This window comes from Pristis pectinata, chromosome 34 (assembly GCF_009764475.1).
Source record: "Pristis pectinata isolate sPriPec2 chromosome 34, sPriPec2.1.pri, whole genome shotgun sequence".
NCBI classification, from domain to species: Eukaryota; Metazoa; Chordata; class Chondrichthyes; order Rhinopristiformes; family Pristidae; genus Pristis; species Pristis pectinata.
Window position 1 is genome coordinate 5,870,177 of NC_067438.1, and position 64,437 is coordinate 5,934,613.

General features: G+C 49.0%; 1 protein-coding gene across 1 annotated transcript; it reads left to right on the forward strand.

Moving 5' to 3' along the window:
* The first annotated feature begins 9,329 nt into the window (after positions 1–9,329).
* On the forward strand, positions 9,330–25,738 carry LOC127586120 (TNF receptor-associated factor 3-like). The gene is made up of 7 exons (XM_052043974.1): positions 9,330–9,525; positions 12,150–12,204; positions 15,632–15,736; positions 17,665–17,838; positions 19,434–19,505; positions 20,480–20,566; positions 23,264–25,738. The coding sequence occupies exons 1-7, from the start codon at positions 9,377–9,379 to the stop codon at positions 24,146–24,148; spliced, it is 1,527 nt and encodes a 508-aa protein (XP_051899934.1). The 5' UTR covers positions 9,330–9,376; the 3' UTR covers positions 24,149–25,738.
* The last annotated feature ends 38,699 nt before the right edge of the window (positions 25,739–64,437 follow it).

Sequence of the window (64,437 nt, forward strand, 5' to 3'; positions counted from 1 at the left end):
CAGAGTCTCCCGATAACAGCAGGATTATTTTCCCAGTTAAAACAGCTAATTACACGATGGAAGTTAAGTTCATAAACTCAATCGCAGTGTCTGACAGCACTGTGGTCTCAAGGCAAGAATGGTATGGGAAGTTCCCGACATATTTTGTCTTGGTCAGGATTTAGGGCTTTACCGGAGGTTGACTGTTTTTTAATGTTTGGCGCTGATGATAGACATAAGCTGCTCAGTGTTGGTGAGTCAGCATTATGTAAAACGGGATGGGGGAAGGGTGGTCAATTCTTGGATTTACAGGGACACTCAGGAATTGTGCATTGAAATGCTCTTTGTGTAAAACTATAATCAAAGTTGGAGAAAATGAGTCTGTGTGTTCATTCAAAGCCCACAAGCCAAAGAGGTATTTCAATTAAGACTCAGAAGATGCACACACTCAGTAATAAACTCAGAGGAAACCCTTTCTCCAGTCGTAAATAACCCAAGTGCAGGCGAACTGTCAGGGCAATGGACTTCATGTCAATTACAGCATTGATATAGCATCCCTAATGCAATGAAATGTCACAAGGCCCTTAACAAGTGTATCATAGGTTTTAACATCACTGTGTCAGCTGAGGGCGGAAATTCCCACCTCATTCTTGCCTCAAGACCACAGCGATTTAGGAGAATGGGATTGAGTTTATACACTTAATTTTCATTGGGTAACTATCCTCCACTCACTACACTTGACTGAAAAAAATAACAGTGCCGTTATCAGCAGTCCATTTATTCAGCAGAGTCCACTTAAAAAGAGCAAACAGTCGCAGTGTCCACTTAAACATGGCCTTCATTAACAGAACACATGCATAAGACAGGAAAGCGGTGACGCAGGTAGACAGAGTGGTGAGGAAGGCGTATGGTATGCTTGCCTTCATCGGCCAAGGCACTGAGTATAAGAGTTGGGACATCACGTTACGGTTGTACAAATCATTGGTTAGGCTGCACTAGGAGTATTGTGAGCAGTTCTGGTCGCCACACTATAGAAAGGATGTGATTAAACTGGAGAAGATGCAGAAAAGATCCACAGGGATGTTGCCAGGACTGGAGGGCTCGAGTTATGAGACTGGACAGGCTGGGACTGTTTTCCCTGCAGCAAAGGAGGCTGAGGGGTGACTTTATAGAGGTTTATAAGATCTTTATTAGTCACATGTACATCGAAACACACAGTGAAATGCAGCTTTTGTGTAGAGTGTTCTGGGGGGCAGCCCGCAAGTGTCTCCACGCTTCCGGCGCCAACATAGCACGCCCACAGCTTCCTAACCCTTACGTCTTTGGAATGTGGGAGGAAACCGGAGCATCCGGAGGAAACCCACGCAGACAGGGGGAGAACGTACAAACTCCTTACAGACAGCAGCGGGAATTGAACCCGGGTCGCTGGTGCTGTAATAGCGTTACACTAACCACTACACTACCGTTATAAAATCCGGAGCCTAGATAGGGCAGACTTTTTCCCTGGGTAGAGGCCAAAACTAGAGGGCATAAGTTTAAGGTGAGAGGGAAAGATTTAAAGGGGACCTGAGGGGCAAGTTTTTTTACACAGAGGGTGGTGGGTGTGTGGAACAAGCCGCCAGAGGAGGTGGTAGAGGCAGGTACAATTACGACGATTAAAAGACATTCAGACAGGTCAGGATAGGAGATGTTTGGAGGGATAGGGGCCAAATGTGGGTAAATGGGATTAGTGCAGACAGGCACTTTCGTCAGTATGGACAAGTCGGGCAGAAGGGCCTGTTTCTGCGCTGTATAACTCTATAAATCTCTATGAAAATTATAGTAGAATCACCCATTAATGGAAAGAGAAATGAGTACAAGCTCAGTCAAAGAGGGAAGTTACAAAGCATATATAGAGTAGGGAGGCAGAGAGGAACACTGGGGGAATTCTGGAGCTAAGCACCTAACGGTCCCCGAACCCATGAGCACTACCTCGTTCTTCCTCTTTTGCACTATTTATTTATTTTTGTAACTTATAGTCATTTTTATGTCTTGCGCTGTACTGCTGCCGCAAAACAACAAATTTCACAGTGTACATCAGTGATAATAAACCTGATTCCGATTCTGATTTGGGAAATTTTGAAAGCACTGGCATCAGTGGTGGAGCGATTCGAACCAAGAAAGCACAAGGGGCCGGGAGTGTGGAAATCCAGGAGATCCTGTGGAGGTTACGGAGCTGGGGAGAGCCGAGGCCACGGAAGGGACGTGAAACAAAGTTAAAGATCTTAAAACAGGAGCGGGAGGTCAGCGACGGTGGGAGTTTCATTGTACCAGTATGCACACCCCCAGCTCCTCTGGGTGAGGTACCCCTGACACAGCTCGGTGTTCCACTCCCTGTGCAGGGCAATGAGGATTTCGGAAGCGTGCTGGAAAAATTCCCTTTTGAAATAGTGAGATGCAGTAGTTAAGTAACTGGGCCTGCATCCAGAGACCTGGAGGCATAGGTTCGAATCCCACCACAGCATCAGAAGAATTTAACTTCTCGAAATTAAATCAACTGGGAAGGACAAAGGCTGGTCCCAGGAATGGCAGGAGCAAAGCCATTAGGTTCTGTAAATGGTTCATGGATGTACTTCAGGGGGAAACCTGTACTTCATTGGGACTATATGTGACTCCAGACCTACCAATAAGGCTTACAATACCTCCATGGCTCAAGAGGCAATTAGGAATGTGGTAATTAAATGCTGGTTTCCCATTGATGACACCCTATAGGGAGGTATAGTCTGACAAGTACCCAGGTTGCTCAACATGCTAGGTTGCTTAGATGGTTTATCATAGAGAGTTGTAGAGCAGAGAAAAAGGCTCTTTGACCCATCACGTCCATGCCGACCCTTTTGCTCATCCACATTGATCCCACTTGTTTGCGTTAGACTGCAGTGAGTTGTGGCCACAGCCCAGTCTCTCACGGAAACCAGCCTCCCCTCCGTGGACTCTGCCTACACCTCGCTGCCTCGGTAGAGCAGCCAACATAATCAAAGACCCCTCCCACCCCTGACATTCTCTCTTCTCCCCCTTCCTATTGGGCAGAGGATACAAAAGCGGGAAAGTACATACCACCAGACTCAAAGCCAACTGCTATCCCGCTGTTATAAAACTACTGAATGAACCTCTTGTTTGATAGGATGGACTCTTGACCTCACAATCTACCTCGTCATGGCCTTGCACCTTATTGTCTGCCTGCACTGCACTTTCTCTGTAACTGTAATGCTTCATTCTGTATTCTGCTATTGTTTTCCCTTGTACTACCTCAATGTACAGATGTGATGAAATGATCTGTATGGATGGCATGCAAAACTAAGTTTTTCACTGTACCTTGGTACATGTGACAATAATAAACCAATAAAAATTTATTAATAAAATAACACACAAGATGCTCAAGGAATGCAGTGGGTCAGACAGCATCTACGGAGGGAAATGGACAGTAGACATTTCAGGTCGAGACCCTTCATCTGGACTGCTGCTAACCTGTGCCTGCTTATACGTCTCTTAAACATAGTATCTGAATTATGGATTATAATCAGGACTATGCAGCTTGACCTGAAACGTCAACAACACCTTTCCCACCACAGATGCTGCTCAACCCACTGAGTTCCTCCAGCAGTTTGTTGCTCTAGATTCCAGCATCTGCAATCTCCTGTATCTCATTCTCTGTTTATATTTCATCAGTCATGAGGGGTCCTTGAATCCAAAAATAGATCCTGTCTGACCTGCTGACTAGTCACCATGACCCTGTAACTTATGTATTCTGTTTATAAAACCCTTATGCTTATTATTAACAACTTCAGCTGCATCATTCACACTGATTTCACAATGGAAAGCAAATTCTTTGCAGCAAAGGCACTTTAAGTTTAGAGTAATCTACTGCTCAATTGGTATTGGTATTGGTTTATTATTGTCACTTGTACCGAGGTACAGTGAAAAACTTGTCTTGCATACCAATCGTACAGATCAATTCATTACACAATGCAGTTACATTGGGTTAGTACAGAGTGCATTGATGTAATACAGGTAAAAACAATAACAGTACAGAGTAAAGTGTCACAGCTACAGAGAAAGTGCAGTGCAATAAGGTGCAAGGTCACAACAAGGTAGATCATGAGGTCATAATCCATCTCATTGTATAAGGGAACCGTTCAATAGTCTAATCACAGTGGGGTAGAAGCTGACCTTAAGTCTGGTGGTACGTGACCTCAGGCTCCTGTATCTTCTACCTGATGGAAGAGGAGAGAAGAGAGAATGACCCAGGTGGGCGGGGTCTTTGATTATGTTGGCTGCTTCACCAAGGCAGCGAGAGGTAAAGACAGAGTCCAAGGAAGGGAGGCTGGTGTCCGTGATGCACTGGGCTGTGTCCACAACTCTCTGCAGTTTCTTGCGGTCCTGGGCAGAGCATTTGCCGTACCAAGCTGTGATGCATCCAGATAGGACGCTTTCTGGGGTGCATTGATAAAAGTTGGTGAGTGTCAAAGGGGAAGTAGAAACAAAGATAGTTTAAGATTTGGAATCTGGGCCATGCAAGCTCTTCACAGCACAGGCAGAAGCCATTCAGCCCATTTTGTTTCTGTCAGCTCTTTGAGAGTTTTATCCAACATATCAAAAGAGGGGGTTAAAGGTATAATGTAGACACAAGAGGCTGCAGGAATCTGGAGCAGCAAACAAACAGCTGGAGGAACTCAGCGGCTCAGGCAGCATCTGCGAGGGGGGAAAGGAACTGTCAATGTTTCGGGTCGAAGCCCTGCATCAGGTCTGAAACGTTGACAGTTCCTTCCCCCTCCCCACAGATGCTGCTTGGCCTGCTGAGTTCCTCCAGCAGATGGTTTGTTGCTAAAGGTGCAGTGGAACCAGATGTGGGTGAGTTCAAATAACACGGGGACTAGAACATAGAACATAGAACATAGAACAGTGCAGCACAATACAGGCCCTTCGGCCCACAATGTTGTGCCGATCTTTAAACCTCGCCTAGGACTATCCAACCCCTTCCTCCCACATATCCCTCTATTTTAAATTCCTCCATAGGCTTATCTAGCAATCTCTTGAATTTGACCAACGTACCTGCCTCCACCACCACCCCAGGCAGCGCATTCCATGCCCCAACCACTCTCTAGGTAAAGAAGGGATTGGGTGTCATTAGCTTAATTAGTTCAGGACATCATGGGCCAAAGGGTCTGTTCTTGTGCTTCCTATGTCTTACGTCCTAGAGGTCGGCTGAAGAGAGAATTCGGAGGAAACTTTTTTAGCCAAAGAGCAGTGAGAATATGGAACGCATTCCTTAAGGAAGTGGTTGAAGCAAACGGTGTCTTTAATGGAGGGCTGGACAGACATATGTGGGAGAAGGAAATAGAGGGTCACACTGCTAGATTTAGATGCACAGAAACAGGCCCTTCAGCCCATCAGACCCATGCTGACCATCAATACCCATCTCATCTCATTTACCTGCACTTGATCCATAAGCCTCCTATGCCTTGGTAATTTAGATATTTCTTCAGTGTTGTGAGAGTCTCTGCACCCACCACCCCCTCAGGCAGTGCGTTCCACATTCCAACCACCTTCTGGGTGAAAAAAATTCTTCCTCAGATCCCCTCCAAACCTCCGACTGCTTACCTTAAACCTATGCCCTCTGGTTTTGGATCTCTGCTGCAGGGCAAAGTTTCTTACCATCCACCCTATGTCCCCTATCATTATTTTCTGTACCTTAATCAGCCCACCCCCTCCATATTCCAAGGAGAACAAACCCAGCCTATCCAGTCTCTCCCCAAAACCCAAGCGTTCCATTCTAGCGAACAACCTCTGCACCCTCTCCCGTGTAATGATGTCATCCCAAGACATGGAAGAAGAAAGCTGGCAGGAGGCTCAAGTGGAACAAAATGGTATTGGAGCTTGGATGGGCTGAATAGCCTGCTTATTTGACACCGCTCTGTGGAATTCCCATTAAAAGCTCTCAACCTTATTGCCAAATCCCTCCATATCTTTCCCTTGTCCTTTCACTGTGACCGCCCTCCAGCTCTGTAAACCTCAGGGCTCCCTGCACAGCTTCAGTTCTCAGTCCACTAGTGTTCATTCAGCTCCTTGGCCCTTAAGCTCAGAACTATTGTATTCATTTAATGTTGTGCCTGTCCATTGTTGGGTGGGGGGGGGGGGGGGGGGGGGGGGGGGGGGGGTTCCAGGACTGAGATGATGGAGACATCGTCATGAGTTGGGATGGTGTGACTGACTTAGGGAGGGAAACTTTTGGATGGGTGTTGTACCCAAGAGCCATAGAAACATAGAACACTACAGCACAGAAAAACAGGCAATTCGGCCCTTCTAGTCTGTGCCAAAACTTTACTCTGCTGGTCTCATTGACCTGCACTCAGTCCATACCCCTCCAGACCTCTCCCGTCCATGTATCTATCCAATTTATTCTTAAAACTTAAGAGTGAGCCCGCATTTACCATGTCAGATGGCAGCTTGTTCCACACTCCCACCACTCTCTGAGTGAAGAAGTTCCCCCTAATGTTCCCCCTAAACCTTTCCCCTTTCACTCTAAAGCCATGTGCTCTCATACTTATCTCTCCTAATCTAGGTGGAAAGAGCCTACTTGCATTTAGTCTGTCTATACCCCTCATAATTTTGTAAACCTCTATCAAATCTCCCCTCATTCTTCTACGCTCCAAGGAATAAAGTCCTAACCTGTTCAATCTTTCCCTGTAACTCAACTCCTGAAGACCCGGCAACATTCTAGTAAATCCAGGCTGCCTTATGGGCAGGTATTCAATCAGGGAGGTGCTGCCAAAGAATTTTTATAAGGCATAAAAACAAACTGCTGGAGGAACTCAGCGGGTCAGGCAGCTGTGGAGGGAAATGCACAGTGGATGATTAGGGTTGAGACCCTTCATCTGGACTGAGAGATAGAGGGGAGACAATCAGTATAAAGAGGTGAGAGGGAGGGGTGAGGCAAGAGCTGGTCTGTGATAGGTCACAGTGGGCTGCAGACGGTGGAGTCTGATTGGAAAGGAAGGTAAACAGTGGGGGCGGGCCAGGGGACCCAGTGGGAGGAGTTTATGGATGATGGGCAGAAGGAGTGGATGGGGAAGGGGAAAGGAACTGAGAGATGGGGGGGGGGGGTGCTGGTTGCCTCGGAAAGAAGAGTGTGTGTGAGAGGGCGTGGGTAGATCAGGAGGAGACGGAAAGGGACAGAGGGGGAGCAGGTTATCTGAACCTGGAGAATTCAGTGTACCATGTACATGCCGTCAGGTTGTAGACTACTCAGGGGGAATCTGAAGCAACGCACACAAAGTGCTGGAGGAACATAGTGAAATGCATCTTTTGCGTAGAGTGTTCTGGGGGCAGCCCGCAAATGTCGCTGCGCTTCCGGCGCCGACATAGCACGCCCGCAACTTCCTAATCCCGTACGTCTTTGGAATGTGGGAGGAAACCGGAGCACCCGGAGGAAACTCATGCAGACGTGGGGAGAACGTACAAACTCTTTACAGGCAGCGGCCGGAATTGAACGCGGGTCACTGGAACTGTAAAGCATTACGCTAACCGCTACACTACCGTGGTTGAGACCCTCTGACCCGAAACGTCGACTGTTTATTTCCCTCCATAGATGCTGCCTGATCTGCTGAGTTCCCGGCAGCATGTTGTGTGTGTTGCTCCAGATTTCAGCATCTGAAGAATCTCTTGTGTCTCCAGGGGGAATATGAGGTGTTTTTTTCTTCTGGTTGTTTGTTTGACCTCACCTTTGTAGTGGAGGAGGCTGAGGCCAGACCATGTGCGTAACCCCAGTGCGCACATGAAACTGTTGCACCAGCCAGGCCTCTACAGCGGTTATCTGTACAATAACAGTAACAACTTTGGTTTATAGAGCATTTTTCTAAAATGCCCCAAGGGATTTCACAGGAGTGTATTAAATCAATACTTGGCAGCAAACTACTCAGGGAGATACTTGGGGGAATGACCAAATATTTGGTCAAAGAGTGAAAAAAATAAAAAAAAATCTGAAATAAAAATGGAAAATGTTGGAAATAAAAATTTAAAAAAACTGCAGATGCTGGAAATCTGTAATAAAAACTGAAACTGCTGGAAACACTCAGCAGATTTGGCAGCATCTGTGGAGAGGGAGGCAGTTAAGATAAGATCAGATATCTTTATTAGTCACATGTACAGCGAAACACACAGTGAAATGCATCTTTTGGCGTAGAGTGTTCTGAGGGCAGCCCGCAAGTGTCGCCACGCTTCCGGCGCCAACACAGCACGCCCACAACTTCCTAACCCGTACGTCTTTGGAATGTGGGAGGAAACCGGAGCATCTGGAAGAAACTCACGCAGACACGGGGAGAACATACAAACTCCTTACAGACAGCGGCTGGAATTGAACCCCGTTCGCTGGCGCTGCAAAGCGTTATGCTAACCGTTACACTACCATGTAACATCTCAGGTTGAAGACTCTTCGTCAGAAATGTTGGAGACTTTCAGCCTGTCACCTGGGTCTTCAACCTGAAGCACTCACTATTTATCTCTCCAGAGATTACGCCTGTCCTGGTGAGTGTTTCCAGCATTTCTGTTTTTCAGTTTGGTCAGAGGGTTTAGCTTCGAAGAATCTTGAAGGAGGCCAAGGAGATTTAGGGAGGGAATTTAGGGTCTGCATAGTTGGTCTGGCTCCCGCAGGTGGGATGTTTAACGTTGGGGATGGTCAGGACACCCAGATTTGGAAATTTGCAATCTCAGAGGATTGGGGGAGATGGAGAGAGGGAGTGAGATCATGAAGGAATTTGAAAACAAGGATGAGAGTTTCAAAATTTAGATGGTGCTCATCTGTGCAGTCACATACGCTGCACATGAATCTGATCAAAGGTCAGAGAGTTGAAATATCAACCTTGTTTCTCTCCCCACAGACTTTTCTGTTTCTATTTTCGGATTCACAACATGTTTCCTTTCGTGCAGCTCACACGACTGGTTTCTCGTGACGATGAGTGCAGCACATTTGATTTCCTTTCTTATCTCCTTCGCTCCCCACCACCACCCCAACCTTCCCCGAATCCCACATCCCTGAGTCATGCCAGAATTTACCATAACAGTGCTAAGCCATGATTGCCCCACCACGCTCTCCAAGTGGTAGGAAAATGGGGACGGTCCCTTAACCCAGTTTCAGCGAAGAGCAGGGATTGTGATGTCACAAAGGGATTGGAACGTTGCTCGGCTGGAAGGAACGTTGCAGAGCGGGTTGTACCTATGATGTCACAAAGGGCAGGGATTTGTTACATCACAGTGACGCACAGGGGATTCCGTCGCCTGGGTTCTTAAAGGCGCTCTCTCACGCCAGCGCCGTATAGCTGGCAGAAGTTTTATTTGTGTCTCTTTCCTCGCCAAGTGTGGGATTATGGTAGCCTTGGTGTCGGGCATCAGCCCCGTGGATCCGATCGCCAGCTCCTGCCTGCTGTGCTCCGCCTGCCGCTTCTTGCTTATCAAACCCAAGCAGACCGAGTGTGGCCACCGCTACTGTACCGCCTGCCTGGAGAACCTCTTCAGGTGAGTCAAGGGGACAAAGCGAGTGTCATCGCCCGGTCGGCGGGTGATGGACGGGGACTCGCACAGTTTGTCTTTTATTTTGGAAAAGGTGTTTATTTACATATTTTTAATAAACATATTTGCATAGTTCTCAAATTAAAACTTTATCATCCTTGTCCACAATGCACTCTGGCCCCCAATAGGCCTCTCAATGTATACTATGTAAATAGATCAAAAATATGTAAATATGAATTTACTATGTAAATAGAACATAAATAGATCAACGGAACAAAGACCATCATCCTCAACCTCGAGGGATAGCCACGACGACGACGACTATGTATAACAAGCCTTCACCGACGGGGCTTCAGTGAGACATGCATCTTGACAACAAAACCCAGGCAGCCAGGGTCCAAAGAGCTTGGGTGCAGTCATAAAAACAGAAAATGTTTGAAATGAGCTCAGCAGTATCTATGGAAAGAGAAACAGTTAACTTTTCAGGTCGGAGACCCTTCATCAGAGTTGGGAAGGGGAAGGTGAGGGAGGGCTATGGGTGGAACAAAGAAGATTTCTGTGACAGGGTGAAGTAATGTACCATTAATCGGCAGATAAGCTCCTTGGTCTTTGTAATGTGTTGCTAATGTTGTATTTCTTCAAGGAAGCTTTGAGCACATTCTTGAATCTTTTTCCCTGTGAACTTTGTATTCTCCTCCCACGGCAGAGCTTGGAATAGAGTGTCTACTTTGGGAGGTTGGTTTTGGGGATGAGAAAAGTGTAGTCTGCTCAATGTAGCTGACTGAAAGTAACTATGCCCTCAATACAAGTCTGGGTGATGTGTGGAGTCTGATCTACTGGGACATGCCCAGCAAGCCAGAATACACAAGAGAGATCTGGCAGGCAAAAATGCCCCATCCTGATTCAAACAGAAAGAAAAAAAAATGTATCTAAAGTTGGGGTTCAAATTCTCAATGGTCAATGCGTATCATTTAACCCAACTTCATCTTAAAATGCTGTTGGTGTCTGTGGTTGACCTGGCCGTGATTTCCTATTGTGAACATGAAAAGAAACTGCAGGTGCTAGAGATCTGAAATAAACAAACGCAGAAAATGCTGGGAACACCAAGAAAATAATGAGGAAAAAATGTTGACATTTCAGTTCAGTTTTTGACCTGAAATATTAACTCCCCTTCTCTCCCCACAGATGCTGCCTGACCTACTGAGTGTTTTTCTTCTGTTTTTTATTTTGTCCCCAGTTCTCACTGGTAGTGAACAGTCTTCTTGAATGGTCGGTGAAGGTGTTTCCACAGTGACGTTGGATGTAGACTGGGAAGTGGCAGTCATGTAGGCTGGCAGGCATGGTGGTGTAGCGGTTAGCATAACGCTATTACAGCGCCAGCGATCGGGTTCAATCCCCGCTGCTGTCTGTAAGGAGTTGGTACGTTCTCCCCCTGTCTGTGTGGGTTTCCTCCCACATTCCAAAGACGTACGGGTTAGGAAGTTGTGGGAATGCTATATTGGTGTTGGACACTTGCGGGCTGCCCCCAGAACACTCTACGCAAAAGATTTATTTCACTGTGCATTTTGATTTACATGAGACTAATAACGATATCTTATCTTGTATCTTAAGTGGTCAGTTCCTGAGTTGGGTGTGAGTGATTTAGGCTGGTGAGCTCTCGGAAGTGGTGGTGTACCCATGAGCCTGTAGTTAGGGAGTGGAGATATTCAGGAGGTGCTGCTGAAGACTCACTGAGAAGCAAGTTGTGTGCGTTTGCTGTTGTTTCCAACATTTCATAGCATTATAGGGAGCAACAGCACAGAAGCCGGCCCTTCGACTCACCAAGTCTACACTGACCATCTACACTAATCCTACCCTAACCCTTTTTATTAACCCCATAAACTGCCCCCAGAATCCACCACTCATCTCCACGCTGGGGCTGTTCACAGTGGCCAATGAACCTACCAACCCTTTCTGGGACTATCAGAATATAAGGACTGAGAGCAGACTTGGCGACTCGAGGCTGCTCAACGATTCAACAAAATCACAGCACTTAAACAGCTGGGTCGATCATCAAACACCTGCTTACACTCATCCTATGCAGATCCCTTTTGTCTTGCTATCAACACCTAACCACCTCCCCCCCCCCCACCCCTACCCCCCCAACCTCTCTGTCCCAGATTCTCCCACTCACCTGCACACTTGGGACAATTTACAGTGACTAATTAATGTACCAACCTGCATGTCATTGGGATGCAGGAGGAAACAGGAGCATGAATGATCCCTTTATTGCAAACACCATTTTCCAGTTCTTTCCCTATATCCCCGCGTTCGTTTAACATCTAGAAATCTATTGACCTCTGCTTTGAATGCAACCAACGAATGAGTCTCCAGCAGCCTTCTGACTGAGAGCAGAGAATTCTGATGGTCACCAACCTCTGAGTGAAGGGACAGCTTAACCCTGTTTGTGTACTGCCCTGCCTCTGGACACTTGGATGGACTGTGTGTTCCCTTGGATGGGACAGGGTTTGACTGTGACGCCCTCAGAGTTGAATAGCAAACTCCCAACAGTGGCTCAAAAGCTCACACATCGGGAACGCTGAGTACAAAGCAAGGAATGTGGATGTATTAATTTTATCTGCCTATTTCAGGACAGGAAATGAAGCGGATTGCTACATTTGCCAAAAGAAGGTTCTTCGTTCCAAGGTAGGACTTCTCGTGTGTTGTCAGTGTCTTATCACTGTTATTGTTGGTTGAGGTACTTCCGAAGGAGTGGAATGCTGGGACACAGAGTGTAGGTGGGCTGTGTTGTGCGGATCACTGAGAATGTCACTTGGAGGGCACTGTCTCCAGGAGTGAGCTATGGGCTGGAATTTAATTGAGGGGTTCAAGGTGGTTTATATGTAGGATAATGGACACCCTGTAGTGGGATACAGGCTGGAATTTGACTAAGGGGTTCACGTGGTGTATATGTAAAAATAATGGATTCCCAGGATTGAGATTCGGACTGGAATCTAGTTGATTTCAGGGGGTTTATAAACACGAGGCGAGATAATTTTAAGGTGATTGGAGGAAGGTATAAAGGGGATGTCAGGGGTAAGTTTTTTTACACAGAGAGTGGTGGGTGTGTGGAACGCACTGCCGGCAGAGGTTGTGGGGGCAGATACATTAGGGACATTTAAGAGACTCTTAGTTAGACATGAATGATAGAGAAATGGGATGCTCTGTGGGAGGGAAGGGTTAGATAGATCTTAGAGCAGGATAAAATGTCAGCACAACATTGTGGGCTGAAGGGCCTGTACTGTGCTGTAGTGTTCTATGTTCTATATATAGAATAATGGATACCTGGGAGTGAGTTACAGGCTGGAATTTAATCAAGACGTTCAGGTAGTTTATAGATAGAATAACAGATACTTGGACGTGGGTTACGGACTGGAATCTAACTGAGTTCAGGAGGTATATATACAGAACAATGGATGCCCGGGAGTGGGTTACAGCTGGAATATAATTGTCTTCAGGAGGTTTATATATAAATAATGGATATGGGGGAGTGGGTTACGCTGGGATTTAACTGAGGGGCTTGTGTAAAGAATGAGGCTACCTGAAACCTGTTGGAGAGGGGAGATTCCCACACAGCATGAAGGCAGTGAGTCATCGGTGCAGGATCCTGCTTCGCATGGTTTGGTGAAGCACCGAAGTCAGATCTACTGGCTGGTACGGTGGGTACATGCAGAGTGTAACAGGCAGGGAAGGTGAAAGGGAATCACCGTATTCCTGTGGCGGCTCAGGGCTCACGATGAACAAAGCTGATGTCATTACCCTAAGGAGTAGCCCCCACCAACCCATAATGACTGGGAATTTCCCCTCCCCCCCCACTGGGAATTTTAATTGAACCAAATAGGTGAATTACAAGGAAGAACTGAAACTTTCCAAGAGGTGACTGGAGCTCAAGTCACAGAAAGTTCTGCTGTGCTGACACAGGACATTCATGGGACTCAGAGGGATACAGAGGGAGGCCATTTGGCCCATTGTGTCTGTACTGGTCAAGTAAGTAGTCCTGGGATTGTAGCTCGGAAGGTCATAGCTCTTCAAGTACACGTCCAAGTATTGTTTGATTGCAATGAGAGTTTTTAGTTCACCCATCCTTTCAGATAGAGAGCTCCAGAGCCCTACCACTCTCTTGGTGGAAAAACATCTCCTCTCCTTCACTCTAATCCTACAAATTACTTTAATGAATACCTGGGATATCTGGTCACCCCCATTACAGGAAGAATGTGGAGGGCTGTGGAGAGGGTGCAAAAGAGGTTCACTACGATGCTGCCTGGATTAGAGGGCATGAGCTATAAGGAGAGGTTGGACAAACTTGGGTTGTTTTCTCTGGAGGGTCGGAGGCTGAGGGGAGATCTGATAGAAGTTTATAAAATTATGAGAGGCATAGACAGAGTGGACAGGCAGAAACTGTTTCCCAGAGTAGGAATGTCAAGTACCAGAGGGCAGGCACTTAATGTGAGGGGGGGAAAGTTTAAAGGAGATGTGCAGGGCAAGTTTTTTTTACACAGAGTGGTGGGTGCCTGGAACAGACTACTGGGGGAGTGGTGGAAGCAGATACGACAGTGGTGTTTAAGAAGTTGTTAGATAGACACATGAATATGCAGGTACTGGAGGGATATGGATCACGTACAGGCAGAGAAATTTAGTTTAATTTGGCATCGTGTTTGATGCAGACACTGTGGGCTGAAGGGCCTGTTCCTGTACTGTTGTATGTTCTACGTTCTATTCTCTGGGGCAATCTGGCACAATGGATCTTGCTGTGCAAGCATTGGCTTCCATGTGCCCTACGTTGCATCACCCATCTGTAAGTGCTTTGTCTGCTAGATAAAGCTTCGGGGGAAGTCCCATGTCTGTGGAGGGTCTATGTTCTAAATCTTTGACCCCTCAGCTAAGGGAGATTGGTCTTTCACTCGATTGTGGTTCTGCATAACTTGCTACATATGAATTAAGCCTCCCCTCAGCCTCCTCCGTTCCAAAGGAAACTCCATCCCTAGGCTATCCAATCCTTCCTTGGAGCTAGAGTTTTCCAGTCTTAACAAATCCCCTCTGTACCCAACCACATCTGACCTGTACTGTGCCCAAAGCTGTCGTTGGTACTCAAACCGTGTCCTAACAAGTGTGGTATCCAGAAAATGGTGGAGATGCTCACCAGGCCAGGCTGCAACCATGGAACGAGAAACACTTTTTTAGGTTGAAGACCGTTCATCGACCAGTTCTGATCAAGGGTCTTCGATCTGAACTATTTCTCTCTCCACAGACACTGCCTGACCTGCTAAGTTTTACCAACATTTTCTGTTTTTATGTCAAACTTCCAGCATCTGCAGGTTTTAAAAAAAAATTATACAGTCCTAATGCGGGCAAATGACCATAAGGTATAGGAGCAGAATTAGGCCATTCGGCCCATCGAGTCTGATCTGCCATTTGATCGTGTCTGATTTTTTTTGTCTCTCACAACCCCGTTCTCCTGCCTTCTCCCCGTAAACCCTCTCACCAGTCAAGCTATCAATCTCCGCCTTAAATACACCCAATGGCTTGGCCTCCACCACCCTCTGTGGCAACAAATTCCACAGATTCACCGCCCTCTGCTGAAGAAATTCCTCCTCATCTCGTTTCTAAAGGGACGCCCCTTTATTTTGAGGCTGTGCCCTCAGATCCTGGACTCTCCTACTGATGGAAATATCATATCCACTCTATCCAGGCCTTTCAATATCCGGAAGGTTTCAATGAGATCCTCCCCTCATCCTTCGGAACGCCATTAACCATCTTATATTAACGACCCTACATTTTGGTCTTCTGCACAAGCCTTTTGGCCTCTGTATTATGGAACGTATTGTCCCCTCCACGTCCACTCTATCCAGACCTTTCAGTAATGGGATTAATGTGGACAGGCAAAGAGGTCGGCATGAACATTATGGGCCGAATGTACTGTTTCTGGTGCTGTACGACACTGACCCTCTGCTGCTGTCAGAGCCTCCTTATTACGGACACAAATTAGGAGCAGGAGAAGGCCAGTTGGCAGTGAGAGGCTGCAGGGAAGGAGGTTCCTTCCGTTACCTAAACTTGTGTTTTATCCACCCCACAGGTGTACCTGGACAGGGCTGCGGAAAATGATGCCTATGCCACCAAGATCCACTGCATGGCTCACCTGGGGGGCTGCGACTGGGTTGGATCGCTGCGAGGTTACCTGGTGAGGCGCCGTGCTGGGTGGGGAAGGGGGGTTGGGGGGGGGATGGAAGAGTTGGAGGTGGGATGGGATCAGGGCTGGGAATCCCGAAGGGGGCAACAATACAGGTGGAGAGAGACGGTGATCCTGGCTCTTGCCACTAGGTGGCCAGTGGAGGTTGCCGGAGGAGTCTGCAGTCTGTGGAATTTGTTGCCACAGAGGGTGGTGGAGGCCAAGTCATTGGGTGTATTTAAGGCAGAGGTTGATAGGTTCCTGATTGGTGAGGGGGTTTACGGGGAGAAGGCAGGAGAATGGGGTTGAGAGTGGAAAAAAAAATCAGCCACGATTGAATGGCGGAGCAGACTCGATGGGCCGAATGGCCTAATTCGTCTCCTATATCTTGTGGTCATTTGCCCGCATTAGGACTGTGTATTTAAAAAAAAACCTGTAGATGCTGGAAGTCTGAAATAAAAACAGAAAATGTTTGTCCTTTAAGCCACCAAACCCCTGTGCTACGGCTGCAGTGACCCTTCAGATCAGCGCCTCGTTGGCTGCAGAGTGCTTTGGGACATCCTTAGGCAGTGAGGTGTAAAATGTATCCCCTTTCCATTCCTTTAGTTCTGGCATCTCTCCCGGGAGTGGCACTGGGGCTGTCTCATCGGGTACACAATCCACTGGCACTGGTATCGGTATTGGTTTATTATTGTCACTTGTACCGAGGTACAGTGAAAAACTTGTCTTACATACCGATCGTACAGGTCAATTCATTACACAGTGCAGTTACATTGAGTCAGTACAGAGTGCTATGTAGTCTGTCCTATATCACTGCTGCTGTGTAGTTCACATGAAGCTGAGCCTTTTGCTTGTGTCGGTATTGGTTTTGTGTTAATTCATTTTGTTTCTGGTCTCTCTCTCTCTCCCTCTTCATTCCTTTTTCTTTCTCATTTGGGTTCTTCCCCACTCCTCTTCCTTTCTCTTCCTCTCTTCTCTCTCTGTTTCTCTGTAACTCTCTTTCCCTTTCCCTTCCCCTCGTTTTCTTGCTCTCTCCTTCACGTTCTTTATTTACACTCTTTTTTCTATAACTCTTTCTACCACTCCGTCCTTTACATATTTCTCTCCTCCCCCCTCCTCCCCCCTCCCCCCTCTCCTCCCCCCTCTCCTCCCCCTCTCCTCCCCCCTCTCCTCCGCCCCTCCTCCCCCCATCTCCTTCCTCCTCTCCTCCCCCCCCTCCTCCACCCCTCTCCTCCCCCCCTCTCCTCCCCCCTCCTCCCCCCCTCCTCCCCCTCTCCTCCCCCCTCTCCTCCCCCCTCTCCTCCCCCCTCTCCTCCCCCCCTCTCTCCTCCCCCCTCTCTCCTCCCCCCTCTCTCCTCCCCCCTCTCTCCTCCCCCCTCTCTCCTCCCCCCCTCTCTCCTCCCCCCCCTCTCTCCTCCCCCCTCTCTCCTCCCCCCTCTCTCCTCCCCCCTCTCTCCTCCCCCCCTCTCTCCTCCCCCCCTCTCTCCTCCCCCCCTCTCTCCTCCCCCCCTCTCTCCTCCCCCCCTCTCTCCTCCCCCCCTCTCTCCTCCCCCCTCTCTCCTCCCCCCTCTCTCCTCCCCCTCTCTCCTCCCCCCTCTCTCCTCCCCCCTCTCTCCTCCCCTTCCCCTTTTTGTTTCTCCCTCCTTTCACCTCTCTTTTTCCGCTCTCTCTCTCTCCCTCCTCTGTTCTCTCTCTATTTCATTCCCTCTCCCCTTTCTCTTTCTCTCTCCTCTTTTACTTTCTCCATTTGTCTTTTCCTTGCTCTCTCCTCTCGTTTCATCCCCCTCTCCCCTTTCCCCTTTTCTCCTCTCTTTTTCCTTTCGCTCTCCTCTCTTTTTCTCTCCTCTTTCTTCTCCTCCTTCATCCCTCACTCCTCTCTCGTTCATCTCTCCCTCTCGCTTTCTCTTCCTCTGCTGCACGCTCCCTCACTACCTCCGCAGCGTACACACCGAGCCCAGTGCGGTTTCCATGTGCTCCCTTGTGCCAACGTGGCGTTCGGCTGCGAGGTTGTCGGCCCCAGGAAGGAGGTGTCAGTACACGAGATCCAGGAGTGTGGGTGGCGGTTGGAACGTTGCCCCCGGTGCGAGACGTTCTGCGTCCACAAGCTGCTGGAGGTGGGTGCGCGCTGGGGCGAGGGCTCCCTTCCATCTCCCGAACCCACGACTACTTTCGTTGCTGTAGCACCTTCAGCATCTGCCAAAACCTGCCGTACCGCCTTCACTGCAGCGCAAGGTCTCCTGCCGAGGTCAGGCGAAGAGGTTTTTGGAGTCAGGCCAATTCTGGGGAGGATCTCCGATGTGCAAACAGGGGGAGTTCCTGAACTTGGGAGCCAGGCAGTTGGAGGCATGTACGCCAATGGCGGAGAGATTAAATTCGGGGATGTGAAGGGGGGAATTGGAGAGGGGTGTCTCAGGAAGGTGGGTGGGGAAGAACGACCTGAGTGGGCAGGGGTGTGGGGACAGACAAGACGGGGGCAGCGAGGGGGAGAGGGAGAGAAGTCGGGGAGGGAGAGATGGGTGGGGTGGGCAGAGGGAGATGGGAAAGAGGGAATGGGAGTAGATAGAAAGGTAAGAGGTGGGGCTGAGATAGGTGGGAGGGAAAGAGGGTGAGGATAAAGGAGTGGGGGAGAGAGGGTGGGGGGAAGGCGAGAGTGGGAGAGAAGGAATGGGGAGAGAGAGAGAGGGGTGAAGAGATGGGGAGAGAGGGGAGGGGTTGGTGGGTGAGGGAGAGATGAGAAGAGAGACTGGGGGGAAGGGTGCTGGGTGAGGGGAATAGGGAAGGGGAGTGAGGGATGAGGGAGAAGGGTTGTGGTGGTGGGGGGGGGGTGGGGGGGAGGTGGGGATGAGGACAATGAATTGCCGCACAGGGACCTGGCTGTCACCCTGCACACAGCACTGAGCGGTGGGCTGGGACACAGCACAGTGGAGTTTAGGTGTCAGAGTTACGGAGACCACAGGTTAGGGGACTGGGTCTGAGAGAGTCGGAACAGACGGACAAGGAATGGTCAAGGATACTGCTGGAGGGAAGAGGGGAGGAGTCGCTGTAAGGGAGTGCATAGTCCTGGGGGTTACCACACGCTTCCCTGCTTTACATCTTTTTACATCCCTGTCTGTGAGAATGAAATCTATTGACCACAGCTTTTAATATTCTTGACTGAGTGAGTGTCTCCTGCCTTTTGTGGGAGATGGCTCCACTCTTAAGTGAAGGCTTCTATTCCCACCCTGACTCCTTGCCCCAGACTTGTTACACAGATTGTCCCTCTCTCCTTCCCCCCCTCCCTCTCTCTCCTTCCCCCCCTCCTTCACCCCCCCTCCACCCCCCCTCCTTCACCCCCCCTCCTTCACCCCCCCCTCCTCGCCCTCTCTCCTCTCCCTCTCTCCTCTCCCTCTCTCCTCTCCCTCTCTCCTCTCCCTCTCTCCTCTCCCTCTCTCCTCTCCCTCTCTCTTCACCTTCCCACCTCTCCCCCTCTCCCTCCTCTCCCCCACTCCTCTCCTTCTGTCCTCTCCCCCTCTCCCTCCTCTCCCCCTCTCCTCTCCTTCTGTCCTCTCCCCCTCTCCTCGCTCTCTCTCCCTCCCCTGTCCTCTCCTTCCCTCCCCCCTCTCCCCCTCTCCCAGATCAGCCTGGGGACATGCCAAACGTACTGTGTACTCCAACACTACAAGTACACCTGCTTCCATTGATACAATTGCCCTTTGTCTGGATTTTTCAGGATCACCTGGCAAAGTGTGGGAACCAGGAGAACTGCCCTCTCTGTGGTGCGACTGACTTAACAAAGGCAGAGGTAAGAATCCTGTAGCGAGGGATTGGTGTGCAACCCCCAGAGTCAATACTCAGGACTGAAACTTCCCGGGTGCTGTCTGTGTGGAGTTTGCACATTCTCCCTGTGACCGCGTGGGTTTCCCCTGGGTGCTCCAGTTTCCTCCCACATCCCAAAGACATGCGGGTCGGTAGGTTAATTGGCTTTTGTAGGTCAGCCCTAGTTTGGCATGAGGGTGTTTTTGGGGGGTGTTGATGAGCTTGTAAGAGTGAATAGGTTACAGGGAAATAAAAGGGGGAAAGGGTGTGATTGCATTGATCTGAGAGCCAGCATAGAGTCCTTGGCCCAAATGGCCTCCTTTCTGTCACAAGAAATATAAGAATGTGATTCCTTCAGGGTGGGGATTCTGCCATCCTTACCCTGTCTGGCCTATATGTGAGTCCAGACCCAGCAATGTGATTGGCTCTTAGCTGCCTCCCCGGGACAATTACGGATAGTCAATAAATACCAAAGTCAAAATTGAGTTTATTGCCCAAGTCCACGTATGCAGCAGCTTCACAGGCACATAGCATCAGAGGCACAACATTCACCAGAAAAACATAAATTAAAGATAAATTATACAAGAGAGAACATAATTAGAACAAAAACAAAGTCCATTGTAGTGCAAAGTGGTCACAGTGTTGCTGTACTGAGGCAGTGATTAGGGTTGTGCAGGTTGGTTCAAGAACCGAATGGTTGAAGGGAAGTAGCTGTTCTTGAACCTGAGACTTCAAGCTTCTGTACCTCCCGCCCGATGGTAGCTGTGAGAAAATGGCACGGCCCGGATGGTGGGGATCTTTGATGATGGGTGTTGCCTTCTTGAGGCAGCATCATTGAAAGTGCCGTAAATATCCTGCGAGATGTTCATGCATTGTAACCCTTGTGTATAAAGGTAACAGTTTGTACCATTCTTGCTGTTGCAAAGGCCTTGCAATTGACTCTGTTTCTCCCCCCTACAGTTGGAACAACATTGTGACCCCCTCCTTGGCAACTGTCCCAAGGCTAAGGTGGCCTGTCCCTTTAAGGAGGTCGGCTGTCTGGAACAGGTCAGTATCCTTGTGTTTATGACAACTGGCGTCCTGTCCGCTCCCTGTCTGAAGCCCAGATACAAAGTTTGAGGCAGACACAGAATCAAATGGCACAGCAGGAGGTCATAATCTGGTGGGGAGGGGAGGTGTTGGTCAGGATTATGGGCTGGGACCCTTGACTCCTTCTTCCTGGTTGTTGCTATGGGCTGAATGACCTCTCTGGCTGGGGGATGTAAATCAGTTGTAAGTAAAACTGGTGGGAAGCCCTCGCTAATCAGAAAACAAACTGCAGACGCTGGAAATCTGAGATAAAAACAGAAGCCGATGGAAATGCTCAGCGGGTCGGGCAGCATCTGTGGAGAGTGAATGTTTCAGGTCTGAGACCCTGTGTAAGAACTGAGAAAGAGAGAAACAAGACTCACAGTGGTGCAGCGGGAAGAGACGCTTGCTCGCGACGCCAGAGACCCGGGTTCGATCCCGATCTCTGGCGCTGTGTGTGTGTGTGTGTGTGTGTGTGTGTGTGTGTGTGTGTGTGGAGTTTGCACGTTCTCCCCATGTCTGCGTGGGTTTCCCCCGGTGTGCTCCAGTTTCTCCCCACATCCCAGAGAGGTGCAGGTCGGTAGGTTAATTGGCTGCTGTAAATTGCCGCTAGTGTGTAGAATCTGGGGGGGAGTCGATTGGAATCCGTGGATAATATAAAAAAAATGGGATTAATGAGTTAGTTTTATAATTGTCACGTGCACCGAAATAGTGAAAAGCTTTTGTCCGCATGCCATCCAGACAGATCATTCCATACACAAGTACGTTGAGACAGCAAAAAGAAAAACAGAATGCAGAATATAGTGTTGTAGCTACAGAGAAAGTGCGGTGCAGGTAGACAAATAAAGTGCAAGGGCCACGATGAGGTAGATTGGGAGATCAAGGGTTCATCTTCACTGTGTGAGAGGTCCGTTCAAGTGTCTGATAACAGTGGGATAGAAGCTGTGCTCGAGTCTGGTGGTACGTGCTCTCAGGCTTTTGTATCTTCTGAGGGGAGGATAGACTGCAGTTGCTCGAATCTGGAGCAACAGACAATCTGCTGGAGGAACTCGGTAGGTCAGTGTGTCCCGATGCAGGGTTTCAACCCGAATCGACGACAATTCCTTTCCTCCCACGGATGCTGCTCGACCCGCTGAGTTCCTCCAGCAGATTGTTTGTTGTAATGGATTGTTGGTGGTAGGTGCAGACTCGGTATGTCGAAGGGCCTGTTTCGTGCTGCGTCTCTCTGTGACTCAGCAAGTCTTGTTCCCCTTCCCACTGAAGCTGTCTGACCTGCTGAACCACTCCAGCACTTTCCATTTTCTGTTTCTAAATCACGTTCGCTCAGTCTATCTTGTCCCACTCGTACAGGTCTGGTCCACTTGGCAGGTCCCACCGTCTCACCAGCAACAACGCAACACACAGACCAGGGACGTTAATGTGCTGATAAAACTGCTCCCATTCAGCCATTTTGACTCATCCTATGACAGACATTCCTTTAGTTCTGCACATCACTCCCCCACAGTCTCTCCCACTGAAAGTGTGTATCTCTCTCCTCCCCCCCTCTCTCTCTCTCTCTTTCCCAGCTCCGATGAAGGTTACAGATCTGAAACATTCTGATCTGTTTCTCTCACCACAGATGCTGCCTGACCTGTCAAGTATTTCTCCCATTTGCTGTTTTATTTCAGATTTCCAGAGTCTGCAGTTTTCATAACTAGAACATAGAACGCAGAACAGTACAGCACAGGAAAAGGCCCTTCGGCCCACAATGTCTGATGCCAAATTAAATGAAATCTATTCTAACCTGTACATCATGCATATCCCTCCATTCCCTGCATATTCATGTGTCTAACAGTTTCTTAAATGCCACTATTGTATCTGCCTCCACCGCCACCCCGGCAGCCTGTTCCAGTCTCTCTCTCTCTCTCTCTCTCTCTCTCTCTCCTCTCTCCTCTCTCCTCTCTCCTCTCTCCTCTCTCCTCTCTCCTCTCTCCTCTCTCCTCTCTCCTCTCTCCTCTCTCTCCTCTCTCCTCTCTCCTCTCTCTCTCCTCTCTCCTCTGTCTCTCCTCACTCTCTTCTCTCTCTATTCTCTCTCTCTACTCTCTCTATCATCTCTGTATCCTCTCTCTCTCCTCTCTCTCTCCTCTCTCTCTCTCTCCTCTCCTCTCTCTCTCTCTCCTCTCTCTCGCTCTCCTCTCTCTCTCTCTCTCTCTCTCCTCTCTCTCTCTCTCTCTCTCTCCTCTCTCTCTGTACAAAACAAATTGCCCCGCACTTCTCCTGTAAACTTTGCCCCCCTCACCTTAAATGCACGTCCTCCACGACTTGACATTTCTACCCTGGGGAAACAGATTCTGACTGTATCAATGCCCCTCATAATTTTATAAACTTCTATCAGGTCTCCCCTCAGTCTCCGGCGCTCCAGAGAAAACAACCCAAATTTGTCCAACCTCTCCTTATAGCTCATGCTCTCTAATCCAGGCAGCATCCTGGTGAACCTCTTCTGCACACGATACCTCAGGCGCAGCCTAACCAGAGTTTTATACAGCTGCAGCATGACTTCCCAACTCTTGTACTCAATGCCCCGACCGATATTGACTGTTTCTCCCTCCACGGATGCTGCCTGACCCGCTGAGTGTTTTTATTCCGGATAAACTCCAATGACGAACCTTGCCTTTTCTTTTGTCTCCCCTGCCACAGTTTCAGCGACAGGATTTGGACGATCACCTTCGAGCTGCCCAGCAGACGCACCTGCTCCAGCTGCTCTCCCTGGCGACCAGCCTGAGAGCCGGCAACGCAGACCGGCCCAAGGAGCCCCCGGAGAAGGCTGGCAGGGCACTGGGCGAGCCCTCGAAGGTCGCTGAGGGCGACGAGACCCCGGCTCTCGGGAGGGGGCCAGACCCAGGGCTGCTGGCTCTGGCGGGTCGAGCGGACGTCCTGGAGAGGTCGGTGAGCGGCCTGAACAAGGAGCTGGACCGCTACGCCCAGGTGATCGAGACGCTGCAGCAGAAGTGCCTCCACTATGAGCAGGTCATCCACACCCTGCAGAAGAAGGCGCGGGCGTCGGAGACAGCCGGTACCTCTGGGAACCCCTCTCCCTCTGCCCCGCCGATCAGCACCAACGGGGTCCTGGTGTGGAAGATCAAGGACTTCTCCGCCCAGCTGGCAGCGGCCAAGGCGGGCCACAGACTCTCCTTCTACTCGCCGCTCTTCGCCAGCCACCCCTTCGGCTACCGCATGTGCTGCCGGCTTTACCCCAACGGAGACGGCAATGGCAAGGGCAGCCACATCTCCCTTTTCCTGGCCCTGGTCAGGGGCGACTACGATGAGGTCCTTCCCTGGCCCTTCCGCCAGAAGGTCACATTCATGCTGCTGGACCAGGCCGGCCAGAGGCACCTGAAGGAATCCTTCTCACCCGACCCTCTGAGTGGCTCCTTCCAGAAGCCCAGGAGCCACATGAACGTGGCCAGTGGTTGCCCCACTTTCGCCCTGCACGAGACCTTCCAGAGGGGTCCCGTCCAGTACCTGAGGAACGACACCATTTACATCAAAGTGGTGGTGGACCCCATGGGACTGCAGATGTGAGGGGTGTGTGGGGTGGAGGGGGGCGTTCCCCTGGTGAAGGCAGGTGGGATTGACTGCCTCAGTGGAACCAACCCGTGATGTCCTGTCCTGAGGGCATTTGATGGGACGGCTGTCCTGAGGGCATTTGATGGGACGGCTTGGAGGGAGCTTTGCTCTGTATTTAACCTGCCGTCTCTCTCCTGGGTGTAGACAACGGGACAGTGTAGACGGAGCTTCACTCTGTGTCTAATGTGCTGTTCCTGCCCTGGGAGTGTGTGCCGGGACAGTGTAGAGGGAGCTTCACTCTGTGTCTAATGTGCTGTTCCTGCCCTGGGAGTGTGTGCCGGGACAGTGTAGAGGGAGCTTCACTCTGTATCTAATGTGCTGTGGCTGCCCTGGGAGTGTGTGCCGGGACAGTGTAGAGGGAGCTTCACTCTGTATCTAATGTGCTGTGGCTGCCCTGGGAGTGTGCAATGGGACATAGAAGGAGATTTAACCTGTGACTAACCTGCGCTATCCCTGGCCTAGAGATGTGTAACGGGACAGTGCTGAGGGAGCTTTACTCTGCATCTAATGTGCTGTTCCTGCCCTGGGAGTGTGTGACGGGACAGTGTAGAAGGAGCCTTGCTCTGTATCTAACCTTTGTTTTTATCTATCAGACTATTTTGGAGAGCGTGGTGGCCATAACAAATCTCTGTAGCAGTTTATTTAAAAAGATTGGAGGTCATGAACAGAACTTTAATACCTGCCTGCAACTCGACAGTATTACCTCATCGTAGCACAAAGCACATTTTTACTGAACTTTATTAGTAAGCACCGTAGAGAAACTGCAGAACAAAGGCTGAGAATCCACAGTGATTGCTGTTGGTCTGGGAGTGTGTGACAGGACAGTGTAGAGGGAGATTCACACTGTCTCTAACCTCTATCACCCCTGCCTGGAAACGTTTGACGGGACGGTGTAGGAGGAACTTTATTCTGTGACTAATCCTTGCTATCCCTGCCTTGGGAGTGTGTAATGGGACAGTGTAGAGTGATTTTTACTCTGTATCTAATCCGTGCTGGCCTTGTCTTGGATGTGTATATTGTGACAGCGTAGAGAATATTTACACTGTATCTTATCCCAGCCCCGGGAGTGTGGGACATTGCTGTACCTAAGCTAAGTTATACCTGACCTGGGAGTGTGTGATTGGCAGTACAGTATCAACCCTATGCTGTCTGTGCCCAGGGAGTTTTTGACAGGAGTGTCCCAAGGGAGCCTAACCGGTGTTGTCTGGACCAAGAAAAGAAGGATATATAATACAGGATAATCTCCCTTCGCACCACCCACTCCCCTCCCACCCCTGCCCCGCAGGAGGAGTGAGGCAAGGGGATGGTTAATGCTCAGTGTTTCTCTGTCTCGCTCTCTCTCTGTCTCGCTCTCTCACTCTCCTTATAGACTCTTGAGTGGCCTGTCCTCCAGGAGAGAGGTGATTCTGGGACTCTGTGTTTACTGCACTTTAATCCTAATTAAATCAAGTTCTATTTATTTATTTATTGATGTGACTAATTTATTGACTCTTGTAATATTGCAAATGCCGTGCTGATTGTCAATAAAAGTTCAAGAACGTGCTGAGCTGTTGTGGATTTATTGGATACAGTCTCTGAAGCTGAGAGATGTGTAAATCCATCTATGAGTGACACTATTTTTTGTGAAAGTGGTGAAGAAGGCATTTGGCACTCTTGCCTTCATCGGTCAGGGCACTGAGTACAGGAGTTGAGATGTCATGTTGCAACCGTACAACTGGTTGGTGAGACCGCACTTGGAGTATTGTGTGCAGTTCTGGTCGTCCAGCTATAGGAAGGATGTCGTTAAGCCGGAAAGATGCAGAAAACATTCACAAAGATGTTACCAGGACTGGAGGGCTGGAGTTATAAGGAGAGACTGGATAGGCTGAGGGCTGTTTTCCCTGGAGTGAAGAAGGCTGAGGGGTGACCTTATAGAGGTGTATAAATGGTAAAACTTTATTTTAAAAACATTATTTATACAGTACGGTAACAGGCTCTTCCAGCCCAATGAGCCCACGCCACCCAATTACACCCACATTAACCTACTAACCCGTACGTCTTTGGAATGTGGGAGGAAACCGGACCACCCGGGGGAAACCCACGCAGACGCGGGGAGAATGTACAAACTCCTTACAGACAGCGGCGGGAATTGAAACCCGATCGCTGGCACTGTAACAGTGTTACACTAACTGCTACACTACCGCATGTGACTAATAAAGATATCTTATCTATGCCGCCCGGTTTTAGACTCACCAACACTGGGAAAAAGACTGACCATTCACTTTACCTATGCTCCGCGCGGTAGTGTAGTAGTACCAATACCAATATTTTTTAACTGGTAAACGATTGACAAGTGTTGGTGTAAAGTAGGACTGGTTGTCCGTGCACACAGATCTCTGAATATCACCATGCAGATGGATGTGTCAGTGCTGGAGACGGTGCAGAGGAGGTTCACCAGGATGTCTCGGATGCAGCAGTTCAGCTATGAGGAGAGTGCGGAGAGGCTGGGTGTGTTCTCCCTGAGTCAGGGGAGGTTAAGAGGGGACATGACTGAGGCATATAAAGGCAAGGCAGCAAGAGGTATAGACAGTCCATGGAGGGGAGGCTGGTTTCCGTGATGCACTAAGCTGTGGCCACAACTCTCTGCAGTTGCACTATTTATTTGTTTTTGTAACTTAGTAATTTTTATGTCTTTACGTCTTGCACTGTACTGCTGCCACAAAACAATACATTTCACAACCTATGTCAGTGATAATAAACCTGATTCTGATACAAGAGGTCTATTCAAGAGTTATAACAGCTGTCCTTGAGCCTGGGGGTACGTGCCCTCAGGCTCCTGTATCTTCTACCTGATGGAAGAGGAGAGAAGCGAGAATGACCCGGGTGTTTTGCTTTATCTTCTCCCTACCCACAATAGCTGACTTCACATTTTTCCACAGCATGGAATCTCCACCTTGTTAACTCCAGCTGATAAGCTTCAAGTTTGAGAATGTGGGAACCTCTGTGTTAAGGCTTTGACATCCCCAGTGGGTCCATGTCTCCCCACACCATCACCGAAAGCAACCTCGAACTCTTGTATTTACCCTCTGCACTACACTGCCCCTTCCCCCCCACATATGACCCTCTGCTAGGGGAGATAGGAAGGACCCATCTAATCCCTTGTAAATGGGGGTGGCACAGTGGCACAGCGGGTAGGGCCGCTGCCCCACAGCTCCAGCGACCTGGGTTTGATCCCGACTTCCGCTGTTGTCCGTGGGGAATTTGCACGTGGGTTTTTCCCCTGAGTGCTCCCCAGCTTCCTCCCACATCCCGTGAACAAGTGCAGGCTGGTTAGTTAATGAGCTGGTGTAGATGGTGAGCGGTGGTAGTATCTGGAGGGGGGGAAGAGTCATCGAGAACATGGGGAGAATTAAACGGGATCATTGTAAATGGGTGCTCCGTAGTCGGCACGGACTCAATGGGCCAAAGGGCCTGTTTACGTGCTGTATGAATTACGTCTCCTCTGTTCCAAAGGAAACAACCCCAGCTTTTGTCCAAACTTTCCTCTTTGCTAGGATTTCCCAGTTGCAGCGACATTCTCGGAATTCCCCTCTGCGCCCTCTCCTTCCTCGAATGTGGTGACTGGGAGTGTGGGCTGCCCTCACATGGACGGAGATGGTGGGATGGAGTTTCCTGAAAACTTTCTTTCTGGTGGAGCGTTTGGGGAAAGCCAGCCTGAAGGGGAGGAGAAGGGAGCAGGGAAAACCATCAGTGACCCACACCCCATTCCAATAGTCATAGAGTCATGCAGCATGCAAACAGGCCCTTGGGCCCAACTCACTCATGCCGACCAAGGTGCCCACTTGCGCTGGTCCCATTTGCCAGCATTTGGCCCATATCCCTCTAAACGTTCCCTATCCATGTACCTGTCCAAATGTCTTTTAAGTGTTGTTATAATACCCGTATCTACCACTTCCTCTGGCAGCTCATTCCACAAACCTGCCGCTCTCTGTGTGAAACGTTGCCCTCAGGTCCCTTTTAAATCTTTCACCTCTCACCTTAAATCTATGCAAGGCACGGTAGCGTAGTGGTTAGCGTAACGCTATTATAGCGCTGGCGACCCGGGTTCAATTCCGGCTGCTGTCTGTAAGGAGTTTGTATGTTCTCCCTGTGTCTGCGTGGGTTTCCTCCGGGTGCTCTGGTTTCCTCCCACATTCCAAAGACATACAGGTTAGGAGGTTGTGGGCATGCTACGTTGGTGGCGGAAGTGTGGCGACACTTGTGGGCTGACCCCAGGACACTCTATGCAAAAGATGCATTTCACTGTGTCACTTATACCGAGCTACAGTGAAAAACTTGTCTTGCATACCGATCATACAGGTCAATTCATTACACAGTGCAGTTACATTGGGTTAGTACAGAGTGCATTGATGTAGTACAGGTAAAAACAATAACAGTACAGAGTAAAGTGTCACATCTACAGAGGAAGTGCAGTACAGGTAGACAATAAGGTGCAAGGTCACAACAAGGTAGATCGTGAGGTCAGAGTCCATTTCACCGTATAAGGGAACCATTCAATAGTCTTATCACAGTGGGATAGAAGCTGTTCTTAAGCCAGGTGGTACGTGCCCTCAGGCTCCTGTATCTTCTGCCTGATGGGAGGGGGAGAAGAGAGAATGACCCAGGTGGGTGGGGTCTTTGATTATGCTGGCTGCTTCACCAAGGCATGTGACTAATAAAGATATCTATGCCGCCTGGTCTTAGGTTCTCTAACACTGAGGGAAAAAACTGACCATTCACTTTACCTATGCTCTGCGCGGTAGTGTAGCGGTACCAATACCAATATTTTTTAACTGGTAAACGACTGAAAAGGGTTGGTGTGAAGTAGGACTTGTTGTCCGTGCACACAGATCTCTGAATGTTACCATACAGATGGATGTGTCAGTGCTGGAGACAGTACAGAGGAGGTTCATCAGGATGTCTTGGATGCAGCAGTTCAGCTATGAGGAGAGTGCGGAGAGGCTGGGTGTGTTCTCCCTGAGTCAGGGGATGTTAAGAGGGCACATGACTGAGGTATATAAAATTGTGAGGGGTATAGATAGGGTAGAGTGCAGGAAACTTACCCCCATATCAGAGGTAGATAGAACTGGAGATCAGATATCTTTACTCGTCACATGTACATTGAAACACACAGGGAAATGCACTTTTTGTGAAGAGTGTTCTGGGGGCAGCCCACAAGTGTCGCCACGCTTCTGGCGCCAACATAGCATGCCCACAACTTCCTAACCCGTACGTCTTTGGAATGTGGGAGGAAACTGGAGCACCCGGAGGAAACCCACGCAGACACGGGGAGAACGTACAAACTCTTTACAGAGAGCAGCCAGAATTGAACCCGGGTCGCTGGCGCTGTAATAGCGTTACGCTAACCGCTCAACTACCGTGCCTGCCCTAGCAGACAGAATTAGAACCAGGTTTATTATCATTGACATATGTTGGGAAAGATGAGGTCCTCTGGCCTCGTATTCCTTCTTCTGGATTCCTTCTTCAGCCCTTTGCCTCTTCTACCTGTCAGTTTTTTGCATCTCTCCCCCCTCCCCCACCCACCTACCTTCCCCCTCTCACCTGTCACCCGCCTGCGTGTGCTGCTCCCCCTGCCCCCACCTTCTTATTCTGGCTTCTCCCCTCTTCCTTTCCAGTTCTGATGAAGGGTCTCGGCCCCAAACGTCGACTGTTTATTTCCCTCCACAGATGCTGCCTGACCCGCTGAGTTCCTGCAGCACTTTCTGTGTCTTGCTCCAGATTCCAGCATCCGCAGAATCTGTTGTGCCTCTGTTGTGAAATGTGTTGTTTTGCGGCAGCAGTGCAGTACAAGACGTAGAGATATAAAAGTTACGATAAGTTACAAAAATAAATAAATAGTGCAAAAGAGGAATAACGAGGTCGTGTTCATGGGTTCGTGGATCGTTCAGAAATCTGCTGGTGGAGGGGAAGAAGCTGTTCCTGAATCGTTGAGTGTAGGTCTTCAGGCTCCTGTACCTCCTCCCTGATGGTAGTAATGAGAAGAGGGCATGTCCCGGGTGGTGAGGGTCCTTAGTGATGGCAAATGACGTAGATTTAGGGTGAGTGGTGAGAGATTCAGAGGGGTTCTGAGAGGGACCTTTTTCACCCAGAGAGTGGTAAGTACTTGGAACACACTGCTGGAGAGAGTAGTGGAAACAGCATTGAAGAATTACCCAGGTGTGCACTTGAACTCTGTGGGCCAAGGGTTGGAAGGTGGGATTAATCTGATGTGTGCCCACTGGTTGGAATGAACATGATGGGCCAAATGGCCTGTTTCCATACAGTATGACTCTAAGAGTCCAGGTACGACAAGCAATTACATCAGCAAATGCTATGTTGTCTTTATTCCAAGAATTTCAGAGCACAAGAGCAGAGACATCTTTCACCAATAACATAAGGCCCTGGTGTGATTGCCTCCAGAATACACTGGACAGGTCGGGTCTACCTGTCTAAAGAAGGATGAGATTGCAAGGGAATGGAGACACTGAGTTATAGGGAGAGGTTGGACAGGCTAGGACTTTATTCCTTGGATTAGAACATAGAACACTACAGCACAGTACAGGCCCTTCGGCCCACAATGTTGTGCTGATATTTTATCCTGCTCTAAGATCTATCTAACCCTTCCCTCCCGCCAAGCCCCCCATTTCTCTATGATTCATGTCTAACTAAGAGTCTCTTCAATGTCCCTAATGTATCTGTAGGAGTGTAGGAGACTGAGAGATGATCTTACAGAGGTGTATAAAATCATGAGGGGCATAGACAGGGTGAAGGCACTCTGTCTTTTTCCCAGGGTCAGGGAATCAAGAACTAGAGGGCATAGGTATAAGGTGAGAGGGGAGAGATTTAATAGGAAATTGAGGGGCAACTTTTTCACAGGGGCAACTGTGGAACGAGCTGCCAGAGGAAGTGGTTGAGGCAAGTACAATAACAACTTTTAAAAGACAGTTGGACAGCTATGTGGATAGGCAAGGTTTAGAGGAATGTGGGTCAAACGCTGGCAAATGGGACTAGCTTGGATGGGGGGACATCAGGGATGAGTTGGGCCGAAGGGCCTGTTTCCGTGCTGCATGACTCCATGACTCTATGAGTGCAGTAAAGGTTCACCCGTCTGTCCTGTGAGGAGCAGATGGAGCTTTAGAACGAGAGGTCATCGCAACAAAGTGTTCAAAGCTCAGGGAGATGCAGGAAAGATGCTTCCCCTGGCTTGGGTGTCTGAAACCAGAGATCACAGCCTCGATATACGAAGTCAACCATTTGGGACTGATATTAGAAGAAATGTCTTCATCCAAAGGCTGGTGAATCTTTGGAATTATTCACCCAAGGAGGCTGTGGAGGTTCAGTCATTATATTCCAGGTGGAATTCAGTTGTTAAGGGAATCAAGGGATAGGGGATTAGCGCAGGAAGGTGGCACTGAGGTAAACGATCAGCCATGATCTCAATGGTGCAGGCAGGGATGACATTTTCCTTGTATTCTTATGGTTGAAAGTCAGGTTTGAGATCTGCAACAACTTAAAAATCTTCCTTCTCCAAGCCCGGTCGTTTTGTGCTGGGGAGCTAGGGGTTGAAACTGCTCTTGTTGAGCCTGGAGCTGATATTGGCCCAGATGATAGTTCCTGCAGTGGATGAGCTGAGGCAAGGAGGGACCTGGAGGACTCCAATACCTCACCAAGGATGGGTGGTGGAGCCAACCCTGTCAGGAACTTCAGAAGTAAGGCTAATGTACCCAGAGAGAGGTGCCCCAGATCTGGAGAGAAGTGGTTATAAATGGAGCGCTTGGGTGATTGGAGGAAGTCTATCTCAAAGGGTGATGCACAGGGGCAGCTTCCTTCTCTTATGGATTGATGTGGTTGGTCCAAATGGGCTTTCAGTCTGAGACGTCGAAGGTCCATCTCCCTCCACAGATGCCGCCTGACCTGTTGAGTTTGTCCAGCGTTTTGACTGTTGTTGGGTTTTCCAAAACATGGCACAACACTGTCTCCTGCTGGCCGAAACGCTGCCCTGCAACATCGTAAGCAACACAGCCCTCCACTGATGGGAGGGTGGCACTATAGGGCCAGAGGAAAAATCGCATTTCGCTCTGGTCTCTTTTGGAACCAAGGACGGAGGCAGACAAGGCAGAGGAAGGAGTAAAAAGGGTAGCTTTAACACACAACACACTGGAGGAACTCAGCAGATGGGTACAACATCGTGGACCGAATGGCCTGGCCACTACTGTGCTGTTTCTATGTTCAGGCAGCATCTGTGGAGGTAAACGGACAGTTGACGTTTCAGGTCGAGACCCTTCATCTGGACTGAAAGATAGAAGGGAGATAGTCACAGCATCTTTCATTCTCTGACACCATTTCCGCTCTCCACCCCCACCTTCTCCCATCTGGATCGCAGGCACAGTAGTGTTGCGGTTAGCGTAACGCTTTACAGCGCCAGCGACCCGGGTTCAATTCCAGCCGCTGTCTGTAAGGAGCTTGTATGTTCTCCCCGTGACTGCGTGGGTTTCCTCCAGGTGCTCCGGTTTCCTCCCACATTCCAAAGATGTACGGGTTAGGAAGTTGTGGGCATGCTGTGTTGGTGCTGGAAGTGTGGCAACACTTGCAGGCTGCCCCCAGAACACTCTATGCAAAAGATGCATTTCCCTGTGTGTTTCGATGTACATGTGACTAATAAAGAAATATCATCATATATATCATATCCCCCCTCACCTGGATCCACCTATCACCTGCCAGCCCTTGCTCCACCGCTTTATACTGACTATCTCCCTGCTATCTCCCAGTCCAGATGAAGAGTCTTGACCCGAAATGTCGACTGTCCGTTTCCCTCCACAGATGCTGCCCGACCCGCTGAGTTCCTCCAGCAGTTTGTGTGTGGTGCTCCAGATCCCAGCATCTGTAGCCTCCTGTGTCTCCAGGGTGGCTTTAAAGAGTGTGATTCCTTTCAAGGTTTATTCCTTGGATTAGAACATAGAACACTACAGCACAGTACAGTACAGGCCCTTCGGCCCACAATGTTGAGCCGACATTTTATCCTGCTCTAAGATCTATCTAACCCTTCCCTCCCACATAGTCCCCTATTTTCTATTTCTCTGTTTAGAGAGCTTCGTTTAATCTGATGTTCTGTTAATTTGGCCACACCAACAGAGGCGGGAGGGTGAAGCACATGCAGCAATGCAAACTCAGGCCATGCCAGAACTCTTTCCTTGAAGACGTCTTATTGGCTGTGGAGCAATTTTAAGCGGCACATTCATGACTCGGCTGTTGAGCACACAGTCGAGGGCTGATCTTCCTCCTCGATATGTTGGCTCACCACCCCCTCTTCCTGCTGAAAATAACAAGGGGGCAAAGTTAATTCTGTCGGAAGGTATGGCCCGACTGCTGGAAAAAAGATCCGGATTGGTGGCGGTACAGGAGGAGGCCTTTCGGCCTGTCGGGTCTATACTGGCTGTGTGCAAAAGCAATCCAGCTTGTCCCACTGCTCTGCTCTCAGATACTTATCCAGCTCCCTTCCGAACCCTGTAACTGAATCCGCTCCCGACGCATCCCAGGTTACAACAACTTGCTGCATGAAGAAAGCTTTCTATTTTGTCTCTTTTGGTTTTCATGAGGTCAGAGATACACCATGGAAACAGGCCCTTCGGCTGACCCACTTTTATGCCGATCCTATCCTAGCCCATTTTATCCTCTCTACAGTCCCATCGACTCCTCCTTCAGCAGATTATACCACTTATATACGCACTTGGGTAATTTACAATGGCCAATTAACCTACCGACCTGCACATCTTTGGGATGTGGGAGGAACCAATCATTGTGTCAATAAGGTGAGCAGTTTCTGAACCACTTGTGTCAAGTGGCTCCCTGCTGTACACTCCTCCAGTAGAGAGCAGTCTTCGCTTATGCAGTTGTGGGAACCACTCACTGCTTGGAGGTTCCAGTGAGATGTTTAGTCATTCTAAACTGGTGGACTCAATCTCCATTCACAAGCTTCATGGGCTCCGCTCCAGGAACTTATTGGAAATACTTCAGTGCTGGGATCCACAGGGACAGACTAGGGAAAAAAAATGTTCGGAGCCTATGGGGGCAAATTTTAACCCAATCACCGCTTCAGTCCATCACTCAAGCTCTGGGCTAAACATAGCTCAATTTAACAATTCTCAGCTACATTTCCGAATCTCTCTGTGATCTCCCCACTTCCCCTGATCTCAGTAAAAAAATTATAAGATGTTGCTTTCTTACCTGGTTTGTGTTTTCTTCAGGGCTGAGGCTATGTTTTGCTGTGAATTAGGGGAAAGACCCAGTAAGTTGTCTAAAGCTTCATAATACATAAGAAACAGAAGCCAGGGTAGGACATTTGCTTGATTATTTAAGGTCAAGGCTGACAGTGCCATTTTCTTGCTCCAACCTCATATTAATTAATGTCTAAAATTCTACAGATCTCTCTCATAAACATAGGCACAAGAGACTGCAGGTGCTGGAAGTCTGGAGCAACACACAAGAGGCCGCAGGAACTCAACGGGTCAAGCAGCATCTTTGGAGGGAAATGGAGAGTTGACGTTTTGGGTCGAGACCCTTCATCTGAACAGATGAAGTCCAGGTGAAGGGTCTCGACTTGAAACGTCGACCATCCATCTCCCCTCCACAGATGCTGCCCGACCCACTGAGTTCCTCCAGCTTTTTGTGGGCCGCTCTCTCATAATTACCCTCAGTGACAGAGTCTCTTATCTCACACCTTCTTAACACTCAGAAGGAGGCCATTTGGCCCATTGCCTCTCTGCCAGCTTTCAAAACAATCCAATTCTCCCACATTTCCCTGTGCCTCTCATATTCCCATCAAATCCCCCCCGATTCTTCTACCATCCATCTACATCAGGGGTAACTTACAGCGGCCAGTTAACCCACCGACCCACATGTCTTTGGGATGTGGGAGGAAACTGGAGCATCCGGGGGGAGCTCACGTGGTCACAGGGAGAACGTGCACTGAAAGCGCCTGTGGTCGGGATCGAACCCGGGTTGATGGAGCAGCAAGGCAGCAGCACTAACCGCTGCGGCTCTCTGAGGAAGATAATTCCAAAGCTTCACCTCCCTCTGGGTAAAGATACTTCCCCTCATCTCTGTCTAAAACTAGAGGGCACAGGTTTAAGGTGAGAGGGGAAAGATTTAAGAGGTATGAACATAGAAGAGTACAGCACAATACAGGCCCTTCGGCCCACAATGTTGTGCTGACACTTAAACCTCGCCTAAAACTATCTAACCCCTTCCTCCCACATATCCCTCTATTTTAAATTCCTCCATATACTTACCTAGTAATCTCCTGAATTTGACCAATGTACCTGCCTCCACCACCGCCCCAGGCAGCACATTCCATGCCCCAACCACTCTCTGGGTGAAAAACCTTCCTCTGATATCTCCCTTGAACTTCCCATCCATTACTTTAAAGCCATGCCCTCTTGTATTGAGCATTGGTGCCCTGGGAAAGAGGCACTGGCTGTCTACTCTATCGATTCCCCTTAATATTTTGTAAACAAAATATTATCTGAGTGAAAATATTATCTGGGTATCTGAGGGGCAAGGTTTTCACACAAGAGGGTGATAGGTATATGGAACGAGCTGCCAGAGGAAGTGGTAGACGTGGGGACAATCACAATGTTCAAAATACATTTGGGCAGGGACATGGTTAGGAAAGGTTTAGCGGGATGTGGGCCAAACACAGGCAAATGGGGTTAGCCTAGATGGGCATTTGATCGGCATGTAAAAATTGCGCACTGTGTGACTCTATGACTGTGGATTGCCCTTATTGTGATGCCTGGTTCTCCACAACCCAGCCAGGCGAAACCTGCCCTGCCTCTTCCGTCAACCCCAGTAAGTTTCAATGAGATCACCTCTCGTTCTTCTCCACTCAAGAGCATTGCCCTCATTAGCTTTACCTCCCCCCCCCCCCATCCCTCAGGAACCCTTGATTCCCAGCACATGGACATGAGGAACCAGGAACCAGGAATCTGGTATCTGCTCCTCACTGAACCACGACGGTCAGTGTAGGGAAAGAGAAGCTGAGTGGATCCATGCTGTGCCCTTGCGAGGAGCTGGCTCAGATTCGATGGGCTGATTGGCCCCTGTGTGGGATCGACCGGCTGCCTCACAGACTGGTGAGATCCTGGTTACCAGCTGACAATCACAGGGTGGGCTTTGGGACCACCCCCTATGGGTCGGCTTCGGTGCACCCGTACCCGGTCAGGACCGCCAGGATTCGGGTGAACAGAGCAAGGAACTGGACCGCCGTGTCCCGCACACAGTCCGACCGGTGGTGGCTTCAGACAGGCTGCTGGTGGGCCCCAGAGTCCAGCAACCTCCGTGCAGCCTCCAAACACCTCCATCACCGACTAAGCCAAGACACCTGGTTACCCCCAGCAACCATGTTACCCCACAGGCTGTGTTCTCCTGGCTGCCATTTTATCCCCTTGACACAATTTTACCCCCACTGTCCATTTTCCCCTAGTCCCCATTTTATCCCAGTCCCCATTTTCTCCCCAGTGCCCATTTTACCCCCACCTCATTTTACCCCAGTCCCCATTTATCCCACTTCCAATTTACCCATCCCCTACCCCCAGTGCCCATTTACCCCAGTGCCCATTTACTCCCACCCCACTTTACACATCTCCATTTTATCCCCACCCCATTTTACCGATCCCCATTTTACCCAATCCCCATTTACCCCCACTTCCCATTTTACCCATTCCCATTTACCCCTGTGGCACTGCTGTGCTTTGCTCCTTGTGATATTTACCTGTCACGTTCAGCTCGTCGTAGTCCTGGTCCTGGTTCTGCCTGCAAAAGGAAACGGGGAGGACTGGGTTAATGACATCAGGGTGACGGCATTTTACCCTCCCGTGGCACCCGGACTCAGGTTTTATCTTTACTTTCAGAAACTCTGTGTCCTTGCTCTGGGAAACACATGTTACACAATCCCACGGCTCCTGCCTGTCCGGCCGTTTAATCCCATGGGCAGACTGTTATTTACAAGGCGCTGTGTGACATTCTCCTGTTTAAGACCCCCACACATTGGGGAAGTCTTACACTCTCCCTTCTCCCACAGCTCACCCCCACCTCCACCCTGCCCCTCACCATTACATACTGAACCCAACAGGAGCCAGATCCCAGGCACATTTTGTAATGGGCACCCATACAGTGCTGCCTCCTCCTGCTGGGTTTCTCTGCTAATATGCAGGCAAAGGAGCAAATCTACTTATCCAATAGATGAGAGAAGTCATGAAAATTATGTATAATTCATGTTTACTTGATGTTTTCTCTCATGAATGTTGTGTCTCTGATGCTCTGTGCCTGTGATGCTGCGGCAAGGAAGTTTTTCACTGCACCTGTGTGTACAATAAACTTGACTTTGACTCATAGAATTAATGAGATTTATTGAGGTTAAAGGTGACCATTTGGTGATTTTTTTGTTTATATATTAGTACTATTTGTAAATTAACAACTATTAATTATTGTAATTGATTAATTACATTTAATTATTCTTAATGCTTTTATAATTAAATATCAAATTCTAGGTGGGGGGGGGAGTTTAAAGGGGATGTGCGGGGCAAGTTTTTCTACACAGAGAGCGGAGGGTGCCAGGAACGGGCTGCCAAGGGAGGCGGTGGAGGCAGATACGACAGTGGGGTTTAAGAGGCTGTTGGATAGACACGTGAACATGCAGGGAACGGAGGGATGTGGATCACGGGCAGATTTAGGTTAATTTGGCAATGTGTTCGGCACAGACACGGTGGGCCGAAGGGCCTGTTCTGTTCTGCATTCTATGTAAATGCATTTTAAAATGTAATAATATTAATAATAATGATAATTTTGCTCCTTAGTGTCCATATTATTGTCATTCATCTTGAAGCGCTGGTGTGAATCTCTGTGGGTCACAGCTCCCAAACACACACACACACACACACACACACACACACACACACTCTCTCTCTCTTTTTCACACACACCTTCACACACATACACTCTTACACAAACATACACACATGCACAGACTCACACACACTTGTTTCTCACACACAAACACACAGACACACACGTGCACACAAACATACACACACACACTGACACACACATACACCCACACATGCACACACGTGCACAGAACACTCTCTACACACAAACACACTTACACACACACATTCTCACACACACACAAACACACACACACATACACTTTCTCACTCTCACACACATGGACACATGTACACGTGCGCACGCGCACACACACACACACACACTCTCTCACACACACATTTTAAAGTGATGAGGGTTTCTGTCTCTCCTGCCTCTCAGGAAGGGAGTTCTGGACCCCTCTGTCTCTGGGGGAAAAGTTTCTTCCCCGTCTCCCCTCTAAATCTTCCACAGTTACTTTATATCAATGACCTCCCTCTCTGCTGAGGGAAATATTCAGGCTAAACAGATGCTTCATAGTGTTACAATTAATCCTCCTCTCAGAGAAACGAGCTGGTTTCTGGAACACACTGAGGGGATGGTGGAGGCAGGTACACTCGAGGCATTGAAGAAGTATCTGGACGTGGACTTAATTTGATGGTCCATCTCCCTCCACAGATGCTGCCTGACCTGCTGAGTTCCTCCAGCTGTTTGTTTTTTGGCTCGAGGTGCTATGGGCTACTTTCCAAGTGCTGGTAAATGGGAATTAGCATAGAAGGGTACTTGATGGTCAGTATGGATGTGGTGGGCCAAAGGGCCTGTTTCTGTGCTGGGCGACTCTTGTCATGAAGTTGTACAGTATGGAAACAGGCCCTTCGGCCCAACTTGTCCATGCCGACCAAGGTGTCCATCTAAGCTAGTCCCATTTGCCTGTGTTTAGTCAACATATCTCTGAACCTTTCCCATCCATGTACTTATCCAATTGTTTTTAAAATGCTGATATTGTACCTGCCTCAATCACTTCCTCTGGCAGCTCGTTCCACATACCCACTACACTCAGTGTGAAGAAATTGCTCCTCAGGTCCCCTTTAAATCCTTCACCTCCTCACCTTAAACCTGTGCCCTCTGGTTTTTGGTTCCCTTCCCTGCCTTTCCCACCTGAAATGAGTTCCTAGCAGGAAGGAGATAGAGAGCCTAGTGACATGGTGTCATGACAACAACCTTTCCCTCAATGTCAGCAAAACAAAAGACTTCAGGAAGCAGGGTCGTGCACATGCTCCTGTCTACATCAATGGAGCTGAGGTCGAGAGGGTTGAAAGCTTCAAGTTCCTCGAAGTGAACATCACCAATAGCCTCTCCTGGTCCAACCACGTAGGCACCAAGGCCAAGAAAGCTCACCAGCACCTCTACTTCCTCAGAGGGCTAAAGAAATTTGACATGTCCCCTTTGACCCTCACCAATTTTTATCGATGCACCATAGAAAGCTCCTATCTGGATGCATCACGGCTTGGTATGGCAACTGCTCTGCCCGGGACTGCAAGAAACTGCAGAGAGTTACGGACACAGCCCAGCGCGTCACGGAAACCAGCCTCCCCTCCTTGGACTCTGTCTACGCTTCTCGCTGCCTCAGTAAAGCAGCCAACATAATCAAAGACCCCACCCACCCTTCTCCCATTGAATAGAAGATATAAAAGCCTGAAAGCACATACCACCAGGCTCAAGGACAGCTTCTATCCCCCTGTTATAAGACTATTGAACCATCCCCTAGTACGATAAGATGGACTCTTGACCTCATAACCTACCTTGTCATGGCCCTTGCACCTTATTGTCCACCTGCACTGCACTTTCTCTGTAACTGTAACACTATATTCTGCATTCTGTTATTGTTTTCCTTTGCAGAGAGTTGTGGACACAGTGCTGTCCATCACGAAAACCAGCCTCCCCTCCATGGACTCTGTCAACACTTCCCACTGCCTTGGAAGAATAGACAACATAATCAAAGACCCCACCCAGCCCAAACATTCTTCTCCCCCCTTCCACCGGGCAGAAGATACAAAAGCTCGAAAACACACACCACCAGGCTTGAGGACAGCTTCTAAACCATTGCTATAAAACTCTAGTATAGACCTCTTGTACGATAAAGATGATCTCTTGACCTCACAATCTACCTTGTTATGGGTTTGCACCTTGTCTATCTGCACTGTACTTTCTCTGTAACTCTATTGGTATTGGTTTATTATTGTCACTTGTACCGAGGTACAGTGAAAAACTTGTCTTGCATGCCGATCATACAGGTCAATGCATTACACAGTGCAGTTACATTGGGTTAGCACAGCGTGCATTGATGTAGTACATAGAGTTTAAATTTAAAAGTGTAGAATGATTATAGTAAGGGTAATGAGTAGATCTGTAGAGAGCAGCTTGCAACAAGTTGCCATGCTCTGGCACTATATTCTGCATTCCATTATTCGTACGTTCTCCCCATGTCTGTGTGGGTTTCCTCCGGGTGCTCCGGTTTCCTCCCACATTCCAAAAAAAAAGATGTACGGGTTAGGAAGTTGTGGGCATGCTATGTTGGCGCCGGAAGCATGGCGACACTTGCGGGCTGCCCCCAGAACACTCTACGCAAAAGATGCATTTCACTGTGTGTTTCGATGTACATGTGACTAATAAAGATATCTTAATCTAATCTTAATCCTTTGCACTACTTCGATGCACTGATGTTTTGAAATGATCTGTATGGATGGCATGCAAAACAAAGCTTTTCACTGTGTCTCTGTGTGCGTGACAATAAAAAAGCAATTACCAATTACTAATTACCAGTCAAGGCACCAAGCACCACGTCTGTAACAGCCTTTCTGTTGCACAAGCTGTCAGCTCCTGACTTCCTGCTACTGAGCCAGCTTTGGATCCGCTCTGCCACTCTATCTCGGGTCCCACAAATTTGACCAACCCACTACGTCAAAAGACCCGTTTGTGTTCTGTTGGTACATCATGTATCCAGCTAAAATTAGATTAAGGTACATGAGCAACTCACTCCAAATCACCGTCTTCCACCGATGTCTTGGGAGGAGCTGGGTATTCAGAATCACCTTGATATATGACTGCGTAATGTATGGTGTCTGCAGTGGGTACCTGTTGGAGCAGAAAGATTAGACTGGACCAGGCCCACGTTCACCCTGACACTGTCCAAGTTTCCCGATCCAGATCCAAGAGATATTGGATGACCTCCACAGTTATCCAGTTGTATCCCATATTTCCTACAGCTATCCATCATCCACCTGTGTCTCCCAACTCTGCCCCTCTCCCTCCACTACCTGACTTGATTTGTCTGTCATCCATCACACACCACCCCCACCCCCCCTTCACAGTCAGTCCACCAATCACCTCTGTCTCACCCTCAGCCACGATATACTATTACAGCGCCAGCGACCTGGGTTCAATTCCGGCCACTGTCTGTAAGGAGTTTGTACATTCTCCCCGTGTCTGCATGGGTTTCCTCCGGGTGCTCCGGTTTCCTCCCACATTCCAAAGACGTACAGGTTAGGAAGTTGTGGGCATGTTACGTTGGCGCCGGAAGTGTGGCGACACTTATGGGCTGCCCCCAGAACACTCAACACAAAAGATGCATTTCACTGTGTGTTTCCATGTACATGTGACTAATAAAGATATCTTACCTTATCATCTCTTTATATCGGCCATCTCCACTCTGTCACGTCGCAGGGTTTCAACCTGAACTGTTGACAACTCCTTCCCCCCACCCCCCCCCCCCCCCCCCCCCCCACAGATGCTGGTCGACCTGCTGAGTTCCTCCAGCAGATTGTTTGTTGCTCCAGATTCCAGCATCTGCAGACTCTTGCGTCTCCAGTTAGTTAGCTACGGATGGTTCACCCATGTTATGTCACCAGATGGAGGCCATTCTGCCCATCAGATCCATGCTAGCACCCAGGCAAGCAATCCCATCAGCCCCATTTGCCCACTCTTTATTTCCCTGTGTCCCGGCAATTTACTCTCTCTCCCAATTCCCGTCAACTCCCCCCAGACTCCACCACTCACCCACACACCAGGGGGCAATTTACAGCAGCCATTTAACCTACCAACCCCCCCTGTTTTGGGTGGAAACCGGAGCACCCGGAGGAAACCCACGTGGTCACAGGGAGAACGCGCAAGCTCCACACACACAGACAGCGCCGGAGGTCGGGATCGAACCCGGGTCTCTGGACCAGTGAGGCAGCGGCTCTACCCGCTGCGCCACTGTTTCCACGACAGATTTTCCAGACCAATCCCGGAATCTACAATGAATTGGTTTGATTTCTACTCCTGCCTTAGGGGCAACGCAGTGGCTGGGAATGTGGGGAGAACAGGAAATTAAGTGGAAGAAAATGGGGTGGACAGACTTGATGGGGTGAATGGCCTCCTGTGTGACAAGGATATGAACTATAAAACAAAATATATGTACTTACCCATCCGTAAGAGATCGGGGAGTTGACTGGGCTGCTCTGGGCGATCACATCTACGACAGTGGATGGGAGACTGTCAGTGAATGCTCTGTCAGAGGCGAAAGAAACAGACAGATACATGGAGAGGGCAGGAGCGGAGGAGAGAATGGTGAAACAGGACTGAGGGTGCTACCACTATTCCTGTTTCCAATCCCTATTGTTGCCTCCTTGTGGGATCTTTCTGTGCAGAGATTGCTTTCTACATTGGGAATGAACGAAGGATTTCGCCGGTTGAAAATGGCCGCTGGTAGAAAGGGGATGCAAAACCCCCATCTGTTTATTATACTGGTAAATTTGTTTATTATTGTCACATGTACCGGGGTAAAGTGAAAAACTTTGTTTTGCGTGCCATCCATACAGATCATTTCATCACATCAGCACCTCGAGGTAGTACAAAGGAAAAGCAATAACAGAATGTAAAATATAGTCCAATACACAAAAAGTGCTGGAGGAACTCAGTAGGTCGGGCAGCATCTATGGAGGGAAATAAACAGTTGACGTTTTGGGCCGAGACCCTTCATCGGGACTGGAAAGGACGAGGGCAGGACAAGTGCAGTGAAGGCAGACAATAAGGTGCAAGGACATAACGAGGTAATTTGTGAGGTCAAGAGTCCATCTTATCGTACTAGGGGACTGTTAACTAGCGGGATAGAAGCTGTCCTTGAGCCTGGTGGTACGTGTTTTCAGGCTTTTGTATCTTCTGCCCAATGGGAGAGGGGAGAAGAGAGAATGTCCGGAGTGGGTGGGGTCTTTATGTTGGATGTTTTCCCGAGGGAGTGAGGTATAGACAGAGTCCAAGGAGGGGAGGCCAGTTTCCGTGATGTGCTGGGCTGTGCCCACAACACTCTGCAGTTTCTGGCAGTCTCAAGCACAGCAGCCGCTTTACCATGCAGTGATGCATCCAGATAGGATGCTTTCTATGGTGCATCAATAAAAATTGGTGAGGGTCAAAGGGGACATGCCAAATTTCTTTAGCCTCCTGAGGAAGTAGAGGTGCTGGTGAGCTTTCTTGGCCATGGTGCCTACGTGGTTGGACCAGGAGAGGCTATTGGTAATGTTCACTCCTAGGAACTTGATGGGTCAGATGGCCCGCTGAGGTGAGGGTGGTTGGGGGCGTGGAGATGTTGGAGGGTGTGCCCGTGGGTGCCTGTTTCCGCATCAGCCATGATAACGCTGAGTTACTTGCCTGTGCCGTTGTCCATCACGGTGTTGAAAGTCATCAGGCTGAAAGTAGAGAGGGGGGAAGGAGGTCATTCACTGGAAACATGGAGGGCCGCTGGCTCCCACTTGCATTCTTCTTTGTAAACCTGTGAGGGTGTGGGCAGTGCCGGCACAGGGGCTACCCCAGAGGTGCTGGGCCTGGTTTCCAGGGGATGGTGGGACAATGAGTCAGGGAAGTGAGACGTGCCTGGGGTCAGGTGTGTGCACAGGCCCAGGGTCAGGTGTATTCACAGGCCTGGAGACAGGTGTGTACGCATGCCCAGTGACAGGTGTGTACACAAGCCTGGGGTCAGGTGCGTGCACAGGCCTGGGGTCAGGTGTGTGCACAGGCCCAGGGTCAGGTGTATTCACAGGCCTGGAGACAGGTGTGTACGCATGCCCAGTGACAGGTGCGTGCACAGGCCCGGGGTCAGGTGCGTGCACAGGCCCGGGGTCAGGTGCGTGCACAGGCCCGGAGACAGGTATATTCACAGGCCTGGAGACAGGTATATTCACAGGCCTGGAGACAGGTGTGTACGCATGCCCAGTGACAGGTGTGTACACAGGCCCGGGGTCAGGTGCATACTCAGGCCTGGGGTCAGGTGCATACTCAGGCCTGGGATCAGGTGCATACTCAGGCCTGGGATCAGGTGTGTTAATCAGATCTGGAGTCAGGTGTGCGCACAGGCCCGGGGTCAGGTGCCTACACAGGCCTGGAAACAGGTGTGTACTCACACCCGGTGTCAGGTGTGTATGCACATCTGGTGTCAGGTGTGTACACAGGCTGAGGGTCAGGCGCGCACGCACAGGCTTGTGCACCCTCCGAATTCACCAGTCTGTTGTTTCCAACCGGAGACCAGTTAATCTTTCCATCAATAATTGGAGACTTGGTGAGGTGCTGAGCAGAGTAAACCCCTTCCCTGGGAAGATGCCACCCTTGCCAGTAACACACCGCCTCTCGCACTGGGCGCTGTGACCCTCCCTGTACAGCTCCCATCCAGTGGGACTATCCCATCCCATTACCCTCCTACCGTAGTGTCAGGGCACTGGTCTTCTTGCTGGTCCTCGGTCAGCTCACTAGACAACCAACAAACCCTACCGCTTCCTGACAATGAACTCCCCTCAACACAGGGACTGTTTGGGAAAGTGATGCTTCACATTGCTGAAGAGAGCAGGCAGGCAGCAGTATAACTGTGGTCTCTGGGTAACACTCCATTAGGGGCAAGCCATCTAATCTAGAGGTCGCTGGATCCATACACACCCTTGCATCGGGAGGTAGAGCATTTGATCTTCCTCCTTGAATTCCTAAAGAAGGAAAAGTAAGCTGCATCACTGATCAATTCTGTGACATCAAAAGTCCAAAAAAAAGTCAAAAACTGAGTTTACTGTCACATGCACATCCATGCGTGCACAGGTGCAATGAAAAACTTACTTTCAGCAGCATCACAGGCACAGAGCATCAGATAAGCAGCATTCACAAGAAAAACATAAATTAAACACAATTATACAAGAGAGAACACAAATAGAACAAAAGAAGTCCATTGTGGTGCAAAGTGGTCACAGTGTTGCTCGACTGAGGTCGTGATTAGGGTTGTGCAGGTTGGTTCAAGAACCAAACGGTCGATGGTGGGATATGGCGCAATCTCCCTGGATCAGTAATAGGAAAGGGTCTGGGACCTCGTGCGGAGTTAGTGGGGTCTCCCAGGGTCAATAAAGGAGGTGGGGGGGGGTCACCCTGTGTCAATAATGGTGATCAGGAGCTCTCCTGGGTTCATCATGTTGAGTTTACTGTCAGATGCAGAAGTACAGGTATGTACAAGTGCAATGCAAAACTTACTTGCAGCAGCTTCACAGGAACACAGCATCGGATACATTCACAACAAAAACATAAATTAAACATAAATTACACACAATGTTTACAAGAAAGAACACAATTACCACACACAAAAAAATGTCCATCGTAGTGCAAAGTGGTCATAGTGTTGCTGTACTGAAGTAGTGAGCAGGGTTGTGCAGGTTGGTTCAAGAATGGTTGAAGGGAAGTAGCTGTTCCTGAACCTGGTGTTTTTTTTTCTTATAAATCGAAGTTTTCTCATAAATACATAGAGTGAAAAACACACAACCTTACCGGCCATGGAGGGGTGTTGTCAAGGGAATTCCCATCCTGAGTCTGTGGTGAAATAAGATATTAAAATGAGCATTTACATTTGTCTAGAGGAGAACTGACTGTACAAAATCCTGAGGGGCATAGGTCGGGCATAGAGTAGGAAAATGCTCCCCCTGTCCAGAACCAGAGGGCATAGGTTTAAGGCAAGGGGTAGGAGGTTTAGAGGGGATTTGACGAAGATTTTTTTCACCCAGAGGATTCTCTCGAACTACAGGATAAAAAGTATCCTGATGGGTTGTATCTCAGCCTGGTGTGGCAACTGCTCTGGACCGACAGAACCTGCAGAGAGTGGAAAACACAGCCCAGTCTGTCACAGGCTCTCACCTCCTTCCATCCAGTCCACCGTCACAGTACGTTGCTTCAGGAAGGCTAACTGTATCATCAAGGATACCTGCCACCCCGGCTATTCCCTTTCCTCCCTTCCACCTTCTGGGAGAAGACACAGGAGCTTGAAAGCCCATTCGAGCTGACTCAGCAAGAGGGCATAGATTTAAGGTGAGAGGAGGAAAGTTTCAAGGAGATATGTGGGGCAAGTCTTTTACCCAGAGTGTGGTGGGGGCCCGGAATGCGCTACCAGGGGTGGTGGTGGAGGCAGATACGATAGAGGGGTTTAATAGGCACGTGAATATGCAGAGAACGGAGGGATATGGACCATCTGCAGGCAGAAGGGATTAGTGTAACTGGGCATCATTAGTTTAATTAGTTCAGCACAACGTCATGGGCTGGAGACCTGTTTCCTGTGAATAGATTCTAAGAATAGATTCTCCCCCCACCGCTGTCAGACTTCTGAACCAACCTCCTCTCTCACATCCCCTTCCCGGTGGTGCTACCATGTTCTCCAAACCTCAATTTTACCTCTTCCATTATTGTTAATTTAGCATTTCTTTTTCCACTCCCTCAGTTTGCACTGTTATGCACCATTCTGTGTGTGATCATCACTGTATTTATAGTTGTATTTATAATTACCATGTGCACTGTTTACTGCGTGAGCTTCAGGTGAACAAGGAATTTCATTGCGCCTGGTGTACATGACAATAAACTAATCTGATCTGGTCTGGAATCTGGACACACTGCTGGAGGAGGTGGTAGAGGCAGAGGCTCTCATGACATTTGAGAATGAGCTTTGAGGTGAGCAGTTGAAGCAATGAACCAGACTTCAACGCTCTCTCTCAGTGGGTGTGAAAGTCAACCCACACTGTAATAAAACAGACAACAGCAGAACCAAGGAGCATACAGTTAATGGTTTGTTATTTAACGCTAGTGGGAGTGAGGGATACAGAGAAAGAGTAAACAGTGTAACCCGAGCTCTGTACTGATCCCCACTCAAAGATTCACATGTTAGCGTCCCTCCTTTTATACTTAATCTAAAGAAACCTACATGGGAAATTGCACATACTCGGGCAGTTGCTTACAGCAAACTTTTAGCAAAACAAGATATGCCTTAAGCACTTCTTTGTTTCTCACCAGCACCTGCACATCTTGCAGCCATAACTATAGTCACACCATGGTTGAAGCAATAATAGCTGCACACCATTAACCCTTACAGTTCCAGTTACCTTTTATACAGTAACAACCACTGCTTGTGACATTCAGTCCCTCTCGCTCCCCACACTTATATTCCCTCCACCCTTTCCCCCCTTTCAGCAATCCATGTTAGATTTCCAAGTTTTCCCAATCCTGTTGAAAACCCATTATCCCAGAACCTTAACTCTGCTTCTCTGTCTGGAGATGCTGCCTGACCTGTTGGGTATCCCCAGCATTCTCTGATTTTATTTCAGATTTCCAGCATCTGCGTTTTTTCCCCCAACTTACCGGCTCTGGTCCTTCATCCAATAGGGGCAGAGTTGGATCAGCTGTAACGTTAATTATGTAACATATTAATGCAAACACTGGCAGGTCCTGCCCACTCACCATGCATGGAAACACCAGTTTACTCCCTCAACTCTCCTACATCCCAAACATTGGTCCTGAAACATGTGAGATAGCAGCGGGTGTGGCTATTCAGCCCCGAGCCTTCTCCACCATTCATTAGGAACATGGCTGATGTGATCTTGGCCTCAGTTCCTTCCTGTTCCCCATAACCCTGGACTCTCCAGTAACCCATCCATCCATCTCAGTCTCAGATATACTCATTGATTTTCGCTTCCGCGGTAGAAATTTCAAAAGATTCACAATCCCCTAATGGAAGACTCGGTCTTGAATAGGTGACCCCTTCATCTGAAACACTGCCCCCTGATTCTGGAATCCCCCTTGAGGAAAAATACCCCTTGGCATTGGGGTCGGACCAGTTTCAATAAATCACAGCTGCTTCTTTTCCCTCCAATGTCCTGAGAAAGATCAGCCAATGAAATATACTGACAGGCTGGGACAGAGCTGGAGAGGGAGGAGAGGAGACTCACCAGGACTTTGCCTGGGATGGAGCGTTTCAGTCATGAGGAGAGACTGCAGAGGCCAGGTCTGTTCTCCCTGGAGCAGAGGGGACATGACTGAGGCATGTAAAATGAAGGGTATAGATAGGGGTAGACTGCAGGAAACTATTCCCCATATCAAAGGCAGATAAAACTAGAGGACACAGATTTAGGGTGAGGGGGAAGAAATGTAGAGGGGATCTGAGGGGGACCTTTCTCACCCAGAAAGGTGGGGAGTACTTGGAACACACTGCCTGAGAGAGTGGTGGAAACAAAGTCACTGACATCAGTTTACGAAGGGTCTAGACGAGCACTTGAATCACCCAGGGATAACTTGATAGCCATGTGTTGAAAGGTGGGATGAATATGGATGGGTCCCCACTGGTTGGCATTGACCCGGTGGGCTGAATGGCCTGTTTCTATGATGTATGACTCACCGACTCTCTGACGAATGTCATAGATAAGCCTTCCTAATACACCCACAGGGTTTGGCTCTGGGAACCATTTACTTACCAGCTGTGGTAGTGACATTCAGAGTAGATGGCTCCTGTCTGCAGAGCAAGGAAGTGGAAGAGGTTAACTCGGTGCCTGCCCTTTTACACGATAATGGTGTAAGACACAAGTGCTTAACAACCACCCACCTTTGAACTAGAAGAGTATCTGTGAAGGAGAGGAGAGAAAAGATGCTAATTAATCAATACTTGTTTACAACTCTAACCAGTGGGGAGAGGTGACTTCAGAACACACTGGATTTCCAATAAGCACTCAGAACTGAATCAGTACATAGAACATAGAACAGTACAGCACAATACAGGCCCTTCGGCCCACAATGTTGTGCCGACCTTTAAACCTCGCCTGAGACTATCTAACCTCTTCCTCCCACATATCCCTCTATTTTAAATTCCTCCATATGCTTATCTAGTAATCCCTTGAATTTGACCAATACTTAGCACTCACAACTCAATCTGTACTGGATTCCATTTTAACACTCAGAACTGAACCAGTTGTAAAGACAAAGTATTCGGATACTTGCTTCCGTTGGCCAGCAGATAGAATATAAGAACAAGGAGATTACGATACAGCTTTATAAAGCATTGGTCAGGCCACAGCTGGAGTACTGGGTGCAGTTCTGATCCCAACACCAAAGTCAGGATGTGATTGCACTGGAGAGGGTGCAGAGGAGATTCATTGGGATGTGTGAGACCCATCGCCACTCACTCAGAGATAATCGTCCTAAGTCTCTTAATTCTACCTCTCTCAGTTATTCTGTTATGGGCACTTTTCAGCGTTTCTTTTGCACTCCTTCAGATTGCACTACACCTTTGCATCCTTTTGTGTTCGTCGCTGTACTGATTGTTGTACTTATTATGGGGGTGTGGGGCGGGTGGGGAGTTGGGGGGGTGAGTGGGGGCTGGGGGCGGGGGAGATGGGTGTGGGGGGGTTGGGGGACGGAGGTGGTGGGGAGGGTGGGAGGGTTGGGTGTGTGGGGTGAGCGGGGGTGGGAGAGTGTCCTTACTTTTTGCTCTGCAGGTTTGCCTGCAGAAGAGGAAGCTGGCGAGCAGGATGCTTCCTTCCACCCCGGCCGCTGTAACCAGGATCAGCAGGAGGATCTTGGTGGGTCTCCGTTTGTCTGTGGGGGGAGGAAACAACTCAGAACACATGAGCAGGAAAAGGTCGTTTGGTCCCTCAAGGCCGGTCCAGCACACAACGACCTGGCAGCAGATACGGAAGGCTTTATCCCAACGGTGAAATCCTCCCCACCGCTGCCACGTCCCCTCCTCCCCAATCCAAGGCAGAAAGCTCTGGGAAGTTGCTATCCCAATGACAGTATAGGTTGCCATAGACGTCACAGAGTCCTACAGCATGGAATGATACAACGTCCACCCTCAAGTACTATTGACACCAGTCCTACGCTAATCCCATTTTATTCTTCCCGTGCTCCCCAATAATTTTCCCTGTGACTTATGTAACTTATCCCTTCCACATTCCCATCAATTCTGCTGCTCCCCCCAACCAGATTCTACCACTCACCTACACACAGGAGGCAATTTACAGTGGTCAATTAACCTACAGATCCCACACGTCTTTGGGATGTGGGAGGAAACCAGAACGCCTGGGGGAAACCCACCCGGTCACAGGGAGAGCGTGTAAACTTCACTGCCAAGAGTGGGATACGACAGTATGTGACCCACTGCCCTACTCTGTCCCAGAGGGTGAGAGGACAGTGTATGACTCACTGCCCCACCCGGTCCCAGAGGGGGAGAAGACGGTGTGTGACCCACTGCCTGATCCGGTCCCAGAGGGGGAGAGGACAGGGTGTTACCCACTGCCCCACCCAAGGGGGAAAGGACGGTGTGTGACCCACTGCCACTGTTCTATAATCCGCACATTGAACCATTCATTGATAAGGCCGTGAGTCAGTCACCCCAATGTAGTTCTTGTTTTCTTTAGTCTCCCAGCACGTTCAACATTGGGCAGCAGGTCCCTGTTGCTGATGACACTGGAACAGAAGGCAGGACACTGGACATGGCACAACGAATGGAGAACTGGGGTCAGAAGCTCAGTGTCGTCACATGCGGGGGAAACACTCACTTGCGTGACTCACAGTTAGACGCACTCCTTCTCCGTATCCCTCACCGAGTCCATCTATCTGCACCTTGCAGTAGTACACGCCGGAATCGCTCTCCCTCACATCCATCAGCTTCATGGAAGCGTTGAAAGAATCCTCTTGGTCGGGCCCAAGGACACGGCCTGCATACTCTGGCCTTTCGGTGGAGACTCTGGACGCATTCCTGTCGTTCTTGTGCCAGCTGTAAGAGCTGGAGCCTCTGGAGTGATTGGCAGTGTGGGTACAGAGCATGAAGACTGTTTGACCTTCACCTACGAGTAGACTGGACTGGCCTTGCTTAACCGTGAAGCTCCTGCTTTTCCCTGCAATTGAGAAGGAGGAACTCAATGCTCCCTGTTTGGAAGGTGGCACTTTGGGTGGGAATTAAGGCCCAACCTTAAGGACGGGACCCATCGCTCTCTCACTGCAATGCACAGAGGATGTTTCCTCTGGCTGGGGGGAATGGACACAGGGGCTGCTGTGTTAAATAAGGGGCTGGTCATTCAGGACAGGGGCGAGCGATAGCCTCACCCGGAGGGTGGAGAGCCTTTGGAGCGCTGGGAAGGCTCAGACCCTGAGCGTATACATGAAAGAGATCGACGGATTTCCCCTTTTGTGATTTGGGAACCAGGGTGTTCCCGTCCGACTTTTAACGAGCAACACGGAAGTGCTGGAGGAACTCAGCAGGTCGGGCGGCAGCTGTGGAGGGAAGTGGACAGTCGACGTTTTGCGTTGTCTGGACTGAGAGGCAGAGGGGAGATAGCCAGTATGTAAAGGTGCAGGGAAGGGGGGGGGGAGGAGAAAGAGCTGGCAGGTGACAGGTGGATCCAGGTGAGGAGGGGTGATAGGCAGCCGGAGGGGTGAGGGAGTGGGACTAGCGACAGAGGCTGGGAGGTGACAAAGGGCTGCAGGTTTTGGGATCTGACAGGATAAAAAGGTGGAGCGTGGATTAAAGGGAGGGAGGTGGGGACGGGAACAGTGGAGGGAAGGGACCCAGTGGGAGGGGTGTGTGGGTGATGGGCAAATGGAGTGGGTGGAGGAGGGGAAAGAAACAAGGTACCACCAGACTCAAGGGCAGCTTCTACCCCACGGTGATAAGACTATTGAACGGTTCCCTTATACAATGAGATGGTCTCTGACCTCATGATCTACCTTGTTGTGACCTTGCACCTTATTGCATTGCACTTTCTCTGTAGCTGTGACATGTTACTCTGTACTGTTACTGCTTTTACCTGTACTACATCAATGCACTCTGTACTAACCCAATGTAACTGCACTGTGTAATGAATTGACCTGTACGATCGGTATGCAAGACAGGTTTTTCACTGTACCTCGGTACAAGTGACAATAATAAACCAATACCAATACCAACACCAATGATAGCGGCTGGGGTGGATGTGGGAGGAACTGGGCAGATCAGGAGGAGAGGGGAGCAGTTTACTAGAAGTTGGAAAATTCAATATTCACGCTGTCGGGTTGTAGACTACCCAGGTGCTGTTCCTCGAGTTTGCGTTTGGCCTCACCCTGGCAGTGGAGGTGGTCGAGGACAGACACACTGGTGTGGGAATGGGGAGGGGGAATAAAATGGCTGGCAACTGGGAGCAACCGGTATCTCTTGCAAATTTCTACAGATGTACGGTGGAGAGCATTCTGACCAGTTGCATCACCGCCCGGTATGGAGGCTCCAATGCACAGGGTCGCAAGAGGCTGCAGAGGGTTGTAGACTCAGCCTGCTCCATCACGGGCACAACCCTCCCCACCATCGAGGACATCTTCAAGAAGCAGTGCCTCAAGAAGACGGCATCCAACAATAAGGACCCTCATCATCCGGGACATGCCCTCTTCTCGTTACTACCATCGGGGAGGAGGTACAGGAGCCTGTAGACCCACACAACGATTCAGGAACAGCTTCTTCCCCTCCGCCATCAGATTTCTGAACGGTCCATGACCACTACTTTGTTATTCCTCTGCACTATTTATCTATTTTGGTAACTTATAGTAATTTTTGTCTCTATGCCTTGCACTGTACTGCTGCCACAAAACAAATTTCACGACATATGTCAGTGATAATAAACCTGATACTGATTCTAAGATGGTTATGGTGGACATCCTCCATACAAGTTCAGCAACCATGAAGGCAACAACTTGCTCTAAAATTCCACAAGCATCCTTTAAAGAAAGAAATGGGTGACCTCAAACCCAGGGCAATGTGCTCAACTCTTCAAGGCCTCACAGAAAGTAGCTGCCCAGCTCAAGAGCAGAGAAGGGGCCAGAATATCCCCACATGGTGGGTATTCAACTTGGGATACCAGTCAGAGTCAGGGTTGGGGGGTGGAAACTTTGGAAGGACGAGGTGGGAAAATGTGAGGGAAGATATTTTAACACAGTGTGTGGTCGGGCTTTGGAATGGACTGCTGAGGCAGATACAGTTTTAGTGTTCGAGAGGGAGACGGGCAGGCATCTGATAGGGAACTTTGCGGGGCTTTGGAGTAAAAGCTGGAGGGTGGAATTGCTGTTGTGTGGAGTCGGTACGGACTCAATGGGTTGAGTGGCCTCCTTTGAAAGGTCAGTTGTCCCTTTCCACCCGCAGACACTGCCTGACTCGCTGAGTTCCTCCAGCATCTTGTTTCTTTTTGCTCTGGACTCCAGCATCTGCAATCTCTTGAGGGTCCCCTTCTGTGTTGGAACTATTCTGTAATTCTGAATTTGATCAAATTCTAACAAAGCCTGCAGATGCTGGAAATCTGAAATAAAATCAGGAAGTACTGGAAACACTCAGCGGGTTGGGCAGCGTCTGTGCAGAGAGAAACAGAGTTAATGCTTCAAGTGGAAGATCCTTCCTCAGAACCGGACAACAAAAAAAGCTGATTTTAAGATTAATTTTTTTCTTGTTTACCCTCCTTCCCAGTTCTGAGGATGGGTCTCAGACCTGAACATCTAACTGCGTCTCTCTCCACTGACACTGTCTGACCTGCTGAGTGTTTCCAGCATTCTCCTGTCTTGATCAAATTCTGTTCGGGTTGCGGGTCTGATTCTCACTCCTGCTGACAAGGAGATACTGGACGGGTCACTTACCTCTCACCGTGAGATACGTTCCTGCCCCACATGCTTCCCCATGCATCGTCTTCACCTTGCAGAAGAAGAGCCCAGAATCGTTGAGCTGCACGTCCTTCAGCTGCATTGAAACGTCTACACTTTTCGTGAAGGGATCACCCACTTTAAGTCTGAAGAAACGGCCTCTGTACTCCGCTGTTTCATTGGTCACTTCTGTTCCATTTCGGGTGTCCTTGAACCAGTGGCTGGACCATATATTACCTGTGGCATTGTGTCTGCAAGGAAGAATCACTGTCTCCCCTTCTGTGGCAACAACGCTGGACTTGTTCTGAATGACCGTGAACTCAGCGTCAATGCCTGAATGTGGGAAGCGATGTTTAAAATTGGTGAATTGGTAAGTTGGTTTATTATTGTCACAGGTGCAGTGAAAAACTTTGTTTTGCATGCCATCCATACAGATCATTTCATCACATCAGTGCATCGAGGTAGTACAAGGGAACAGAATGCAGAATAAAGTGTTACAGTTACAGAGAAAGTGCTGTGCAGGCAGACAATAAGGTACAAGGCTTTGACGAGGTAGATTGTGAGTCTATCTTATCGTACAAGAGGTCCATTGAATAGTCTTATAGCAGCGGGATAGAAGCTGTCCTTGAGCCTGGTGGTACATGCTTTCAGGCTTTTGTATCTTCTGCCCGATGGGAGTGGGGAAGAAGAGACAATGTCCGGGGTGGGTGGCATCTCTGATTATGTTGGCTGCTTTCCCGAGGCAGCGAGAAGTGTAGGCACTTGGAGGTTGAAATCAAGGTTGCGTCAGAACACTAGTGGCAGGTTTAAGATACGGCGGGGGGTGAAGGGTGAGGAGCTTTGGGGTAGCAATGTGCGGTGGAAGCAGATTCAAAGGTATCTTTGAAAAACAAATCATGGCTGCGCCCCAGGGCTACAGTAGCCAGGATTTAATTGGATTCGTCTTTCAGAAAGCCAGCTCCATGGGTTGTACTAACCACTCCGTGAATAGTGGACATCATTGATCTTTTATCCTCGAGTCTGATCAACACCTCCCTTTAATTTGGAGGTCAAGGATGTGATTGCACTGGAGAGATTTCATTCACCAGTATGTTGTCTGGATTGGAGGACCTCAGTTATAGAACACAGAACAGTACAGCAACAGAACAGGCCCTTCGGCCCACCATGTCTGTGCCGAACATGCTGCCGAATTAAACTAAATCTCTTCTGCCTGCACATGATCCACATCCCTCCATTCCCCGCATGTTCACGTGTCTATCTAAAAGAGTCTCTTTTGGAGTCTCAGATCAGAGGGCACAGCCTCAGGATAAAGTGACATCTCTTTAGAACTGAGATGAGGAGGAATTTCTACAGCCAGAGGGCGGTGAATCTGTGGAAATCTGAGGGCTGTGGAGACTAAGTCATTGTGTGTATTTAAGTTGGAGATTGATAGGGTCTTGATCAGTAAGGGGTTACAGGGACAAGGCTGGAGAATGGGGTTGACAGAAAAAATCAGCCATGATTGGACGGCAGAGCAGACTCGATGGGCTGAATGGCCTAATTCTGCCCCTATATCTTATAGTCTCTTAAACGCCGCTATCATATCTGCTTTCACCACTACCCCCAGCAGCCCATTCCAGGCACCCACCACTCTCTGTGTTAAAAAAATAACTTGCCCCGCACATCTCCTCTGAACTGTCCCCCTTTCACCTTAAACATGTGTTGAAGAGTGAGATTGGATCCGTTTGGCTGGTTTTCACTGGAGCGAAGGAGTCTGAGGTAAAATTACAAGAGGCGCGGACAGCGCAGATCGTCAGAATCTTTTTCCCGTAGCAGGGACGGCGAAAATACAAGGGTGTTGGTTTAAGGTGCGAGGGAAGAGGATCTGAGGGATGTTTTTTTAACTCAGAGAGTGGTTGATATCTGGAATATGCTGCCAGAACATGTGCTGGAATCAGATATAATTTGATAGGACTTGTACAGAGTTCTGTGTCGTCTGGTAGGCCAGTGAATGGAAGTGCTCTGGGGAGGCTGATGGAAAAGAGGGACCGAGGAGTACAAGTGCATTGTTCACCTAAACTGGTGTCTCAGGTAGACAGGGTGGTGGGGAAGGCGTTGGACACGCTGGCCTCCATCGGTCGGGGCACTGACGATAGGAGTTGGGATGTTATGTTGCAGTTAAGGGTTACGGGGATAAGGCGGGAGAATGGGGTAGAAAGAAAAAATGTCATGTTTGAATAGTGGAGCAGACTCGATGGGCTGAATGGCCGTTGGTGAGGCTACACTTGGAGTATTGTGTAAAATTTTGATGTTATTAGAGATTAGAGGTTAAGGGAAAGGTGTTACTAAACTAGAAAGAATGCAGGAAAGATCTACCAGGATGTTGCCTGGTATCGGGGGCCTGAGTTACAAGGAGAGGGTGTGTAGTCTAGGACGTTATTCCCTGGAACAAAGGAGATTGAGGGGTGTATAAAATCATGAGGGGCATAGACAGGGTGAAATCACATAGTCTTTTTCCCCAGGGGGAAGTGCTAAAAACAAGAGGGCATAGGCTTAAGATCAGAGGCGAGAGATTTAAAAAGGACATTAGGGGCAGCTTCTTCACGCAAAGGGTTGGAATGAGCTGCCAGAAATAGTGGTTGAGGCGGGAACATTAGCAATGTTTAAAATCCATCTGGATAAGTCCATGGATAGGAGAGGTGTAGAGGGCTATGGGCAAAACGCAGGCAGATGGGACTAGCTCACGGGGCAACACAGTGGGCAGGGACGAGTTGGGCCGAAGGGCCTGTTTCCATGCTGTGTGACCCTATAATCACTAAGTTCAAGAGACACTTAGTGATTATAGAGTCATACAGCACGGAAACAGGCCCTTCAGCCCAACTCGTCCATGCCGACTGTTTTGCCCAGCGAGCCAGTCCCATCTATTCAAGAGACACTTAGACAGACACTGGAACGGGCAAACCTTGCCCCACACTGCCCATTCCCCCCTCTCCCCCAAAGGGAGACCCGGCAAGGGAACAGAAAGCCCACTCACCCGAGCAGACGGTCAGTATCCACAGAATGGCTCCAGGCCTCATCGTGACTGCACAAGGGGAGCAGGGAAGACGGAAGGTTAGCGAGCAGTTCCCAGCCTCTCCCTGCCGACAGCGGAGCTCCCTCCCGGGTGCAACATATTGGAAATTAAACACCCGCCACTGGATTTTTTCCAGTCGATTCCCAAATCATTGGAGCGAGCTGGAAAAAGACACCAGGAGAGTCACAAAGTGGTTAGAACTGTGGCAGCAAAAGTAACGTTCGGGTCGCTGAGCGGCGAGTCACGGTCACATTGTGGTTCGGTCACCCCGCCGGGGTGGTGAATTCTGAACACGGAGGCGCGGCAGCAGGCCATTCGGCCCACAGTGCCGATGCTCACCCCGTTTCATTGTCCCCCATCTTCCCCTCAACTCCTCCCCGGATTCTCCCGCAGACTTGGGAAAATTCACAGATCCAACCCGCACGTCGTTGGGAGGTGGGAGGGAACCGGAGCACCCGGGGGGAGACACAGGGAGAACATGTAAACTCTATACACACACACACACACACACACACACACACACACACACACACACACACACACACACACACACACAGCGCCGGGGGTCGGGTTCGAACCCGGATCGCCGGAGCTGCAAGGAAGCGGCGCCCGTTGTTCTACAGATCAAATCCAAGTGGTTAACGTTGGCCTCCGAAACTGCTGTATTTTCAGCGAAATAAAATTGGCATTTGACTTCAATCCCCACAACAACGTGTCCAGTTTAATTCAAGGGGTTAAATAATTGGTAACAAACCAGGGTTTATCGGCGTCGAATGTCCAATGGAAAAAAGAGAGTGAATATATAAATAAAACGTAGATGTTGGAAATCTGAAATAGAAACAGAAAATGCTTAAAAAGCTCAGCAGGTTAGGCAGCATCTGTGGAGAGAGAAACAGTGAAGGTTTCTGCTCTGAGTCACAGCGAAGTGTTAACGTTTGAGGTTCTCTTGAAGGGTGTCCGACCTGAAACGTTATCTTCTGTTTCTCATTTCACGGGTTTTCCAGCCACTGCTGTTTTGATTGGAGATTAAGGCGAGATTCCACAATTCCCTCAATCAGCACTGTAATGCAGCGGTCAGCGTAACGCTATTACAGCGCCAGCGAAGCGGGTTCAAATCCCGCCGCTGCCTGTAAGGAGTGTGTACGTTCTCCCCGTGTCCCGTTTCCTCCCACACGTTAGGACCTACATACTTTGTTGGCGACATTTGCAGGCTGCCCCCAGCACATTCTCAGTAACGCTAAAAGACATATTTCACCGTATATTTCGATGTACGTGTGACTAATAAATAAATATCTAAATATCAATCCGTAAAGGAAAGTAAATGACTTTGTGAATTGTAAATAAGATCCCGCCCGCAACAACTAATAAAGATGTAATTCTAAATCCTACCTTTGATGGAGCCTGTGCTTTATCAGATAATACAGATTATCCGAGATGGCTTCATCCGCCGCTCCTAAACCCGGCTGCCCTGCAGATGTCAACTAACTTTGCATTAGATCTTGTCTTTCATGACTCCCCTCCCGCCCTTTCCTGTCACACAGCTTTCAAAGTCTTTGGGTTCAGTCTTCAGCTGCCTGTAAAAATAGACGCTCAGTGCACGGCCGCTTCGCTAGCGGTGTGAAGGACTTGACGCGGGCGCACCGCCCGCTCTATTTCCATCCCAGCGAGAAGTGGGGTCTGACCCACCACACCACCGAGCCACTGAGCTCAGAAGTCAGTAACTGCGGTGGTTCTTTTTATTAACACAAAGGAGGCAGTTTGCAGTCCGAATTTGCAGTGCAGATGATGATCAACACCAGGGAGGATTTAGTAAAATAGTTGTACACACACGCACACAGTGGGTACTGAGGAGATTCAACAGGACGTTGCCTGGAATGAAAGGTCTCTGTTCTGGTCACCCCCATTACAGGAAGGATGTGGAGACTTCGGAGAGGGTGCAGAAGAGGTTCACTAGGATGCTGGCTGGATTAAGAGGGCATGAGCTATAAAGAGAGATTGGACAAATTTGGGTTGTTTTCTCTGGAGCGCCGGAGGCTGAGGGGAGACCTGATAGAGGTTTATAAAATTGTGAGAGGCGTAGACAGATAGCTGGCATCTTTTTCCCAGGGTCAAAATACCTAACACTGGAGGGCATGAATTTAAGGTGAGGGGGGAAAGTTCAAAGGAGATGTGTGAGGCTAAACTTTTTTTACACAGAGAGCGGTGGATGCCTGGAATGCGCTGCCAGGGGTGGTGGTGGAGGCAGATACGATAAAGAGGCTCTTAACACTGCAAAAGGGCTTACCTCACTCTATGTATACACAGCGCATGTGGGGTAGAGATAAGGGAGGAAATCTAGGCACGTGGATGTGCAGAGAACAGAGGGAAAAATACTGTGCAAGCAAATGGGGTTCATTTAATTAGGCATCATTAGTTTAATTAGTTCAGCACAACGTCGTGGGCTGAAGGGCCTATTCCTGTGCTGTACTGTTCTAGGCTCTATGCGCTATGCTCTATTATGAGGAGAGACTGGATAGACAGAGGGGGTATGATGGAAATATACTAAATAATCAGGGGCATTGATAGAGTAGGTATTCAGAAACTTTCCCCCAGTGGCAGAGGTGTCTGAGACTGGAGGGCAGGGGTTTAAGGAGAGGAGTCGGAGGTTTAGAGGGGGATGCTTATTCACCCGGAGGGTTGGTGCAATGTGGAACACGCTGCCTGAGGGGGTGGTGGAGGCAGAGAGTCTCTCAGCATTGAAGAAGCTTATGGATGAGCATGATTTGCAAAGGCCGAGAAGGTTACGGACCAAGTGCTGGTAAATGTGCTGAGTACATATGGGTATTTGGTAGTCGGCACAGACATGGTGGGCCGAAGGGCCTCTGTGCTGTGTGATTCAGTGGCTCACATACTCACACACAAACATACACACACTCATACACAAACATACAAATGTGCGCACACAAACACACACACACAGATACACACAGCCAGATACACATACACAGATACACTCAGACACACACATGGATGTTGTAATCAGAAAGAATTCATACGGAGCCTGGGGTTTACTTTCAGAGCAAACTTTCTTTATCGTAAGTTGACATTAACAGGGGAGTCACTCGTTCTGAAATGATTGCTCCTCGACCCAAATTTTCCATTATTCTTGTGCTATTTCTCATCTAGATTTCCCCCATTACCTCTACCCCACATGCGCAGTGTATACATAGAGTGAGGTAAGCCTTCTACAGTGTCAAGCTTCAGTGCTGCTGTGCTACATGAGCCGTGTGCAGTTCCATCGTTACCTTGTATGTACGAGGATAAGCTTCCACCCTGGAGTTTATGGGATAGTTGCCATCCTGGTAACGGGGCATGGGTTTACTATTGGAGGTATTGGCAGCCTTAAAGTAAATTAAGGTGGATAAATCTCCAGGGCCTGACCAAATGCATCCTCAGATCTTGTGGGAAGCTCGGGAAGAAATTGCAGAGGCCCTTGCAGAGATATTGGTATTATCTCTGGCCACAGGTAAGCTTCCAGAAGACTGGAGGGTGGCGAATGTTGTACCGTCAGTTAAGAAGGGCAGCAAAGTCAAGCCGGGGAACTACAAGCTGGTGAGCCTGATCAGTGGGTGGCTAAGTTACTGGATGGGGTTCTGAGGTACAGGATCCACCAGCATTTGGATAGCCAAGGTCTGATTAGGGATAGTCAGCCCGGCTTTGTGTGTGGGAAATCTTGTCTCACAAACCTGTTAGAGTTTTGTGAAAAAGTAACCAAGAGGATTGATGAGGGCAGGGCAGTAGATGTTGTCTGTATGGACTTTAGCAAGACCTTTGACAAGGTCCGGCACGGAAGGCTGGTCTGGAAGATCAGATCACATGGGATCCAGGGAGAGCTGGCTATGTGGATACATAATTGGCTCAGTGGTAGGTAGCAGAGGGTATTGGTGGAAGGTTGCTCTTGGGACTGGAGTCCTGTGACTAGTCGCATGCCACGGGGATCGCTGCTGGGCCCATTGTTGTCAATTATATCAACAATTTGCATGAGAGTATACAAGGCACGGTTAGTAAGTTTGCAGATGACACTAAAATAGGTGGTGCCAGAGACAGTGAAGAAGACTATCAATAATTACAGGGGGATCTTGATCAGCTGGGTAAGTGGGCTGAGGAATGGCAAATGGCGTTCAATTCACATAAGTGCGTGGTTTTTCATTTTGAGAAGTCAAACCAGGGTAGGACTTTCACAGTGAAGGGTAGGGCCCTGGGGAGTGTTGCAGAACAGAGGGACGTTGGAGTACAAGTACATGGTTGCCTGAAAGTGGCGTCACAGGTAGACAGGTTGGTGAAGAAGGTAATTAGGATGCTGGCCTTCATCAGTCAGGGCACTGAGTACAGGAGCTGGGACGTTATGTTGCAGTTGTACAAGATGTTGGTGAGGCCGCAGCTGAAGCATTGTGTTCAGTTTTGGTCACCATGTTATAGGAAAGATGTATTTAAGCTGGAAAAAGTGCGAAGAAGCTTTACAAGAATGCTGCCAGGACTCGAGGGCCTGAGTTATAGGGAGAGGTCGGGCAGGATAGGACTTTATTCCTTGGAGGGTAGGAGACTGAGGGGTGATCTTTTCAAGGTGTATAAAGTCATGAGGGGCACACATAGGATCAATGCACAGTCTTTTTCCCAGGGAAAGGGAACCAAAAACTGGAGGGCATGTGTTTAAGATGAGAGGTGAAAGATCTAAAAGGGACCTGAGGGGCAAATTCTTCAAGAAGAGGGTGGTGCGTATATGGAACGAGCTGCCAGAGGTTGAGGCAGGTACAGTAACAACATTTAAAAGGCACTTGGGCAGGTACGTGGATGGGAAGAGTTTAGAGGGATACAGGCCAAATGTAGGCAAATGGGACCAGCTTAGATGAGCATCTTGGTCAACATGGACCAGTTGGGCTGAAGGGCCTGTTTCTGTACTGTATCATTCTATGACTCTATAATTCACTGAAGCCTGCAACTTGTGGTTTGGGTCGGTTTGAACCAGATCCAGCTACCCCTGTCTGGTACCTGCCCTGCAGAGTCCTGTTATCTTCCCTGCTACAGAGCAAACCCACTATTCCCTGCTGCACAGATCCACAGAGGTATATTGTTTTCGGACCTGGTCTCTCTCTCTCTCTCTGTCATACATGCACATGTGTACATGCACCTCCTCTCTCTTTCTCTGCCTGCTGCACGCATAGGCACAGTTACAGTTATCATTGATATCCACAGAGACACCTCCTTCTTAAAGATTCTCCCTTTCACCCACACGCACATATACACACTCACACAGGCACACACACTCACACACTCTCTCTCTCTGGCTCCCTCTCTCTCTCTCTACCCTCTCTCATTGATCCCCCTCCACACCCCGCAACACCCAAACAGATAATCACAGTGACATCTACCTCCTCCTCCTGAGTTGGAGGATGAGTCCAAAAGTGGGAACCATAGACCCGTCTGTGGATGGGGCAGGATGTACCTGATGGGGTGTGATTGTGAACAGGGATATATAGATATTAACACACACACACACAATGTCTCTTGCACAAAGATATTCACATAAATATTGAAGTATGTTCACACAGACAGCCATACGCATCTGTGACACCGATGTGATGCTATTAATATAGCTACATTCACATTGCCAAAAATACATTCAGTCTTCTCACAGTGTCTGCTGAGCCACTCACATGGATAGAAAGGCATGCAGTCAGGGCCGCATAGAACCGACTCACAGAGTCAGTTGCAGTTGCACTCAGATTGGTGCGCACACACACACGCACACAGATAAACACACATACACACAGATAAACACACACACAGATAAATACGAGAAACACCATACACGCAAATACACATACACAGACACACACAAATACACACACACAAACACCCACACAGATAAATACCGAGAAACACCATACACGCAAACACACACGCACAGACACACACGAACTCCTACATACCCAAAATACACAGATAGATACATGCGCTGTTACACCCCCAAGTTTATAAGAATAAGTAGAGATTTTACAAAAACTTACAAAATTCCCTGACGGCCAGATGCACGAGGGAGGTTTCCTCGGGTTGAGGAATTTGGAACTAGATATTCAGGATTGAGATGAGCAGAAATGTCTTCACTCAGAGGTGGTGAAACTTTGGAATTCTTTACCTCGGAGCGCCATGGAGGTACAGTCATTGACTTCATTCAAAACAGAGAATGGGTAGATTTCTGGATATTAAAGGAACCAAGGGATATAGGGACAGTGCAGGAAAATGGTGCTGAGGGAGAAGCCCAGTCATGACCTTGACAAATGGGGAGCAGGTTTGAAGGGTCAGATGGACAACTCCTGCTCCAGATTCTCATCATGGAGTGGTAGAGAGATACAACACAGAAACTTCAGCCCTGAAGAAGGGTCCTGACCCGAAACATTGACCGCCTGCTTTTCTCCACGGATGCTGCCTGGCCTGCTGAGTTCCTCCAGCATCATCGTGTTTTTCATCTAGGTTCCAGCATCTGCAGTCCTCTGTTTCTCCATGGAAACAGAGCCTTTGATCACCTGAGTCCCCACCAATCATCCTCTCATTTTATGCTAATCTTACACATTTTTTTCCTCTTCACTGTCTTGTATAATTTATGTTCTGTGTGTTGCCTGTACCTATGTGCCTGTGATGCTGCTGCAAGCAAGTTTTTCATTGTACCTGTACCTCACCGTACTTGTGCACATGATAATAAACTCGACTTCAAATATGATCATGGCTGATGATTCAAAATTCAGTCCCCCATTCCTGCGATCTCTTTATATCCCTCGATCTCATAGTTCATTTGTATTATATCCGGCTCTGTATGAATAACACACTGGGAAGGTGGGTGCTCTCACTGATGCCCCCAGCTTTAAGTGTAATGCTAAAGACACAGTATATGTGTCACAAATGAGCGATACCAGTGCATCCAACTTCCATCTCATGCAACATCAGAATAACTTGAAACCCTGCAGGAAAATTAGGAACTATTACTTGGAAGAGACATTCCTCATGTCGATTCACATCCGAGTCAACCATCTTGCAGAGAGAAAAGGCCAGAGTATATTTGATTTTCATTCATCCTTCTTTATTGAATAACACCTGGGGGCTTGGTTAAGATCGAATCCCGAAAAGATCAAATCCCGAAAAGATCATTGCCAAGTCCTTCCACTTTGCTATTTCAGCTTCCTCCAAGCAAGGCCAAAGACTCTTCTGGTACAGGGTGCAATACAGTGAAGGTGAGGAGGAAGGACTTAGAGGAGGA

What these genes read in the sequence shown, in the direction of transcription:
- LOC127586120 (XM_052043974.1), top strand. Translation starts at nt 9,377, where the DNA reads ATGGTAGCCTTGGTGTCGGGCATCAGCCCCGTGGATCCGATCGCCAGC. An exon ending in TGCCTGGAGAACCTCTTCAG is followed by an intron (nt 9,526 to 12,149) that starts GTGAGTCAAGGG and finishes TGCCTATTTCAG; the next exon opens with GACAGGAAATGAAGCGGATT. An exon ending in GATCGCTGCGAGGTTACCTG is followed by an intron (nt 15,737 to 17,664) that starts GTGAGGCGCCGT and finishes CTACCTCCGCAG; the next exon opens with CGTACACACCGAGCCCAGTG.